Here is a 72,089-nt window from a genome sequence, read left to right as displayed (position 1 = left end):
CCTATGCACTATCCTACTTGGTTCCTGTGCTATAACCCTTCCCCGCTATGCTAGGTCATCCCTAAGCGCTACCTAGGCCTACCCATGTGACCCCCTAGAAACCCTATGCGCTAGGTATCTCCTACGCGCTACCCATTTTCCCCTCTGTGCTACCCTATGATCCTGGTGCGCTAACATAATCTTAAGTGCTATCCTAACTTGCAGATGCACTACCCTAATCTTTTCGAATGCTACCCTATTTTCTTGAACCCTACGCGCTACGAAACCTATCGTATGTGCTACGCTTTGACCCCGACGTGCTAAACCGACAAATCCCCATGACAAAATTGAAAACAATATCAAAAATGACAAAATAAAAAATCCAAAAGGGGTAAAAAAGGATGACTTACTGGTGGTCCATATGCGATGGGCCTCCGATACCTCCGCATGCGCTCAAATCGATGAGAAGCATAAGGAATCGACATGTTGACTTTTCTCCAAGTGTCACTTTCTCTAAAGTCAACAAACACAAATGAGACAAAAAGAAATCACTTTTTCCCTTTTATAGGGTAAATCAAAATTAGGGTTACATGGAGGAAGGCGTAAGTTGCTCGTGGTGTCTCATACAACCCTACCAAACATCATTATCGGGAGATAAATCAATTTATCGCATTCAACATAGACAAAAAATTAAAATGCCATAAAATTTCTCAAAATTATCCAAATCAAATCAAATGTTTAGAAATTTTGATTCATCTCCCAAGGGGGCATTATCAACATCGTATATCAAATCTAGGGCACGACATGAACATCTCGACATAAAAATTGATCATAACTAAATCATGGCAACACATCATTTTCTTTGAATCAACATGTACACACACGTCACTTCAAAGAGGGGCAAAATGTAGACGTATAAAAATGACCATATTCCTAAATGAATATTTAATGTTCATTTTATTCCCATTCCTCTATTTAGTTAAATCTAATTTAATTAAATCACCCACATTCTTCTATTTAATTAAATAAATTATTCAATTTATTTAGTTAAATTCACTTAAGCTCTTTACATACATTTAATTGAATAGATCATTTTATTTAATTAAATCCCTTCTTCTTACTTTTTAATTAAATTTACATTTAATTAATAGTTTACCCCAAATTGAATAAATCTAGTTTATTTAATTTCCCAACTTGCAACCAAATTGAAATAAAGCAATTTATTTTAATTAATTCTATTTTCCATCACCCACTTGCATTTTCCTACATCTCCCACTGGCATCCTAAACTCTATTCCTAATTTCTTCTAGAATCCATCTTATCCTAATCAATTAACCCAAACCCATCCATTATCCCTTTTACCTAAATTTGAGGAGGTGACTTCTCAAATTTGGAGTAAAGTCTTCAAAAGGCATTAAAGCCTTAATGCCCTCAACAAGCTAACTTGTTGAATACCCCCAAATTTGGAAGGACTCTTACAAATTCATCCCCAGAGTCTTCAAACCATTAATGGTTAACTAGCCCTTAGTGGCATGGTTAGAGACCTTTTGACTAACTTAACCTCCATCTAACCCAGGGGTCTCATCAAGCATTCATTGCTTTGACCATGTTTATCCCTTTAAACCTTTGCACAAGAGTTTACCCCTTGGGTAAAAGCTTTATTTATTGGATAACCCTAACCTAACCTTAACCCTTACCTCCTAAGGTAACCATAAGGTATTCTCAAGCATTTAATGCATCTTTCATCTCCTCTCAACCAGTCTTATGTTGACAATTGTCACCATTTCATTGGTGAAAATTGTAAACATGGATTGATAACTTTCAATCCTGACCCTTGATTAACTCTTTCAATCCTGACCATCCATTGCCCTATTTTCACTATAAATAAAGCTCTCATTCCTCCATTTTAAGGATCCATGCAAGCTTTTAGTATCTCATTTATTCTCAAATTTATCAATAAATCTAGCTTCTCTTTGTAATAGGAATTAATCTTATAAGCATTTTAGACTATTTCCTTTATCATTAGCTTAAATCATTAACTAGTATATCATGTTAGGATAGTATTGCTACTAATCTTGTCATCTTATAATCTAGTTTATTGCATTTGTAGAATCATGCATAGATAGGATGCATTTCATATTTAAATCAATCAAAATCATCCCTCATTCTTGCATTCATCATCCCTAAGCAACTTTTCTCAGTGATCTGAGAGAAAAGGCATTGGGTTGAGGGACCTTGTGAGATAGAGAACCATGGAACCTACCTTGGGAAGTTGAGTCATTCTTCATGACTCCATAACTTGTACCAAGAAGTCCTGTGGGTGTGTGAATCAGCCTCTTTGAGACCACATTTTCACATTTTAAGTTTCATTGACCCGCTTTTCCCACACACAATTTGCATTTGTTTATATTGTGTTTTGTTTCAGTTACTTTGTTGGTAGGACTAGGAAATTTAGCATGCAATTTGAGTTTTTGTGATTAACCTAGATATATTGCATGTATCTTTTGATGTTTTGAAACTGACCCCTTTTTTCCTTGTCTACAGTTACAAAATGTAACGTGTAGACATAATCAATCAATTGGCCACATAACCACTTCCAATACAAACTAATCTATGCAGATCTCCACACACCATGTTGAGACCCAAATTAATATCTCAACACATATATGGGCCAAAAGAATATGATCCACTAAACCACAATACAATTAGCAACATATCTAGAGGGCACCAAAAGAATTTACGACCACCTTGAATATAGGATGACACAACCAACACCAAAAGCATATCCAGACCAATATCCATTAGATAACCAATTTTGACAAAGCAAATTTGGACCAACATCCATCCAGATGACTAGGTTTGACATCAATGACAACCATACAAGATCATGCTATCAACAAACTCCAATAATCTCCAACAACAAAAATAAGTTACAAAACTAAGGTATACCCTAAGAAACAATTCATTTTTACAAAAGTTTCTCAAAAAAGTGTTGTAAGGACTTGCTGTCCAAGGATCACCCCTTTTATGTTTAGGTCACTCATATTGCTATTCCAAGGCATCAACATGTTGGTGTAAGAAGGGATTTGTAACCTACTCTATTTGAAATAAATAAAACATAATTTAAACATCTTAGATTTAGAAATGCTAAGAATCATATATGCAAAAAAAAATGAAAAAGAACTTCTACATTTTTTACAAACATGAACTATATCTTCAAGCAACATTTGGAAACAACATGAAGTAAAATAATAAGTAATGTAATTTTCTTTATCTATAAATATCATACATTAATAGAACAAAATATAAGTTTAGAGACTACTATGATTTGAATCCAATTTGGAATTATTTACATATCTTGGCTTCTTTCATTTGAAGGAGAGTATTATCAAGGTGCTTTACCTTCAACCACAAACTTGGCGCTACTCTCCACAAGGCTACAAACATAGAGTTATATCTAATTGCTATCTAAGCTTGGTGTTTTGAACCTACATGATTTAATTTAGTCACACGCTATAGGTACCTCCTAACTAGCATAACCTCTAACTACGTAGTGTATCTAGATCATGTGAACTGATAGGCGCAGGTAAATGTTGTGCCACCTTGGCCAAATGTTTTTCACAATTGCAAGCATATTGGATGTACAATATTTGTTCACCACCCCACTTGGTTTAATACATTAGTACTTAATTCTAGCTAACTTGACATGTAAAACTAAACCTCTACAATACAACATTTTTATTTTCATCTTAAGGTGGGTTACACATGACAATAAAATTCACATTAAGATACGTTATGTTTTTAGCTTCTTTCATATTTCATGAACATTGTTAAGCTTAATATTACTAACCAATGAGTTATCAGCATAGGGTATCAAGGTCTCAATCTCTCCATTGGCTAGGGTTTCTTACTAACCCCCTGGTATGAGATTAGATACTTGTACACAAGGATTGTACATAAGTTTCCAATCACAACATAATTCACAGCTAACAATTTAGAAATTAGCATGTTTGAAGTTGGTGATGCCTGACATATTATATATGTGCATGTAGGTGCATCCTTGCACTTATATGCACACATGCAAGGGCATTCTTTATTTTCAAAGTAAGTAACATATTCAACTCTTCCCTCTACCTATGCATAATTTGTGGATTATTATTGATTTTGTCACGAGACTTAAACATCAAGAATGCAATTCTCTATTGGTTCCTTATATTTTTTGTTATAAATATGTAAGTAATGTTTACCAAACTAGTAATTCCTTATTAATAAAATATTTGGAAGTCATAAGGCTTCATTATCCAAACCTAGCCAATCTTTCTTACAGAGAGGAAGTTTTCTTTCCATTGTTCACCTCTAAGATTAACTAATAATAGAAAGGTTTGGAAAACAAGCTAATACTGACATGCATAGAGGAGTCATTACAAAATTGTTTTAAATTGGGATCTAACCCTTTAAATGGATTCAAGAATTTTATTGACTTAATCTCAACATGAATCTATGGCTCCATACCAACCTCTCTTGACCTTCTTCTAAGTTGTTAATAACAATAAGAAGCTTCAAATCTTTGGAGAGTTCAAATGCTATTACTATTTATACATTCAAGTGAAAAGTATGGTGAATGACTCTATACAATATTAGAGGATGAATTACTGGTTCTATTTATAATAACAAGGAATTGTTGTCATGCAAAGGCACTTTGAGCACATCAAAATAATTTAGTTTTTTTGTTATTCTTTAAGTTTATTATTTTTTAATACATTTCAATGAATGCAAGAGACTATAGAAATGCTTCCTCATATATTCTTTAAATAATTTACTTTGCAATAAGAAGGAACGCCTTCAAGGAAGACTCCATATACTATAAATGAAATATGCATTCAACTTGAGAAATATAGAATTAAAAAAGAATGGTTCATGCCTAGTAATAAACCTAGTCTTTGATTTATTAATTGTTGTTGGACATTGCTACTGCTAGGATATGTTGTTGTCATTGATGTTAACATATTACTGTGATTTATTGCTCTGGTGATTGCAGATTGGTTTATTAGGATCATGGTTTGGTATATGGAGTATTTCTAGTATCATTATATATTTTTGTATTGGTTTAAGTGATATGGGATCTTAATTGATCATATCATGTGATCCGGTTTATAGTTTGGTTCTTCTGAGTAGTGCTTTGCAAAGCTCGGTATTTCCTCTGGTATATTCCAGTGTGATTATATTTTGAGTTACGATTTTGGGAGATTGTTTGGGATGATCATGTGTATCTTCATTTAAGAGGGATCATTATTTGGTGCTCTGCAAGCTATCTGTCCTCATGGCAGTTGTTGTTGTTTGAGTGTTCTTGAGTTTCAAATGTTGATAGATGAAGATTTGATAAGTGGTGTTGGTGCAGCTATTACAAATGGTTCTAAAGTACTTGTTGGTGTTTCCTAATCATGTTCTATTTATCTTGATTATCTAAATTGATTATTGTGCAAATTTTTGGTGATTTTCATGATCCGGTGATGTTCTTTGTGTTATGCGGTATTTTGGTGGTGTAACGTGTTGCGGTTGGTTTTGGCATAATTTCTAGTGGTGATGAGAGTTTTTAGATTTGATTTAGGTGGATGTCATGATATTGAAATTATTATATTGTTCTGGTGGTTGATTTATGTATCGTGTGATGTAATTTTGTAATTAAGTGTTATGGGTTTGGCCGATCTTGTAGTCAAGGTTGATGAATTCTATGAATGGGTGTAATATTCATGTAACTTTGGTATTAGTGTTGTGTATACATTATCAGAGAGTGGTGTATGTGGTGCATAAGAAAATTTATCCTTCGGTATGGTATATTGAGCAGAGATTGTTGCAGGGCAAAAATTTGTGCTTAACCAAAACTGTCATCAAGCATTAATAGATGTTATTATTGCAGTTCATTCTTTCCGGATTGTAGTTTGAATCTTATTGGAAGGTAGTGAACCTTGCTTGAGGGTTGTAGCCTTTTGGGCCTTCTTATTTTGAGCAATGAGCTCTAGACAATGTACCTGAATGCATGTGCATTCCCCATTGTAATATTTACACATACTACTGCAGAGTATCATCTTATTGTGGGTAGGTTCCCACAATGGTTTTTCCCTTAACCGGGTTTTCCACATCAAAATCTTGGTGTTATGTGTTGTGGTATCATTTTTCTTATCTTTATTGTTGTTTATGTTGTTTAGATCTGAGATTGTGCTTAATTGTTGTGAACCAGTGAAAACTGATTCACCCCCCCTCTCAGTTTTCCTTTGTGGTGCTGCCAACAATTGCAACTTCAACTGCTATCTCAATCTCTCTATTTCAAGCTTATATTCCTTTTATTTGTTAAATAGTATTCTTCTCTTCTTTCCCACCTTTTCCTAAGATTCCATTTTCTCATGAAAACCAATGCAAGAATCACTTCCTCCTTTTTTAATTTCTAGATTCCAAAACTAAAATGAAATTCACAAATTCAAGAAATGATTATCGGCCTTCCCATTTCAATTTGAATTATATTTTCATTGCAACAAGAAATATTGGTTTATTAATGATATGCCCCCATTTTCAAGTGATGATGATTTATCTTTTATTAAGTATAATGAATTTTGCCACAAAATCCACTCCTTACAAACTCGACATATTAACCACTTCATATTATTTTATTGATCTCATATAGCTTGATTAAATGAGTCATCCAAAGGACGTGATACATATACGGATATGTACATATGAGTATGTGCATTAAGATGGTGAACAAAAAAGTGGCCACTCACCTAAAAAAACCCAAAAACAAAGCTAATGCATTTGGGTTATTTGAAAAATTAAAATAACTCGAACGCATTACAACTCATAAAATCTAAGCCTTAACATGTACAAGGTTTCAGAATTAAAACCTTGAATGCAGTAAACTTATAATAACCATGATTAGTTTTTAAAAAAATTAACTCAATCACAATTTTCTAATTATAATTTAAAAAAAAGAAATAGTTGACTAGGTCATTCTAACCCGTGGCTAGCATGAAATTGTTTGAAACCCTTCCATAAAAAAGAGAGAAAAACTAGTGTGTGTTTTGCTACTATCAAAAAATGCATCACGTCGCGATATCACAAAGGTCAGTGAACATTCATTTGTGCCTTTTTAGTTGTTTTTTATTTAAAAATTCATTGTAATTTCATTATTTTTACTTTAAAAAATTAATTAATATCAAATGCTCAAAACAATGTGCTTGAACAAAATAACCTTGATGACATCCCTCAGATGGGCAGCCCTTTGTTTTCTCTAATAAACCCTTCTCAAAACACATAGGAAGATTTATTAGGTTGTCTTACACAAAATATAGTGACTATTTATAATTAGTATCCAGTCGAAGGCCTCAAAACCCCAACACCATGTAGCCCTTGCCACAACCTTAGAAATAATGTTGACAAGTGTAGATAAAGTTTCCAAACAAGTAATTGAATGGAAAAAATATAGGGATTTATGTCATGAAAATTATGCAAATGCCATATCCTATGACAAAGTTAAAAATTAAGAAATAAGCAAAGCATAAACATGTGCTTTTTTCACTGATCCTCGAACCAATGATGCTCTACCTCTTAATTCAAAGATTTTTCATATACATCTATGTAATCATGTGCCCATGAAAACCAATTTTTAAGATAGGTGGTGGATGGTCTTCAACTAACCTCCTTCCAATAATAATGAGGTACTTTAATATTTTTTGAGAAAACTATACTATGAGTTCATCCTTAATAATATTCCTAATTATTTTGATGTGAGGGAGTTCCAAGGCAGAGTTGGAGGCTCTTCCTAGGATAGACCAGGGGATCGATGGGTACAAAACAACCCTAATCAGGTACCACAAGCTATGAAACCTGTTATTCACATCATGGTCCCTATAGCCTTGAAGGATTCTATGGAGATGAAGACTCTTCAAGTATCTACCACATTGACTATGGATTAGAGGGAAATTTGAATTATTAATTTCAAATGGAGGAATAATATTAATTGAAAGAATAATAAAATTATTTAATTAATAAAGAAGAAATATTAGTAAAATATGTGTACATGCAAACATGAGATAATTTTAGGTGTCTATAGTTATAACAAGGAATCTTTGGATTATATTATTATTCATTTATTACCTTATAATACCAGACTTGGTAAGACAAGGAATTATGACCTAGAATTCTTTATCAGCTGTGTTGTGAAAGAGTTTGGTGCCACAACTTTTAGCAATGAATTTAAAGAAGATGAAGGCAATGTGAGTGATGGTATGATGAATCAATAAGGATCTAGACAACTAATGAGAGGGGGGGTGAATCAGTAGATGGGAAATTGACTAAACTTTCACCAAACTCCAAAACAATCTCACAAGACAAACTCGGAACTAACTAGTTCAAACACTGAACTACAAATTGCAATATCACTGTCAAGTATACCAGTTGATTGTCATAAAAAAATAACAATATAACAACTCTAAAACTCTCAAAACCTTTTAACAAAAATATTCAAATACTTTACTAACAATAGTAAAAGCACATTTCAGATTACTGTTAGTCATCTTATCATATCTAAGTGGATTTAGTAGTTAAGAAAATTAACCATAGAAAACATAACCACAAAAAAATTCACCACTTGACACAATTATTTTCACGTGGAAACCCAAATGGGAAAAACCATGGTGGGGATGAATACCCATAAGTATTTTGAACTCTTATGAAGTTCACCCTGTTAGGAGCCAAGCTTGTTAAAGCTTTATGAAAAGTCCTGTTAGGAACAAATCCTATTAGGGACCACCCGGTTAAGGGATTGACTATAATGCCCTATTAGAAGCAATACCATGTTAGGAGTAACCTCAATAGAGGTTTTGAAATCCAAGCTAATGGATCACCTGGTTAGAGGATTTAGATAGCACTAATCCTATTAGAGCTTACACTATTAAGGGATTTGATTGGTGTAATTGTTAGAGAACAACATGGGTTTATTGATCTGGTGAATAGCACTACTTTGCTTGATCATATCCTTTTCATGCTTCTATCATCCTTCACACATACTGCAAATACACCTTCTAGTTAGGCAACCAATCATACTTACACTCAAGGAAAATTTCCAACACTACAACAAAACAACTCATCAACCTTATAAACAAAACAATAGGTTGGTAACACATCGCAAACCTAAGATCTCATAGAGATTACAAACAAATCGGTTCAAGTATGACTGTTGGATTACATAGAAATTATTGCACATGATTCAAGATAACCTCGGCCATTCCTTGATCACCACTTCATTGATTCTTGTAACTCATCACGCGGTTTCCACTTCATGCAATGTACTCGCTCATTCCCAAGATAAAACCGTTATCTCTATGTGCCAAAAACCATTTGAAACTCTTCACATACTACATGCATATGTGGCATAATCACTACCATTCATCATTTGATCATAAAACAATACAACTGATTCACCAAGCTCCATCGGTTAGGGTTTAGCACATCAACAGGTGGGTTACTGATTGATCTCACTGCTTCTCAAATAATACCAGTTTCCTTCACTAGCTCACCTAACGGTTGCAAAACAATATCATAACAATAATATTACTGGTTATAATGGACGTCAATGACAATATAATAGTTCATCAATGCAATCTTCATGCAAATGCCAACAATATCCCCCTTTGGCATTGATGGCAATACAAGTATCATTACCCTTTATTATGATGATTGTGTATAGGAATCTCGGTTTACATTTTACCAAGTACTCTCTTTCAACTAAGTCTCCATATCTTCAGCTGGTAACTGGCTATAGATATTTTATTTATCAATCATACAATTCTTCTCCCCATATAGTTTTTATCCCCCTTTGACAACAATACCAAAGTGAAAGTAAAACATGCAGTGTCATACTTCATTGTTCTGCATCAACAATATGCAACTTGATTATCCCCCTATGGAATAACTCCACTCTACACCAATCCTACTTCAAGATTCTTCAATTAGCTCTGTGACTGATGTATTCACATCTGCTCAATTGACCTCATGTAGGAGCACAACCCCTAGCTGGCCTCTAAGATACTCAAAAGTAGTCTTAGGAAAAGGTTTAGTAAAGATATCTGCTAGCTTCTCCTTAGTAGATACATGCTCCAGTAACACATCTTTACTCTGCACTTGTTCTCTCAAAAAATGATTTTTCAACTCAATATGCTTGGTTCTAGCATGCAACACCGGGTTCTTTAAAATATTTATTGCACTGTTGTTTTCACATAAAATATTTACAGGTTTTGTAATCTTCAGCTTGAATCCTTCCAGAATGTGTTTCATCCAAATTGCCTGGGTACTATTCATATACGCTGCAACATATTTAGCTTCAGTAGTGGACTGTGATATACAACTCTGCTTCTTGCTACTCCAAGATACAAGTCTTCCTCCAAGAAAGAATGCACCACCGGTTGTGCTCTTCCTATCATCAGCATTACCTGCCTAGTCTACATCTGTATAAACCTTGAAATAAAGTTACTTGCATATGGATACCATAATCCATAGTCAATAGTACCTTTCAAATATCTAAATATCATTTTAGTTGCTATCAAGTGTGTCTCCTTTGGATTCTTCTAAAATCTGGCAACTAAACCAATTGCATGAGAAATATCTGGTCTAATGTGAACAATATAATGTAGTTCCCCTATTATTGATTTGTACTCCTTTTCATCAATGGATGCGACATCATCCTCCTTAGACAATTTACAACCTGTAACCATTGGTGTCCCAACTGGTTTACAGTCACTCATTCCAAATGTCTTCAATACCTCTTTCACATACTTAGACTGTGTGATAAAAATACCACTCTTCATCTGCTAAATTTGTAAACCTATGAAGAATTTTATTTCTCCTACTAGAGACATTTCAAATTCACTTTTCATCTCATTTGCAAAGTCATCACTCATGTCATCATTGCCTCCAAATATGATATCATCTACAAACACTTCACTCACCAGTATCTCCTTCAGATTTGAGATATATATTGTTGTCTTCATTGGTTCTCTGAAAACCTATCTTCATCAGGTGTGAATGTATCCTTTCATACCATGCTCTTGGTGCTTGCTTGAAACCATATAGTGCCTTGTGTAGTTTACACACGATATCCTTTGCATCAGTCAGAGCATAACCATCTGGCTGCTCAATGTATACTTCTTCCAGTATTCCATTTAGAAATACTAACTTCACATCCATCTGATATACTTTGAATCCCTTAAATACTACAAATGCAAGTAGAGTCCTCACACCTTCCAATCCAGCAACTGGTGCAAATATCTCACCATAGTCTTATCCTTCTTCATGTGCATAACCTTTGCATACCGATATAGCTTTGTTTCTGACTACTACTCCATCTTTGTTCAGTTTATTCTTGAATACCCATTTAGTGCCAATCACATTTTTATTCACCGGTCTAGGTACTAGGGTCCATGTATTGTTCTTCTCCATCTGGTCAAGCTCTTCTTCCAGAGTTCTAGTCCAATGATCATCTCCAAATGCTTCCTTAGCAGTTCTAGGCTCATTAATGGAGATCATGCAAGAATTCTTTCTAATTCTTCTTCTGGTTAATACTCCAGTATCTTTATCTCCAATAATCTGGTCAGGATTATGATTGAGTCTCACGTACCTTGGAATAACATGATCACTATCACCGGGTTCTTCTTCCTCAGTATCATTATCTTCTTCTATAGAATCTACCTATTCTAGTTTAACCAGTACTACAACATTCACTTCACCAACTTCTGGCGTCACCGGTTCTGGTTCCAAAATCATAAAGTAAGGTTCATCTTCCTTTTTCTCCTCACTGGTTTCTCCTAAAACTTCAGGATACTCATCCACTCAGACATCAACACTCTCAATGATTCTATTTTTCCAGTTATAACATTTGTAGGCCTTACTCTTGGTGGAGTAACCAAGAAATATGCCTTCATCACTTTTAGCCTCAAACTTACTAACATAGTCACCTCTCTTGATAAAACATTTACTGCCAAAAATGTTAAAATAACTAACATTAGGTGATCTACCATACCAGTATTCATTAGGAGTTTTATCCTTACCTCTCTTTACCAATATCTGGTTCATAGTATAAACAGTTGTGCTGATAGATTCTCTCCAGAAAGTTTTTGCTACACCTCCTTATATTAGCATCATTCTAGAAGCTTCAACAACTGATCGATTTTTCCTCTCTGCAATACCATTATATTGTGGTGTCCTTGGTGCAGAAAGTTGCCTCTTAATTCCATTGTCTTCACAATATCTAGTGAATTCTTCTGAAGTAAATTCACCACCTTGATAAGTCCTCAGACACTTTATCTTCTTACCACTTTCCTTTTTAGCTAGGGCCCTAAATGCCTTGAACTTACTAAAGGATTTTGTTTTGTCCTTCAAGAATGTGCCCCACATCATTCTTGAGCAATCATCAGTGAAGATCATAAAATATCTATCACCTTGAATACTTTTAGTCCTTATTGGTCCACAAAGATCTATATGAACCAAATCTAACAAATGTTCCATTAAGAAAGATTTTCTCTTAAAAGTTGAGGATGCCATCTTACCTAATTGACATTCCTTGCACAGAGCATTCACCAGTTTGTCCAACTGAGGCAAACCTCTTACTGACTTGTATTTACTGACTTTGACAATGTTATCAAAATTTATATGATAAAATCTCTGATGCCAAAGACAACAATCATCTACTTTAACAATTAAACAATTGTTGACTTTAGGATTTAGGTGAAACGGGTTGCCTTTTGTCTACTTGCCAGTTGCAATCAGTTCACCTTTTCTCCCATAGATTTTGCACATTCCATTCTTAAATTCCAATGGATAAACTTTGTCATTGAGTTGAGCTACACTCAAAATATTGTCCTTTAATCCTTCAACTCAGTAGACATCATCTGCATTGCTCTTTCCATTAAGAGAAGTGGTTCTCCTTCCTTTTACCATGCAGGATGAGTCATTTCCAAATCTCAGAACTATGATCCAATTCCCTCAAAGTAAGAAATTTACTTCGGTCATCGGTCATGTGGTGTGAACAACCACTATCTATGATCCAATTATCAGAACTATCCATACGAGAGACTAATGCCTTCTGATTAGATGTCTCCTCATTAATAGAAACAAAGACAATGTCTTCATTAGCATCTCCCTTAGATTCCTCATCAGTGATATCATGATCCACTACAATGAGACAATCTCTTTTTCCTTTTCCTTTGTACTTCTTGTACTTCTCACACTTATGCTCATTTTTACCATTAGGACAATTAGCTACAATGTGTCCAATCTTGTTACATGCAAAACACTTCAAAGGTAATTTACCTCTGTACTTACCGGTACCTCTGGGAAACCACTTGGCCAACAATGCTTCAAGCTCAATCAGACTGTCTTCATCATAAACTTCTCTACTGGATATAGAATCATAATTGTGACTAACATCTCTTCTTTTCCTCATAGGTGGATTAGAAACTGAAGCTCTAATGCAGATTCAGATTTCTGAGCACTACCATCATAACCATTTAATTCAAATGCAGTAAGTTTACCAATGATGGAGTCAAGAGTTACTTTAGTTTTATCAATAGACTTTAGCTCCTAAATGGCTACAACTCAGTAGCATAGACCGGTAGAAGGGTTTTGAACACCTTACTAACCACTGTGGCATCCTCCACTTTACCACCAGCACTCTTGATCTCACCAACTATCTCCTTGATTCTCTGACCATACTGTTGAATATCCTCACCTTTAGCCATCTGCATGTCATCAAATTTACCTCTCAGACTCTCTTCTTTGGCAATCTTCACATGCTCACCATCGCTATAGATTTCATCAAGTTTTTTCCACACATCATAAGAAGTCTCTAGACCATGGACATCAACATACTCTAAATCAAACAAAGAACTGATAATGGCCTCCAATGCTTGATTATTTTCTTGTTGCTCTTTCTTTTCATCATCAGACATAGTCCCACTAGGTGCAACATATTGAGTAACAACATGTTCCCAGTATTGACTTCCTAGACTCTTGATATAGATTTTCATCCTATTTCTCCATATTCTATAGTTTTCCCTATTAAACTTTGGACCTTCTTTCTTGATCATGTTCTTCAAGATCTTTACCTCAAACTGTTAGGCTTAGACACTAGAGGACCTGAAATGCTCTGATACCAATTGATGGTATGATGAAACAATAAGGATCCAAACAACTACTAAGAGGGGGGGGGGGTGAATAGTAGATGGAAAACTGACTAAAATTTCACCAAACTCCAAAACAATCTCACAAGACAAACTCAGAACTAACTGGTTCAAACACTGAACTACAAATTACTGTCAAGTATACTAGTTAACTGTCATAACAGAATAACAGTATAACAACTCTAAAACTCTTAAAACCTTTTAACAAAACCATTCAAATACTTTACTAACAATAGTCAAAGCACATTTTAGATTATTGTCGGTCATCTTATCATATCTAAGTGGATTTAGCAGTTAAGCAAATTAACCATAGTAAACATAACCACAAAAACATTCACTATTTGACACAATAATTTTCACATGGAAACCCAAATGGGAAAAACAATGGTCGGGATGAATACCCACAAGTATTCCGAACTCTTCTGAAGTTCACCTTGTTAGGAGCCAAGCCTGTTAAAGCTTTACAAAAAGTCCTATTAGGAACAGATCCTGTTAGGGACCAACCAATTAAGGGATTGACTATAATGCCCTATCAGAAGCAATACTTTGTTAGGAGTAACCTTGGTAGAGGATTTGAAATCCAAGCTAATGGATCACCTGGTTAGAGGATTTAGATAGCACTAAACCTATTAGAGCTTACCCTATTAAGGGATTTGACTGTTGTAATTGTTAGAGAACAATAGGGGTTTGTTGATCTAGTGAATAGCACTACTCTCCTTGATCAGATCTTTTCCATGCTTCTATCTGCCTTCACACATACTACAGATACACCTTCTAGTTCAACAACCAATCACAATTACACTCAGCCAAAATTGCCAACACTACAAAAAAACAACTCATCGACCTTATAAACAAAACAATAGGTTGGTAACACATCACAAACCTAAGATCACATAGAGATTACAAAAAAATCGGTTCAAGTATGACTATTGGATTACATAGCAATCATTGCACATGATTCAAGACAACCTTGACCGCTTCTTGATCACTGCTTCATCGATTTCTGTAACTCAACATGCCATTTCCACTTCATGCAATGTACTCACTCATTCCCAAGATAAAATCGTTATCTCTACGCACCAAAAACCATTTGAAACTCTTCACATACAACATGCATATGTGGCATAATCATTAATGTTCATCATTTGATCATAAACCAATACAACTGATTCACCAAGCTCCATCAGTTAGGTTTTAGCACATCAACATGTTGGGTTACTAGTTGATCTCACTACTTCTCAAGTAATACCGGTTTCCTTCACTAGCTCACCTACCGACTGCAAAACAACATCATTACTGGTTATAATTGACATCAATGACAACATAATAGTTCATCAATGCAATCTTTATTCAAATGCCAAAAGTAAGAAGCCCAAAAAATTATGTTGAGGTTTTGAAGATAAGAGAAAATTGGTTCAAGATCAAGAATCACGAAATACAATCAAGATGACAACATCTAAATTTTAAAGGTTATTGGGAATACCTACATGATCCAATAAAAGGGCTAGAATGACATTATGTATCCTACAAGCATTATTTTGATTATCTTTCAATGCCAAAATTGGTATTTGTTGTTCCTTAGCCAACCCCAACTTCACAAGCATCTTTTCCTAGTATTCCTCCATTTTCCCAAGTTGAGGCTAGGCCTCCCCCATCCATGGATTCATCTTTAAGCCAACCATCTACTTCTATTCCAAATGTTGTTTCAAAGAACCCAAGGGTTCTTAGCCCTCTCCACATTGTAACATCATGAAGGAACCCTACAATAGAGTTTCCTAATAGTGTATTTGATCCTAATATGGACATTCATGTTGAGGAGATGATTTATTTTGATAAAAATCCATGCCAAATAAATGGAGCATATCCCAATAAGAACAATGATTTATTTTAGATTGAGTGGGGAGAAACAAGATCAAAATATTGTGATGAATTCCTGAATGGTGATCAATTCATAATAGCTAAAGAATTCAATCTTTTTTTGTATAGAACCATTGCAGACCAATGCAATATTGATTATGGTTTTCTAACTTAATCTCAGAGTAGGAATAGAGGAAAAGAGATGAAATAAACATGAGGGCTTATGAAAATCTTGCCACTATAACTCCAGAAGAAAGTAGACAAATAGTCATTGATAGTGGCATTATTTTGTTGGAAAGATGGGATATCACTTCTTCTATGGCCTTTGATTATTTTAGAAGAAGAGAAGATATTGAGATTCTAGAGTACTTAGATATTAAAACTACCAAGGAACTAAATTTTAGATATAGATTTGATAATTAACATGATATGCTTGACTTGTGGTCTATTTATCTTGCTACTCATAAGCCAACTATGACTGAGGAGGGTGAAAAATTATTTGGGCATATAATGGTTATAAGGACTACTGATACAACTGTAATACCCTAAAAATGGTCATCTAAACCATAGGCCCCCTAAACTCGATTTCATCACCAAGGTCCTAACCAAAGGCAATTAAATTAATCTTGAGCACACAATTAATTTTTTAAATCACCAATGTCACATGCCAAATTAATCAACCAATGTTAATTAAATATTTATTTAATTAATTGATCATTCCAAGTAAATCATTTTTAACAATTATCCTATTTATTTTAATTAAATGTCCTAGCATATTTAATTAAATAAATAAATTTGTCATTAAATCATCAAAAAAGGGAATTAATTGACAAAGAAGAATTAAAAATTGAGAAAAGAAATCAATTGGAGATAATCTTGAAAATCAAATTAAAAATTGAAGAATAATCTCAAAGAAAGCAATTAAAACATTTAAATATCAAAATTGAATGAAATAGAGAATAAAGATCAGTTTTTTGTAATTTATCTTAATTTTAGTTCAATTTCCTTTAAAACTGAGAAAAACAGCCAGTTGCATCAATCCACCTAGATTGTGCTTCCTCTTGGAAAATCTTGACCGCTCATCATCATTTGATCTCAGCCGTCGGTTTCTTTTTGAATTTTCTATAAATTCAAGCTCTCATCTCTCATTCAAGGATCCTAGAGAATATATTGTTATTATGTTGTTTTTTCTCTAGGTTCTTTGAGAATTTGCATTGAGATATTACATATTAGTTATTGCATCTTTAGTTAATCATCTAGCTTAATATTGCTTAAATCATGTTAGCTTAAATCTTGCATATCTATCATAATCTTGCATTCATTTAGCTCAAATTCATGCTCATATAGATTAAATCCTTCATTTAGGTGTCGTCTAGTCACTGGTATTGCATATGAAATCTGAGAGCAAGACCAAACTCGCATCTACTAGAAGGAAATAGGTCACTTTGTAATGGTTTATTGTTCATTATTGATTATTGATTTACTAACCATGCATCTAATGACTTAATTGAAGTGTTGTGTATTCAGATATAGATATAGGTTCACTTTTCACACACACATTTTTGGCACCCATCGCGGGGCTCAAAATTCAATCCTTCGGCCTCAAAATCACTCTTTTTTATCTTTCAGGTCTCATTCGTACAGTCTTTGCTAAATATCCTACGAGTCTACTTCCTTCATCGTATGACATTTTGTCAAGACCTGTGTTTTATCGTGTGAATCAGAAAAGGAGATCGTACGAGTTTCTGCTCTGATTATTTGACTCTGTGTTTTATTGTTCGGGCCTATGAGAATACTCGTGCGAATAGGTATAATCTGTCATACAAATTTTTGTTTTATCGTTTCAAAAACAATATATTTTTTAGGGTTTTTCATAAATTGAATTTAGATTTTGCTAACATTGACGCTAACCTAGTCTATCTTCTATTTGCTTGAGATTTTTACAACCTAACTAATTTTCTTGGAGAACACTTGTCAGAGAGTTTATCAATCAAGCATACGTTTGTCAAAGAATCGAAAACAAAATGACTACTGATGTATTGGTTTTGCAGGTTGCCTAAAAAATAACCAAACTTTACGTATTCTTTAAAGTTCAATTTGTTTAGGCACTTAAATTGCTATCTGGTTAAAGAACAAATCTGTCATTTGTGTTTTCAAAAAAATTAGAGAGGTAGGAGAGTATGCTCTTGTCTTTTATAGACAATCATAAATATAGACCCTCGAAGCTTTTTCTAAATTTTGAGATTTGTATACCTTTAGCGAGCCTGTCACAGTGGAAAAAAGCAATCACCCTGTGAGAACAAGCCAAGTGAGTACATCTGGACCTAAGCATTCCAACTCACTATAATAAATAGGCCTCTGGTGATTAAAGTCTTAGAGGATGGGATTATTTGAGTTTTCTCTTTGATATCTCTTATATCGAGCATTTTGTAGGGCCTCGCGGTCTCAATCACATTTACATGACTACAACTTGTTTGAGTACCTTGTTGGACTATAGGCCTCAATCATGCTTGCGTGACTTCAAGGGGTAATTTTGAACGGAACTCTTGACTAAGAACTATAAGATAGAAGCTACCTAATTCACCTCTGAAAGGGGGATAATCTTTGTGCAAGAGAGATAGTAACTCTCCCAAGACACTTGCCATATCGTTCCCCCATTAGCGTTTGGAGTCGACTAATATGGCATTGAGAATCCATTGCATGAGACTCAGCAGCCGTATTCTGATTAGCTATTGGGTGTGTACCTAAGTCAACAAGCAAAGGTTTTCTTCTCTAAGCCAACTTTCATAGGGTTAGTTTGCTATGATTGAAGTCATTATATATATATATATATATCTTGCGTGTTTTATGTGTTTTCATCCCTAAAACTAAAACTAAAACTGAAATACTAAAACTAGAGAAAACAAATCAACAACTCAGTGATAAACTCTGTCGATGTCCAAAATTGGTCTTTGTCAGTCATTGAAACATCAATCTGTATCCAAAAACTAGTCTTCGTCAGTCATTCAAAAACTCTTCCTATCATAATTTCATTCTTGTCCAGTCCTTTGTCGTACAAGTCTACTAAATTTTTGTCCTACTACATACCTATTGTCGTACGAGTCTTCATTGATCTTAAAATTTTGTCATCTAGCTCTACAAAACATGTCATATGAAACTGCACAAACTGTCGTCTGGCCTTTTATAAATTGTCATACGAATATACATCACAATCAGTAAACTATTGTCTGGAGTCTACCCAACTATTGTACAAAATCAGGCAACAACTTGTATCAAAAATTGTCTTTATCATCTATAAACAGCTAAACTATTGTCTGGGTCTCAAAACTCCGTCGTACAAATTCCTGATCTTGTCAGTCAAAACAATCAAAATTGCCCAGATCAGTCTGCAGCAAGTATAAAACTAGTTATCATAATTCAGCATAAAAAATCTTGATAGTGTACCCCTGTCGTTGTGTTGCACGATTTTGTTGATATCTTCCAACTAGTTCAATCAACATCTTATCAAACCTAAGTTAACCTAGATAATGTCTTACACAGGATAGATTGTTCCTGAAACCAGACCAGATTTTAGTTACTTCTCTCAAATCACTACATTAAATGAACAACTAGCTTCAATTTGATATTGACTTTTGCATCACATCTAGCTCTCGGTCCCGTCAGTTGTAAATGCTTGCTCAAACTAGAAGTTCTCGCAAGAAAGCTAACAAAGGTAAAGGAGTATCCTTTTTATCAAATGATGATCCATTCTTTGTGGAAGCACTTGTCCCAAATAAACCTTCATCGTCACAAATAATAGTTTTTGATCTACCAATTTTTTATCAGCTCATATCTCCCACCATGTCCGAAGAAAGGCAAGAAATACAAGCTACTAAACGCAATTCTTATGACAACCTAAGCAATCATGCTACTGATAGTGATTCCTCATCAGATTAATCTATAGTCTCCAAACCTGCAGAAATTGTTATAAATAAATATCTAAATAATAAACATTTATGAAAAATGATGAAGATCATCATGTCTAGAGAAAAGGAAGAGCATTTTCTAGAGCTAGCAAAGCAAGGCGCTAAACTTCCTATTAATTATGACATTGAAACCCTCATCACTAAAGAGGAAGAGACACCTTTAGTGTTGGTAAACAAACAATTACAAGCGTTACAATAGAAATCACAGAACTCAAAAACAAGGATAAAACATCAAAGCAATATTCTCTGTACACGATATGCCCATTTCCATTTGACAAAAACCTTTACATGCCTCCATTTCCTTAAAGAGTGGAGATTCCCAAGTTTGAAAAATATGATGGGAATACATATCCTCAAGACCATATCAAAGAATTTTGTGTTTTATATATGGAATTCATGCATGAACAAACATACCTCATGCGCCTCTTCCCGAGAAGTTTAGGAGGACAAGATATGAAATGGTTTTCAAGCCTACCTATGGGAATCAAAACTTTTGAAGAATTAATCCAATTATTTCTACAACAATACTCCTATTACATTCGTCATCCAGTCACTATGATTGAGCTTTGTAACACTAAACAAAAAATAGGAGAACCTTTTCTCACTTTTCTTCAACTTTGGAGAAAGATGTTCTCTAGATATTCGCGGCCTATTCCAGATTATGAGAAGATGAATATCTTTGTCAATAACTTGATCCCTGAATTGAAATATAGTATCCAAATGCAAGTGTACCCTTCATTCAAAAAAATGGTAGATAGTGCCCTCAGAATGGAAGATGTGCTCATAAAGAAAGGAGATATATCACTTTGGAAAGAAACATCACAAGGTTCTAGTTCCAAAGAAAAGAAAAAATACTGAAAATACGGTAAAGATAACAATAGAAATATTGTTAATGATGGAGTGGTAGATATTGTTCAAGAAAAATCAAAATCCACAATATTTAACCTAGCTAGCGGCACACAAGCACTTAAAGCAACTAAAACTATAACAGAAAATCCTCCAAAAAAATCAAAAGAATGGTTTAAAGAGAAACCTTGGCTTTCAAAGCCTAAACGTGATTTTACTCCTCTAGACAAATCATATGAATCATCTTTTAAATTTTTATTGGCAAATGACTTGATAACATTGCCATAAAATTCTGAACCATATGATCCAAAGTTAAACCCAAATGGTGGAGAGAAAATGAATATTGTGAATACCATCGAAACAAGGGTCATACCACAAAAAACTACATGAAGCTCAGACATGAAATTCAAGATCTCATCAACGCTGGCAAAATCATTGTTGGAAATCACATGACTAATGTTGATCACAAGGCTTTTAAAGATCCCTTACTTGCTTATGAACGAGATGATTCCTCAAAATCCAAGGGAGGTGCTAAATTCAATTACACCTACACTAACAATGACAATGTGATCAACATGATTGAATCTTCCCAACCTGAATATTGCAATGTGATCATAATCAAAGATAAGCAAAATCAAGCACAAACTGCCAATATTGTGACCTGCACTCAAAAGAAGGTTACTCTCCAAGGAGCTAGTTCCTCAACTTCTGCTCAAACAACATCAAATCTACCAACTTCTTTAAACAAACAAATAGATATAATCACACCTAAACCTAAGAAGATGGCTTCATCATCCTCTCCTTGTTATAGAATCATCGAACAATTGAAAAGAACTAATGCTCAAATATCCATTTTAGAACTGCGTAAGATCTCTTCTACTCGTAGAGAGATCCTGGACAAAGATTTTTTTACTACTAATGTCCCTAAATATTTAGATGTAGATCAGTTTCAATCTATGATGGGTCACCTAACTTCACCTCATTACCTCACTTTCTCTAAAGAAGATGATAACTCACTGAATCACCTACATAACCAGTCATTACACATCGAAGCTATGATCCATAAACACTGAGTTAAACATTTTTTGATAGATGGAGGCGCTAGGTTGAATATTTGTACCTACAATCTACTGACATAGCTGGGATTTTCTGAAAATGTCATTGATCCAACAAATAAAATAACGATCAAATCTTATGATGAAGAAGAAAGAACCTCTAAAGGTCTGGTACTATTACCAATCAGGGTAGGACCTGTGGAAAGAGGTGTTATCTTTCAGGTGCTCAACCTTCCTCTTTCATACAATATCTTACTGGGTAGGCCATGGATTCATGAAATGAAAGTTGTACCATCTACATATCATCAATGCTTGAAATTCCCTTACAATGGAGTTGAAGTCAGTATTCCTGCTGATACAAGCTATACCTGTATTGAATTAATGCAGAGTGTTGATGCTTTTGTTCCTCATAATAGAGTAGCCTCTATAGTTGAAAGTTTAGAAACTTTGCTGAAATATTTATAGAAGAAATTGAAAATCACAAATACTGGCATGGATGGATACAAAATAGAACTTGTACTTTCACTAATGTCTCTTCCTCCATCACCAAGACAGTTGGGAAAACCATCAGAGGTTATGAAGCCACAAAATTCAACTTCAAATGTCAGTTATGATGGTCTCTTTATACAATCCTGTACTTCCATTGTAGATGAAATAGAAGAGGATGTTGTTCTCAAATGGATTTTCAAAGAAGATAGTACAAACAAAGAAATACGACATCGTGAAATTTCCCCGGCACAATATGGTCCAAGCTATAAGATGATTCAATGCATGGGATATTCAAGTACCGATCCTCTGGGAAAGCACTAAGAAGGTATTGTTGAACCTATTCAACTACAAACTAAGTCTACAAATGATAAAGTTAGACTTGGATACAATCCAAGAAAATCATCAGATCAAAAACATACTTCTCACCATCAACCTAAGTGGAGGAAAAAGATACTACCTTTAACATCACAAGAAATCAATACTCAACAAACTCAGGAAGAGTATGAAAATGAACAAGAAGAATCGGCAATCAGGAGAGAAGAAGTAGTTGGTATGCAAGCTCTAATTATATCAGCAATAACACTACAAGGAGTAGAAGTCCCAAAGGATATGAGAGAAGAGGTAGAAAGAATTAAAGAATTGTTTGCACCACTGAACATTTCGGTCATATATACAGGTAGACAACAAGTAGATGATTTAGAAACTGACTTGAATGAGTATGAATGGAGTCCAGATCATCTCTCACATACATCTACTAAAAAAACTCCCAAAGAATCTAGTGATATCATAGATGAAGCACAAGAGGAAATCCGCTTAAAGTTGCAAAAGGAAATAGAGGAAATAAGACTAAAAAGACAAGAAGACTATGAACAACAGCTAAAATAAGGAAGGGCACAAGCAAATTCTCCCTCTAATGAGATGGAACAAATCAAATATGGAACTACAAACGAAGAATTAGAAGCTACAGAAGTAGGCCCAATCATCAGTCTAGAGGAAGTTGAATGGAAAAGATGATAGGGACTACTGGAACCATCAAGGTTATGTCCACAAGTATGTCAAATACAAGTGATCGATGAACCAAATCATGAAGGAACTTGCAACATCAAGGATGTAGGTATTGATACTATACATACTTTTACTAAATCACTTGAAGGAGAGTCAAAAACTTCATCTTATGACTCTGATAACTCCAATAGAAGCTCTATTTCTAACAACAACTATTTGACATCATATTATGACTACTCCGTCATGAATGTTGAGATGCTACCTGCTGACTCTGTTACTATAACACCATGATATGTAGTCCAGTCTGAAGTAGGGGATGATGCTAGGAGTAGGTCAGTTGGGTCAGGTCCACTAAACATTAACATGCACTTTGATAATTGTGTTGTAACTCTTCTTGGTCTCGAGACACCTACGCAAGGTAGTTTTTTGGAACTTGACTTGTCAGTCCAAAGTTATGATGATAATACCATGAAATCCCTTGAACCTGTTCAAACTTTCTCCTTGATACATCCTAAACTGATTGACTGTACTCTTTACAACCAACCTTTGAATATACCCACCTTCACCAATGACTACACATTAGCCTCCTATCTTAATGCAGTTGAACCAATGAACTCTTCCACCAGTGAGCAAAGTAAGAACATGACTGAGACAGACATCAAGTATCTCAGTCGCAAAAATCAAAAAAATAAAAATAAAATTTTTGATAATGAAAACCACATTGTGGTGGTGTCAGAACAAAGAAAAGTAAAAAATAAAGGACATACTTACCTAAGGGTGAAAACCTCTCTGAGGCACCTGAGGGTGAGATACTTGATATGATGCCAAGTCACTTCCAAGAAAGGTCTTCAATATTGATTGAACCAACTCAACCAGCAAATATTGGAAGTCAAGAGACGCCACATATCTTGCATTTAGCTCAATCACTATTAGCAGAAGAGTTAAAATATTTCAGCAACCTCTTTTCAGAAAAGAAGATCAACTTTACATGGACATATTCTGATATGACAGGACTAGATCCTGATCTCATCATCCATAATCTCTCTATTACACCAGGAGATAAACCAGTCAAGAAAAACCTCCATAAGATGCACCCTCATGTGGCACTGCTAGTCAAAGCTGAGCTAGAAAAAATGCTAAAAGATGGATTTATCAGAGCTATAGACTATGCATAATGGATATCAAACATAGTACCTGAATCAAAGGCAGACAAATCTATTAGGGTTTGCATAGACTTCAAGGATCTAAACAAAGCATGTCCAAAAGATGATTTTCCATTGCCCAACATTGACATGATAGTGGATATGACTACTGGATATGAGATGTATTCATTATTAGATGGATTTTCTTGTTATAATCAAATCAAGATAGCTCCTGAGGATCAAGAAAAGATAGCCTTCACATGTGTATGGGGAACCTTCTGCTAGAATGTCATGCCATTTGGACTAAAACATGTAGGAGCCACTTACCAAAGAGCAGTAACCACTATCTTCCATAATATGATGTGCAAAAACATGGAAGATTATGTTGATAACACCTTAGTAAAAACTATGCAAAGATCCACACATATCCAAGAACTAGGTCTCATACAAGATAGAATGGAAAGATTCAAGCTCCGGCTAAATCCTAAAAAATGTGCATTTGGAGTAACATCAGGGAAATTGCTTGGTTACATAATTTCAAAGAAAGGAATTGAGGTTGATCCTAAAAAGGTCCAAGCCATAATGGAAATGCCTCCACCTAAAAATATCAGTCAGATGAGAAGTTTACAAGGACATCTCCAATCAATAAGGCACTTAATATCTCAGCTAGCAGACAAAGCTCAACCCTTCACAAAAGTATTAAGGAAAGGAGTCCAATACAACTGGGATGAAGATTATGAACAACATCTAAAACAAATCAAAGATTATCTTTCTAATCCACCCATATTGATGCCACCAATTCAAGGTAAACCATTGATTCTATACATATCAACTACAGATACATCACTGGGAGCACTTCTAGCACAACGGGATGAAAATAAAAAAAGAAAGAGCTATATATTATATCAACAGAACCTTGGTGTCTTATGAAATGAACTATACTATCATAGAAAAAGTTTGTTTGGCATTAGTCTTTGCATCATAGAAATTAAGACACTACATGTTAGCATACTCTATTAAGCTAGTGGCTAAGATTGATCTGCTCAGATATCTTCTCAGTAAAGTGACACTTACACGAAGATTGGCTAAATGGGTCATGGCTCTTACGGGATTTGATATTGAATATGTAGAATGCAAATCCATCAAAGGACATGTTATTGCAGATCAAATTGTTGATGCTCCACGTGAAGACAGTCAACCTTTTCACATAGAATTTCCAGATGAATCAATCATGCACCTTACTCAATGATCATGGAAGATGTTCTTTGATGGGTCTTTCACTCAACATGGCTCTGGTGCTGGAATAATTTTTGTTACTCCTCAAAAATATTCAATCCCAAAAGCTTACAAGATTCTCTTCCCTTGCACAAACAACATTGCAGAATATGAAGCTTTGGTAAATGGGATCAAGCTGGCCATCGAATGGAAGGTTGTTGAATTACACATCTATTGATATTCTCAGCTCATCATCAACCAAATCAATGATATATTAGACTAGAGATGAGAAACTGATGCCTTATAAGAGAATGGTGGATGATCTCAACAAATACTTTACCTTTGTATCATTTCAGAAGATCCCCAGATCAACAAATAGAGCAGTAGATGCAATGGCCACCTTGGCATCTATACCACAACTTTAGGAATCTAATTTTTTCTTTGAATTCCTAGTGGAAGAGTTACATTATCTTGCCTATGATTCTCCTAGGTTCTAGATGGTTTATTCTATTATTCGACATGACTCATCTCGCTATAGCCACATTTACTCTTACCTGCATGACCAAGTTATCCCTGCTAATCTTAATCGTAATGAGAAAAGGAACCTAATCTAAAATGCTTCACAGTACGTCATCATCACTAACGACCTATTTAGGCAAGGTTTGGATAGTACTTTGCTTAGGTGTCTAGAAACTAAAGAGTCCCAATGCGCATTATCCAAAATCCATGAAGGTATTTGTGGATCCCATTCAAGCGGTCTAACTTTAGCACAAAAACTACTAAGGGCTGGCTACTATTGGCCAGACATGGAGAAAGATGCTATAAAATTTGCTAAAACTTATGAGAAGTGTTAGCTACATGGGAACATCATACACTCTCCAACAAGAGATCTCATACCCTTTGTTACACATTGGCCTTTTCAACAATTTGTGTTTGATCTCATTGGCCAAATGTATCTTGCATCATCTAACAGACACAAGTTCATTATAACTGCCACTGAGTACTTCACTAAGTGGATAGAATCAATTCCAATCATCAAAGCAACTGGTAAACAAGTAGCTATGTTCATCCTTAACTATATCATTTGCAGGTATCATATACCTTCATCCATTGTGACTGACAATGGAGGGCAATTCAAGAACAAAGATCTAGATGAACTCTATAAAAAATTCAAAATAAAACAACACTGGTCATCCATATACTACCCTCAAGGTAATGGACAAGTTGAAGAATCTAACAAGAATCTGTTGACTATCTTACAAAGAATAGTAAATAAATTTGGAAAGGATTGGCATCTGCAACTCAATCCTACACTATGGGCTTATAGAACAAGTATCAGAACACCTATTGGGGCTACACCTTTTTCTTTGGTGTATGGGTCCAAAGCAGTCTTACCTATTGAGGTGGAAATATCGTCTTTAAGAGTTTCTTTGCAAGGTCTTGTTATTGACGAAGACTATAGAATATCTAGATTGCAAGAACTAGAGTTGTTGGATGAACGTCGGCTAGTGGCGTTTGATCATCTAAGAGCATATCAAAAGAGAATGTCTAGAGGTTATAGAAAAAAAGTTTGACAAAGAGAATTTCAAGTTGGTGACCTTGTTCTGAGAGAAAATCCTAAGAATCAATAGTTTTGAGACAACAAAGGGAAGTTTGAACCCAACTGGCTGGGTCCATACATCATTACTGCAGTCTTTGGTTGTGGTGCCTATCAACTCTCAACATCAGAAGGAGAACAACTCCATGAATTGATCAACACTATCCACTTGAAGAAATTCTTCACTTAATATTCTCTGCTCCAGCAACTTGTACAACTAAAATGTCCTGAAGAAATCCTAAAAATAATAAAATGTCCAAAAAGAAAAGAAAAACTTTGCCAATCAGGTGAAAACCTGGTAAATAGGTGCCTCTTGTAATCAAGCGCTCCATCTATCAATGCAACGTTGGCATTTCCTTTTTTCATTCCCACTTTCTTGTATCCTGGATTTCGCTTGTACATATCTTTTAGTCACTTTTGTGGCATCCTGGTTCTTTTGGAACCCTCATGGCTTGAAAACAATTAATGTCCTAGTCTTAGGGTAATCGACTGAGCAATTTACATGTCCTTAGTAGTATCAACCAAGTCATCTTTCAGTCAGTGGTACCTGGTCATCCACTCTGAGTCAGTAACCTGTCTCCTAACTATTGAAGAGTTTTATCACTGAGTACACAAGCAAAACAAGACTACGGAAAAAAACCACTAATCCATTTGAGATATGCATGAAATTTTCTTTGTGTGATGTCTTTTACATTGACTTTTTCTTATTATTCCCTCTGAGTAACTCGAGGAAGTCTATCTTGACTAAGAGGAGAAAGGATTGGGGGCATAATACTTTTCATTATTTCTTGCTTGTAGGAATGAATCCGATGATCTGGAAATATCTAATTAGCTGGGTGTCTATGATAAGTGCCTTCACATCAAGGTGAAATCACCACATATACCTCAACTCCACTTATTTGTATGCTACAAGGAGGTTGGAGTCATTTCTTTGTCTATTGAGGGAATTTATTTAATGTGCAATCCATAGGCATGCGTAATCTGTCCAAGGATATGAATGAACAAAGGGTCATTGTGGACAAGATAGTTAATATTGCATATGCAAAGAAATGAACTCTATTCTGCTTGTTGTGTTGGTAAAATGCTCAGTGATGAAGATTAAGTTCTCCAAATCTAGTGACTAGGTTTAGGTTGCATTCATTCTAAAATTTTATGCATTTCAAGTAATTTCGGCATAATAACAATGATATCTTTATCTTCTGAATGAGAGTTTGAAGCATCATCATTTCTCAGCTAAGTGGTCTCTTTTTCATCATCATTTCTCTGATTGAGTACTTGTGTATTGAGATGTTAGCTGCATACATAAGCATCTTATATAGATCCATACATTTTATTATTACTTATTTGTATTCATATTATTGCATGAAGAAAAATAAACATTTGCATTACTTATTACTTATTTTCATCATTTATTTGCATATAAAAGAATAAAATAAACATCCATAATCATCTGTATTACATACATTCATACTGAAAAAAATATGCATACATATAGAATAAAGCATATAGAAAGACATCTCATAATCAATCAACACAAGTATGATGAAATCCAATCAAGATCTCATATATATCATCATAAAAGTCTCAGAGTATAAATGATATCAACTATCATATACAATGTCTTATCAAAGCAAGAATCGAATAAGGCTACAAAAATGGGGTACACATAACAAAATCTAGGAGATATAACATAGCTAGCTCTCTGCCTCTCCCTCATCGCCAGGTGGAGGAGGTGGTGTTGGCTGACCGATGTCTTGTTTGGGTGCCCTATCTCCCTCTGATTGAGCCATATACTGTAAATATAGAACAACTTGTTGTGCCACTAGGACTGCTACACTATACACGACAACATAATAGGCTGCCCGACTCATCTGATGTAAAACCTCTCACTGGAGAGTATCTCGCCCTTCTCTGACCTTAGCAAGTTGTTGATCACGCTCTTCTTGGACCTCAACAAGTTGTCAGTCCTACTTTTCAAGCAGCATCTACGCCACTGTCAACTGTGACTACAAACCTGTCAATCTAGCCCTTAGAGACCATGCTGCATCCACTGCACCCTTCGGTCTCACAAGCTCTCCACCTCCCTCTCTACCTCCCTTCTCATCTCTTTGTTGTCTCACCTACCTAGGAGCTTCTCTCTCCTCCTCCTCTCCACCCTCTACCACCCTGGCACCGCCAGCCTCAACCCTAACAACCCCTAGAGACCCACCCTCCCCTCTCTGTCGTTGTCTTACTCTGGTTGGTATCCTACTATTACTAGCCCCAGGATCACCTCCTACTCACCTAGGTGCATCTTCTCTCTGACCCTGCACTTGTCCTCATCCCTGCACCTATCCTCATCCCTGTACGTGACCCGATACCTGTGCCTGTGTTGGGGCCTCATCCTCGACCTCCTCTTTGGGAGGCACATGCTCTGTAGGATCTATGAATATAGCAAATGGATATCTCTGGAACCAATCCCTATACTAGGGCAATACCCCCGCATTTGTAACATCCTCTAAATAATCCCATCACTGTCATTGTACACTGACTAGCTCCTGCATTCTTAGCATGTAGGATAATCTCAGAGCCCATTCGCATCTCTCCTCATCTCCATATCAGGCATAGGCTGTAAACTCCTACGATATACTCTATGCTCTGCCATACTGCCTCATAACCCTAGAAACTATGAACCACTCAATGATGGACACTGACCTGCCAATAAGAGGACAGGTCATAAACATATCCTTCCTCTACCCTCTCCAGTCATCCTATAGCTCTAGACCCCTATATGTTCTCCATACTACCATGATCAAATCAAGTTGTCTCCTCCAATAATCTATCTTGCCCAAATGGGGATAAGTGACATAACCCAAATAGCAATATATGATAGGATGGTGTGGCTCTCTAGCATCATCTACTATTGGCCTACATACTGGGATGTACTCCCATGCCCATATCTGGAAAACTAAGACTCCTCTTTCCATACTCTTCCCATCCCTATCTGCAACCTCATGCATCTCATGATACATATGGGCTAACAAAAAAGATCCCCACCCTAATCTCTTAGGATGAGTCAGTAGTCTCTCGAGCATCCTAGCCCACCCACACAAAAAACCCTGTTGTCCCCTGTTCGACATAATGAAACACCCAATGATACCTGCTAACATGCATGCCAGTAGAAACTACTCACTATACCTAGTCATCAGAAAATCCCATGTGATGGCCTGCTCAAGGATCGTCTCATCGTGGAATATTCATCTCAAAGCTAAGATACTTGGCCACTGAACAGAATCATAATTGACCTTGTCACCAGTGAATGAAATCCTAAGAATTCGGTAGACATCCTCAGGTGTGATAGTCATCTCTCCTACACGTAAATGGAAAGTATTATGCTCTGAATGAAACCCCTCTGCTAATACGATCAACATCTCATGATTTACACGGATATCTGGCATCTGAAGAAGGTGTCCAAAACTGTACAAATCAATATGTGGCCTAGCTACATCTAATAAACCATAAACTAATCCCATCGTAGGTGGATATACACATCAAAACAAGATATCTGGCAATCGAAACTACAAAATAAATTTTAAACACTATCAGCATGTGATCCAAATTGTGCTACAAATATGCTAAACATGCTCGCAAAGCCAAATATACAAAATTAAAAATTAAAAATTGATATTTTGACCCTAAAACATGCTTGTTGTTTTCATACGAGTTTTCACAGAAGGGAAAAATTTTATATGAATCAGGATTATACATCGCATGACAAACTATCACAATACGAAAAAACATTATACATCGCATGACAAAAGGGGTACTCAAGAACAAGTTCATACGAGATATGGGACAACACCGAATGACAAACCCTATATGCGCATATGATAAAACACTAAGGTGATAGTTTACCTTACAAGAAATGGTCTTATCCCACATGATAAATCATGGCACACGACTTTACACGGCTCAAAAATGCAAAAAAATCAGTCAAAATTCAAAATTTAAGAAATCAAATAGGATTAAGATCGATCACTTACCGGCGGGTCGTAGTTTCGCAATTGATTATGTCGTCTCTGGCGCTCAAAACAGTGCTCTTGGATCGGAATGGCCATTTTTCTTCGCAGAGGGCTTTTAAAATTTCAAACTTGAAGAGGTGAAAATGACTTGAAAATGACACATGGACCACTTATATAGCCAAAACCCTAATTTTTCAACTTGCTTTGATAGATGTCAAACTTGTACCCTAAACTAAATCGATGGTCCCGATTCTATTTTTCGGGATCAAAATGAAAATTCGAGATTATCCTCCTACTCAATTTTGCACAAGTAAGACCACTTACACTTTCATCAACTGCTCATTCTCTTCTTCAGTTTGTGCTTAATTTCTCGTTAATCAATGCTAAATCTCAATTTAATTCTCACATTAACCCTAATTTTAATCATCAACATTAATCTTTATTCTCAAATAACTTAACATTGCTCAAAAAATTGCTTAAAATCACTGCATAACCCTTGTTATCTTTCGATTTTGCTCCTGAGGGGGCATACTCATGGCCTCAAAGTTGAGAATTTCTTTTAAAAATCTTTTTTACAAGTCGACCAGCTAAGCTTCATCAAATCAATCTCTATGGGCATATCAATTTCATCACTTCAAATCAAGTTTATATCATCTTTGTTTGAATGAGTCTCTTAACGTTAATCATGTTCATAGATTTTCATCAAGTTGATTATTTGTTTAAACTCAATCAAGGGTTTAAAGAGTATCTTCACTGGTATTGCATATGAAATCTGAGAGAAAGACTAAACTCACATCTACTAGAAGGCAATAGCTCGCTTTGTAATGGTTTATTATTCATTATTGATTATTTATTTACTAACCATGCATCTAATGACTTAATTGAAGTGTTGTGTATTCAAATACAGATACAGATACAGGTTCACTTTTCACACACACAACAACAATTGTGCAAGTTGTACAATTAACTTCACCTAGTGGTCAATTTTCTGAGAAGTTAGCCAAAATTGTAGAAAAGGTTAAAGAAAAGTTATTGATAAAAAATTTGAGGTTGAAGGAGTAGCTAACCACTAGGACTGCACTATTGCCTCCTCCTTTTGAACCCATAACATCATCTAAGGAATTGTTGAAGTTGAAGCAAGAGTTAGTAGTCGTTTGGGGGAAAGTGTTTAAGATTGATAAGGAGTTGTAGAGTGAGAAGAAAGAAAGAAAAAAAGAATTCATTAAGTAATTTCCAGGTAATACTACTAATGAGAAGAAATTAGTTTCTAATTTCATCAATTCATTGCTTGTGAATAGATTATGATTTCTTTTAGTATTTGTTGAAGATGCTTAGCATGACTACACTTATATAAGGGAAGTCTTAAACAATCATATTAGAGATATGGTTTACTTCTTGTGTGTTAGAAGACATCCTTGATAGAGAAATTGAGACTCTACATGTTATGATATGTCATATGCCTATGGAGAATGATACACATCAAATCATTCATGATTTACAATTGTGTTTAAATTATTTCTTATTTTATAAAATCTTACAGGTTGTATTCTTAAGTGTTAAAAAAAGAATTTGACTTCGTTTGAGGGAAATACAATCTTCCTAATGCCTTCCCTATATGATAAGAATAAAAATCTCTGGATATTTAAAGAATTGAGGATAAATGTTCAAAACATATTAGGTCCAATTTCATTGACATCAACTGAGGCGAAGAGTTTTGAAAAGTTAAGTAAATTCCTCAACAATTTGTTAAGATTTGAGAATGGTGTGATTCAAATGATAAAAATTGGTCAAGACAACATGGCGGGTATACATAATGAACATGTAGCCTTGGTAAATATAGTGAGGTCAAATGAAATTTTTAATATGTGAAGTAGAAACTAGTAAACAGTGGAGTTGCATGTCAACTCAACTAATATGCCATATGTTTTTTATCTTTTCAATTTAATTTGGCATCTCAGAGGTTGGAAAAAACAAAAATCAAATGTAATTTGAACCATGTTTTCAGTTATCTTTAGGTGGGACCTTGCTAGATCAACAAATCACAGGTACTCACAATTACGAATTGAAACTAAAATATACCTGACTTTCATTTCAATCAGTCGTCATATTTCAAATCCTTGATCATTTTAGGACTTCAGTATTATATGCCACATTTATCTTTGATTATTTCATTTACATTTGTTCTCATATTTTAAATCTTGTCAAATGAATAATTGACATGTGTACATGGTCCAATGCTTCTTTATCCCTTGTCTTATAAAAGCAATTTCAAGGCTATTTTCCAGGGTTCTATAATTTTGTATTGGGTAGGTAGAATAGAGTCGTGTTGAATATAGATCATAGTTAAAATATGTAGGTTGTAAAGGCTTGATTCTAAAACCAAATATTAACCAATTAATGAAGTATCAATTATAATGTCATAGAGTCTTCTCCAAATTGTACATTACAATTTATATGAATACAATATATCAAAGATATTTAGAGTTTTCATTTCATTTTTCTTAATGATTGTGTTATTTGTTCATTGTTCACTTTCAAGGCTGAGTTAAAATGATTTGATCAAATTACTTTGTGATATCATGAGCAGATTTGTTGGTGTAAAGAATTATCAAATTTGTCCACTGGTTAGACTTAATTTGTTGATGGAATTCTTTTGTGGTCTCTTGTTTGACTCCATGTCATAGAATAGACATTGATCTATTGTACGATTTAATACATCTTTAGAAACAATCTCATTATCAAAATCAATTTTACTTTCCATGTTAGGTTTAGCTTAGATTAGGATTTTTGTTCTCAGTTGTTGAACAAATGTTGAATAGTGTTATAAGAGAATTTCAATATCAAAACAAGCTTATTGTGATGTCTTCATTGTTTATTGCTTTATTTCAATCAAAGAACTAAGTGCTTTAAATATTTCATAGTAAATTTGTGCGTATGTCATGGATTTAAAGTATAATTCTAAATAATCCATATAACATTTTTTTTCAATGTAAGGCATTAATGTATCATTTTCATTGATTTGAATTATATTGGTATGAAGATATGTTTAAAATGTGCATCTAGATTCTATGCCCTAGGATTGACACTATTTTGGAGAATTTTCTAGATTTCATTCAAAAATAAACACAAAGTATGAAATAATTTCAATTTTATTTTGTTAGGAGTCTAGGTTAGAAATCATGCTCTCAATTGTTGAATGCATCTTAAATAGCCAATAATAGAGCCAATAAATGATTTAATCAGATTACTATGAATTAAAATGAATTTAATGTGGATTTGTAAAAGTTTGAAACAACATATGCGGACTTATTAGTGCAAGACATTATTGTGTGTATCCACTAGTTTGAACTAAATAAATATTCTAAATAAAGCACATGACAATTACACAAACAAACATAATAACTCTTTACTACAAATGAATAACAAAGAACAACAATAGCACAAACATTAATTGTATTAATAAGGAATTGCAATGTTAGATGATAAATGATACATCCCTTTTTACAAATGAATTACAAATTCACATAATTGATACCAATTTTCTACATCCCTTTTTAGAAATAAATTATAAATTGACATAATTGATACTAATCTGCTATAGATTTTATGGATTTAGGGATTCATAAACATCCCCAAAATACCAATTGATGACGATCTTGACCCAAAAACCAGCTAATGATCCCAAGAAAAGGAAGATTGTTGGAACCTGATGTTCTTGTAATCCATTTTAATGTATGATAAATAATTGAAACATTAGTTGAATGGCATTTTCATTCAGCTTAATATCGTGATAGTTAATTTTCCCTATCTTTGGGATAGATGAATCTGTAAAAAAAAATAGATGGCAAAGTTAAGAAATTATACTTATAGAAAAATGATTGTCACCATCTTTAGATAGGACCAAGGCATTAGCAATGAAAAGGGTGGAATTATAAAGGATGATGAAGTAGAGAAAGGGAACCATCAAAAGGACTTAGTAACTCCAAAGTTCCTATTTGAGGGCCTCTCTCCTGCATTATTCTACCCATCTAAATTTGAGAGAAATCAGTCTCTATTTTCCTCTCAAACTACATAACTAAAGGTAGGAGAATTTGTAGTTCCCCAAATAATAATAAGTCTTCACCATTCTTGATACTTATTAACCTAACAAAACACTCATCAAAACTAATAAATGAGAACACTTCTTTCAAAACTCACCATCCCTCATGCCTCTTTATAGCATTTTTTATGCTTGACAAAGTACTCCATCATTAATTAAAGGTGATGATTACATATCAAAAAAATATCCTATGTGGATTCTCATGGAGCCTTGAAAATTAGAAATGCCAACAATCACCTTGAAAATATACAAAGCAGAGAGATGACCATAAACGACATTCTAGAGCATGATGTCAAGTTAGCATCAACAGTGATTGGATATAAAGTTTACCAATCAAGTAGACAAAAATATGTCTCTGGTACTGCTATATGCTTTGATACCAATTATTGGAATTGGGGATCGCTAAGAGGGGCAGGGTGAATCAATGATCTACAGGTTAGCAAATTTTCTGACTTAACTTTGAACTACCAGAAACATAAGCATGAAACTGAAATGCAGAAACATAAAAAAATCAACCACAAAATCATAACATCAAAATTTTTACGTGGAAACCCAAATGGGAAAAACCACAGTGGGATTTGAACCCATAATATTATTCCACTATGGCCATTAGCAAAACAATATTACAATATGGGGAATGCACAGGAATTTAGGCACACTTCCTAGAGCTCACTGCTCAAATGCAATAAGGGCTACAACCTCGAAAGGCTCACTACCTTACAAATTAATTACAGTGATGTATTACAATGAATGAACTCTAAAATAGCATCTGCAATGCTTGGATGAGTTCTAGTTAAGTGCCAAATATACTAACTCTATCACCTCTACTTTTTTGCTCTATTATGCCCTATTCTCTATCTTAGTTAGCAACCAGATCAAGAATGCGCATGTGAAACTATGCCAAAATAGATTCTCAATCACCACTCACTCGTATACAATCATACCATCCTTCAAAAAGATCTCCCACACCAATCTTATATATCTGCAATCACAAAATAGATCATTTATCAAGTCGACCTGCTAATGTAACATGTAGTCATATGTCAACTTGATTGGATCACCAAAATAATGATAAAATGTTATTTCTATGTTGGCTCAATCATCCCATACACGATTTGAAACACCACAATTACTGGAAAGCTTCCAGACCAAAACTTCTCCATTTGACCTAAAATACCGGTTACCAATCTACTGGTTGGCATCCTCTTCTATAAATCAAGATCCATGATTACCGGATAGTAATATTAAGAAGAGTTTCCATCAATGACAACCCTAAACCAATAATCAACCATCAAAAGTCACTGAATGAGTGTTAATTTCTAACATTAACATCACCGATCAAATATACAATCAAGATCAATCATGTATAATCAACATCATATCAACAATAATATTTACCATTAATGAGAAACAAGGAAACCAACATAAGAACAAAATAGCTCCTTTGCACAAATGAATAACGAAGAACAACACAACCATTTATTCATGTTGTATTAATAATGAATTACAAAGTTGTACATGAAAAATCCCTTTTAGTTTTCAAACATGAGTAGAGGATACAAGCTCACATATAAATATGTGTGGCATCCTTTCATAGTAAAAATAATTGATACCAATCTTTACCTAGTACAAGTGTGATGAATCATGTTCCAAAAAAATCAATTGTTCAGCATTGTTACAAGTTTTTTGAATCTCCACCTAAAATAATATAATAAGAAAACAAAGACATCAAGTAATCATATGAAATAGGGCTCTAAAACTTTTAAGAAATATCTCAAAAGATGCTTAATATGTAGCTTCCAAAATTGCATAAAAGCCCCATAATTCCTATTGGAGTGGCTTCTCTGGATTTCTTTGTCAAGTGTTAAGTGTTTAGAAATAGTTTTAGTGATATCAAATGTGGTACCACTCACATCTACTAGTACCATGCTCCTAGTAGAGAGAAATATGGCATAAAAATACTATAATTTTTTTGAGAGCCTCTCTCCTACTTTATTCCACCCCTCAAATTCATTCCAATTCCACCCATATTAACTCTAAGTGGAATTGGTCTCTCTTTTCCTCTAAAAATATATAAATAGAGGGAGAATAATTTATAGTACCACCATAATATTGTTGGCATTTGGATGAAGATTGCATTAACGATATGTTATGTTGTCATTGATGTCAATTAACCAATAATGATATTGTTGATATTATTGTAATATTATTACTAAAATTGGTAGGAAGAATTTGTGGAGTGAACTGGTAATCGGTATAAACCTTATCTATTGATGTAACTGGTAAACCCTAACCGATTAAGTTTGGTTAATTATTTATCTTGGTTTATGATATGACGATGAGCGGTAATGATTATGACATGTATGATTATTGTATGAAGACAATTCCAAGAGATTTTGGTGAGTTGTTGTGACAGTTTTGTCTAGGGAATGAGAAAATGTATTGTATCTAATGCAAAGCGTGTGATGAAATACTAAGTTCGATGAAGCAATGATCAAGGAGCGATCAAGGTTTTCTTGATTGATGTGCAAAGATTTCTATGTAATCCAACAGTCATACTTGAACCGATTTGTTTGTAATCTCTATGAGAATTAGGTTTTTGTTGTGTTATCGACCTAATTGATTTGTTTATAAGGTCGATGAAGTTGTTTAGTTTAATGTGTTGGCAAAGAGTGAGCACAGATCAGTTGAGTGTGTGGTTACTGAACCAGATGATGTATCTATAGTTTGAGTAAAGGCAGATAGGAGCATGAAATGGATCTAATCAAGCAAGTGTAGTGCTATTCAAATAGATCAGCAAACTCCTTTTATTTTCTAACAATTATAGCAGAATTGAAATCCCCTAGCCGGGTAAGCTCTAACAAGCTTGGTGTTATTCACATCCTCTAACAAGGTGATCCATTAGCTTGGATTTTCAAATCCTCTACCGAGGTTACTCCTTACAGGGTATTTCTTATAACAAGACATTTGTAGTCAATCCCTTAACCGAGTGATTCCAAATAGGATCAATTCTTAATAGGACTTTCTGTAAAGCTTTAATAGGCTAGGCTCCTAATGAGGTGGACTTTAGAAGAGTTTAGATAGTTATCTTGTGAGTTTCATCTCACCATGGTTTTTACTTATTTTGGTTTCCACGTCAAAAATATTTGTGTCAAGTGGTGAATGTTTTTGTGGTTATGTTTTCATGGTTGATTTACTTAACTACTTAACTATTTTGATAAGACATGATAACCGAAAGCATTGAGAAATGAAGAATTTGTTTACTATTAATTTGTTGTAATAGTCAACTGGTTTATCTTATGAGTTTTTATCTTGACAGAGGTATTATTCTAAGTTTACTTTGAGAGATTGATTTTTCAGATTGGTGAAGTTTGTTTCAGTTTTTCTATCTATTGATTCACCCCCCCCCCCCCCTCTTAGTAGTTGACCACATACTTATTCTTTCATCATACCATCAATTGGTATCAGAGCACTACAGGTCCTCTAAGGTCTTAGCCTAACAGCTGGAGGTAAAGATCTTGCAGATCATGATGAAGAAGGAAGGTCTGAAGTTTAATATAGAGAACTATAGGATATGGAGTGACAAAATAAATATTTATATCAAGAGTCCGGGAAGCCAGTATTGGGAACATGTCGATACTAAGTATGTTGCACCTATTGGGATGTTGACTAATGATCAGAAGAAAGAGCAACAAGAAAATCATCAAGCATTGGAGGCTATTATCAATTCTTTGTCTAATGCAGAGTATGTAGATGTTCATGGTCTTGAAACTGCATATGAGGTACGGAAAAAACTTGAAGAGATTTATAGCAGTGATGAACATGTTAAGATTGCTAAAGAAGAGAGTCTAAGAGGGAAGTTTGATGACATGCGGATGGCTGAAGGTGAGAATATTTAGCAGTATGGTCAAAGGATAAAAGAGATAGTCTATGAAATTAAGAGTGTAGGAGGTAAAGTGGAAGATTCCATAGTGATCAGTAAGGTACTAAGAACCCTACTACCGGTCTATGCTATCTAAGTTGTAGCTATTCAGGAGCTGAAGTCCATTGACAAAACTAAGGTATCTCTTGACTCCATCATTGGAAAGATTACTGCTTTTTAATTAAATGGTTATGATGGTAGTGTATAGAAATCTAAGCCTACATTTAAAGATTTTGTTTCTAACCCATCTATGAGGAAAAGAAGAGATGCCATTCACAGTTATGAATCCAAATCTAGGAGAGAAGTTGATGGTGAAGACAGATTAGTTGACCTTGAAGCATTGTTGGCCAAGTGGTTTCCTAGAGGTATAGGTAAATATAGGCGTAAATTACCTTTGAAATGTTTTGCATGCAACAAGATTGGACACATTGTTGCTAATTGTCCTAATGGTGATAATGAGCACACATGAGATAAATTCAAGAAGTACAAGGGTAAAGTCAAAAGAGATTCTCTTATTGTTGTTGATGGTGGTATCACTGATGAGGAATCTTATGGTGATACTAATGAGGACATTGTGTTTGTAGCCATTAAAGAAGAGATGTCAATCAAGAAGGCATTGGTATCTAGGATGGATAACTCTGATGATTGGATCATTGATAATGGTTGTTAACATCACATGACCGGTGATCAAAGAAAATTTATTTCTCTGAAGGAATTTGATGGCGGAGTTGTAAGATTTGGTAATGACTCACCCTGCATGGTTAGAGATAAGGGAACTATTTCTCTTAATGGAAAGAGTAGTGCAGATGATGTCTACTAGGTTGAAGGTCTAAAGCATAATATTTTAAGTGTGGCACAACTCAATGATAGAGGATACCCATTAGAGCTTAAAAATGGTATGTGCAAAATCTATGGCAATAAAGGTGAACTAATTGCAACTGGGAAGCAAACTAAAGGTAACTTGTTTCACCTTAATCCTAAAGTCAGCAACTATTTAATTACAAAGATAGATGATAGTTGGCTTTGGCATAGGAGATTTTGTCATATAAACTTTGATAACATTGTTAAAGTGAGTAAGTCCAAGACACTGAGAGGTTTTCCTCAGTTAGACAAACAAGTTAATTCTCTATGCAAAGAATGTTAGTTGGGAAAGATGACATCCTCAACTTTCAAGAGCAAATCTTTTCAGCGGAACATTTGCTAGATTTGGTTCATACGGATCTTTGTGGACCAATAAGAACAAATATTATTCAAGGTGATAGATATTTATGATCTTCACTAATGATTACTCAAGGATGACGTGGGTCACATTATTGAAGGATAAGGCTGAAGCTTTTGGTAAGTTCAAGGAATTCAGCGCCTTAGCTGAGAAAGAGAACGGTGAGAAGATAAAGTGTCTGAGGACAAATCAGGGCGGTGAATTTACTTTTGAGGAATTCACTAGGTATTGTGAAGAAAATGGCATCAAATGACAAATTTCTACACCTACGACACTACAACAGAATGGTATCTCAGAGAGAAACAATAGGCCAATTGTTGAAGCTACTAGGACAATGTTGATACAAGGAGGTGTAGCAAAAAATTTCTGGAGAGAAGTTGTGAGTACAATTGTCTACACTATGAACCAAATTCTGGTAAAGAGAGGTAAGGAAAAGACTCCTTATGAATATTGATATGGTAGATCACCTGATGTTAGTTATTTCAAAATATTTGGAAGCAAATGTTTTATTAAGAGAGGTGATTATATTAGCAAATTTGAGGCTAAAAGTGATGAAGGTATATTTCTTGGCTATTCCACCAAGAGTATGGCCTATAAGTGTTTTAACAACCAGACACAAAGAATTATTAAGAGTGTTGATGTTCAAGTGGATGAAAATCCTAAAGTCTCAGAGGAAACTAGTTCAGAGAAAAAGGATGAAGATCCTTGCATTTTGTTTTTGGAACCAGAAACTCTAAAATCTGAAACCGACAAAGCAAATACCGATATACCATTTCAATCGAAACAGATAAATTCAGAAGAAGATGATGATAATGAAGAAGCTGAACCTGAAGAGAATGATCATGTTATTCCAATATATGTGAGATTAAATCACAATCCTAAACAAATTATTGGGGATAAGGATGTTGGAGTACTAACCAGAAGAAGAATCAGAGAGAATTATTGCATGATCTCCACTATTGAACCAAGAACTGCTAAGGAAGCATTTGGTGATGATCATTGGGTTACTATGGAGGAAGAATTAGATCAAATTGAGAAGAACAACACATGGACCCTAGTATTCTGACCAGTAAATAAAAATGTGATCGGTACTAAGTGGGTATTTAGGAACAAGTTGAATGAAGATGGTATTGTAGTTTGCAACAAAGCTAGGTTGGTTTGCAAAGGTTATGCACAAGAGGAAGGAGAAGACTATGGTGAGACTTTTGAACCAGTGGCAAGATAGGAAGGTGTCAGAACTTTACTTGCATTTGCAGCACATAAGAAATTCAAGGAATACCAGATGGATTTTAAGTCTACATTTTTTAATGGGATACTAGAAGAAGAAGTATACATTGAGCAGCCAGATGGTTATGCTCTAACTGATAAGAAAGACATGGTATGCATATTGTATAAAGCTTTATATGGATTAAAGTAGGCACTGAGAGAATGGTATGAAAGGCTTCATACACATCTAATGAAGATAGTTTTTCTAAGAACCAGTAATGATAGTAGCATTTATCTCAAATATGAAGGAGATAAAATACTAGTTAGCAAAGTATTTGTTGATGATATCATATTTGGAGGTAATGATGACTTGAGAAACAATTTTGCAAATGAAATGAAAAATGAGTTTGAAATGTCTTTAGTGAGAGAAATAAAAAATTTCATAGGCTTGCAAATACAACAAATGAAGAATGGTATTTTCATCACACAATCTAAGTATGTGAAAGAGGTCTTGAAGACATTTGGAATGAGTGACTGTAAACTAGTTGGGACACCTATGGTTATAGGTTGTAAGTTGTCTAAGGAAGATGAGTCCAAATCTATTGATGAGAAGGAATATAGGTCAATGGTTGGGAAATTGCACTATGTTGTTCACAACAGACTGGACATAGCTCATGTAGTTGGCATAGTTGCTAGATTCTAGAAGAATCTTAAGGAAACACATCTAATAGCAAACAAAATAATTTTTAGATATATGAAAGGTATTGTTTATTATGGGTTATGGTATCCATATGGAGTAAATTTTGACTCGAAGGTATACACAGATGTAGATTGGGTAGGAAATCTTGATGACCGGAAAAGCACAACCGGTGGAGCATTTTTTCTTGGAGGAAGACTTGTTTCATGGAGTAGAAAGAAGTTGAGTATGTTGCAGCTTATATGAATTTTACACGAGCTATATGGATGAGGCACATTCTGGAAGGTTTTAAGATGAATATTTTAGAACCTATAAAGATTTTATGTGATAATACAAGTGCCATAAATATTTTGAAGAACCCTATTTTGCACGCATGAACCAAGCATATTGAATTGAAGTATCATTTCTTGAGGGAAAAAGTACAGAGTAAAGATGTGATCTTGGAGCATGTTTCTACCAAGGAGAAGCCTGCAGATATTTTTACTAAACCTCTACCTAAGACTACTTTTGAGTATTTTAGAAGTCAATTAGGAGTTGTCCCTCTTCATGAAGTCAGTTAAGTATGATGTAGATTACATCAGTCCTAGAGCTACTTGCAAAATTTTACAGAAGGATTGGTGTAGAAGTGGATTTATTCCATAGGGGGAGCATCAAGTTGCAGATTGTTGATGATGCACAGTGAAATTTGACATTACATGTTTTACTTTCAATTTGGCATTGTTGTCAAAGGGGGAGAAGAATTATGTAATTATGGGAAGGAGAACCAGCGACAAGCTGAAGACATGGAGAGCATGGTGAATACTAGGTAATTTAAACCAGGATTCCTATTCACAATCACGCAACAATCAATGATATTGATATTTGTATTTTCCATCAATGCCAAAGGGGGAGATTGTTGGCATTTGCATGAAGATTGCATTAATGATATGTTATGTTGTCATTGATGTTAATTAACCAGTAATGATATTGTTGATATTGTTGTAATATTGTTACTGAAACCGATAGGAAGAATTTGTGGAGTGAACCAGTAACCATTGTAAACCTTATCTATTGATGTAACTGGTAAACCCTACCTGTTGTTTTTGATAAAACCTAACCGATTAATTTTGGTGAATTGGTTATATTGGTTTATGATCTGATGATGAGCAGTAATGATTATAATACATATGATTATTGTATGACAATTCCAAGAGATTTGGCGAGTTGTTGTAACATTTTTTGTCTAGGGAATGAGAAAATGTATTGCATCTAATGCGAAGCGCATGATGAGTTACTAAGTTCGATGAAGTGGTGATCAAGGAGAGATCAAGGTTTTCTTGATTGATGTGTAGAGATTGCTATGTAATCCAATGGTCATACTTGAACTGATTTGTTTGTAATCTCTATGAGAATTAGGTTTTTGTTGTGTTACCGACCTAATTGGTTTGTTTATAAGATCGATGAAGTTGTTTAGTTTAATGAGTTGGCAAAGAGTGAGCACAAATCAGTTGAGTGTGTGGTTGCCAAACCGGATGATGTATCTACAGTTTGAGTAAAGGCAGATAGGAGCATGAAATGGATCTGATCAAGCAAGTGTAGTGCTATTCAGACAAATCAACAAACTCTTGTTCTTTTCTAACAATTATAGCAGAATTGAAATCCCCTAACCGAGTAAGATCTAACAAGCTTAGTGTTATTCAAATCCTCTAACAAGGTGATCCATTAGCTTGGATTTTTAAATCCTCTATTGAGGTTACTCCTTATAAGGGATTGCTTCTAACAAGGCATTTGTAGTCAATCCCTTAACCGAGTGATTCCGAACATGATCGGTTCTTAACAGGACTTTTTGTAAAGCTTTAAGAGGCTAGGCTCCTAATAGGGCAAACTTTAGAAGAGTTTAGATAGTTATCTTGTGAGTCTCATCTCACCATGGTTTTTACCTATTTTGGTTTCCACGTCAAAAATATTTGTGTCAAGTGGTGAATGTTTTTTGAGGTTATGTTTTCATGGTTGATTTACTTAACTACTTAACTATTTTGATAAGACATGATAACTGGAAGCATTGAAAAATGAAGAAGTTGTTTACTGTAAATTTGTTGTAATAGTCAACCGATTTATCTTGACAAAGGTATTATTCTAAGTTTACTTTGAGAGATTGATTTTTGAGATTGGTGAAATTTGTATCAGTTTTTCTGTCTACTGATTCAACCCCCCCCCCTCTCTCAGTAGTTGACCGAATACTTATTCTTTCATCAGACCATCAAATATGATGGTGTCATCCTTATTAACCTCAAAACTTCTTATTAGAATTGAGAAATGAGAATACTAAATTCAAAACTATTTTGTGAATGATTTTAGTTGAACTCTACATCCGTCTTTATAGCAAGTTTCTATGTTTGTTGTTAATTAAGTACTCCATCATTAAATAAAGGTTATGATCTTGTATCAAAAATATATATGATATGATTTCTTTAGATCCTTGAAATTTTGAATTGACACCAATCACACCCAAGAATAGGTTGTCAACATCTGTAATAATAAATGTGTAGATACCTAAATTTGAGAAGTTTAATTAATTGAATTTAGCCATCCTGAGTGTGCCTTTAATTAAATAATTACACATAATTTATTTAATTAGTGTTCCCTCCTTCTAGACAATTAATCTTATTAATTACACTATAAATAAAACATTTAATTAATTAAATTTGACCCTTTTCTTCTATTAAATAAATCAAATGCATAATTTCATTATTAAGTCACTTTTTTCCTTTCCTCCTAATATTCCTTCATATAATTAATTAATTATATTTCCCCACATGTCTCCTAACTCTAACCCTTCCTCTAGCCTAACCCACCTAAGTAACCAAGGGTTTCATCAACCCTATCCCTTATCCCTTATCATATGTGTGCATTCCCAAAATATCCCAAATTTCCTAAAATTTGTGAAAATATCCTAAATATCCTAACCATGGAAATATCCTCATTTTTGGGGGAATCAAATTTCATAAAATTTGAGAAAATATCCCAAATATCCTAACTCATGGAAATATCCTCATTTTTTGGGGAACCAAATTTCCTAAGTTTTGGAAAAATATCCCAAATATCCTAACCATGGGAATATCTCTATTTTGTAATCTCTTTTAGAATAGAACCTTCCAATTTAGGTGTCTCACTACCAAATAGGCATGTGTTCTCAATGACACATGTCATTTGCATCCATGACACATGCCCTTCTCACACATGTCTCTTTCTCATCCCTCTCCATCTCTCATTCTAGCCTATTTAAACCTCCCATTTTTCCTCATTGTTGATCTACTTTCATTTTCATAATATCATAATGTATAATTGTTCATCCATTTTCATTTTCACAACCTCATAATGAAGAAATGTCAACTCACCATTCTGCACATCCATTAAGAATCTCATCTCCATCTTGCATTCACTATTATGAAGAAGAATTGAGTATCTATCATTCAATAAGCACACATCAAATCAAGGGACTACCAGTATAAAGGATAATCTAGAGTTTGCAGTTTAATTGCTTCTATTTTCTTTATCTTGTTTTCTTCCTTCTTAACATCCTAATCTTGAGTGTGGTTGAAATATATGTTTGTTGATTGTTTAGTTCATCTTTTCAGTCTCTCTAGTTTACATTCACAATTTTTTGCATACATTTTTGGCACACCTAGTGGGACCCACCTTTTGGGTCATTTTAATCTTTTCTTGTTGTTTTAGTGATTTTGAATCATAGGTTTTGGAGCTTGGAGACAAGAAACATTTCGTTTGCAGGATCTAGTATGGCTTTTCGCATAAGTGCCTAAGATTTTGCATGCGTATCATCAATATTTTGCATCCATCTTAATCATTCTTCGCATCTATTATGTTAGTATTTTCCATTCATCCAATTGGTGTTTCGCATGAGCCTATTAAATGTTTTGTATATGTCATAGGTAAAAGCGGGTAAGGTATATAAGTTGGTTTTGTTAATTCTAGGTTCACCTATCAATTTCTGATGCTAATTTGCTTCCAGTTTTAAGAATTTTTTTTCTGAATGAAGCAAGTAGATAAGTTTGCGATGTTCTAACCCTATGGCTCACAGAGTTAAGACTAAGCTTACAACATCATAATAACAAGAAGAACATATATGGCTATAAAAATGATACTCTAAGATCTCATGAGCAGATCAGTTGATTAATGAATCGGAAGAGAAAATCAAATATTTCCAATATCAATGAGTCCTAGCCTACATCTAGAAATATAACATGCTTCCAAGAACATTATTATACTTTTAAACATGATCTATGAAAAACTAATCCATTTTTTTGTAAGACCCAATTTGCAAGTTTTACATAAAAACTGGTTTTGCATCTATTTTGTTAGTAGTATATGCAGTTTTTCACATGTATATGCAGTTTTTTGCATGAGTATATGTAGTATTTTGCATGTGTATATACAGTATTTAACATAATTATAATCAATATTTTGTATAAGTTTAATCATTATTTCACATGCATTTAGGTATTGTTTTGCATTCAACTGGTTATTCTAATGTTATGCTGCTTTGTGTTTGTGTTTGTCTTTGTTTTGGAATTTTTTTGTGTTACTAATAATCTGACTGCAGCATGTGGCAAAGTGGAGTGAAAGATAGGTGTTTTGATTGGTCAAAGACGATTATAAAACCTCAAACTACTAATTACTTTCTTGCAAAGGTATATTAGGAGAGTGTTTTCTTCTTAGAGTAAACAATCTTTGAATTGGAGCTTAAAATGAATCAGTGTCTTTGGTGTTTGGAACACTTGTGCATGTGAGTGGACCTACTATTAACATGAACTCCATTGTCTCTCGTGGTCTTGGGTACAAGAGAAAAGTGTTAGCGATGCTCGATTTACTTCTTTTTAGGTAGAAGGACCTACCTCCCGAGTAGCCTATAAGGTCAGGTGAGAGAGAATGACCCAAGCGGTACTCTTATGGTCCACTATATTAATATTCATGATTTTGGTAAAAGCCATAATCAACTGGTATCGTTGTGTTATACCAATAGTTTCCCTCAATATCTACATACAAATACCTTTGTGATCTTGATGAAATTCAATATCCCCTAGTGCTTGTGTGGCAAATGCATAAAAACCTATGTTCTACAGGTTGGGATATCTCTTAAATGAGCTAGCCACCACACATATTGTGAGGCCCTACCCCGATCCATCCTATCTCTTCAGCTATTTTCATTTTGGAACTATTTTAGATGCTAGTTTTGACACACTATGGATAGAGAACTTTACATGGTCCCATGATTTTGGTAACATTGATATATATGGATGCTTCATTTCTATGCCTTGTGGATTATAGAATATTATATGATTCTAGATTAGGGTAATATTGTGATGATGCAAGTTATTATCTAAATTTCAGAATTTGTTATAATGTTAGAAAAATGTTTGCATATCTTGTAGATGGATCAAATTTTGAGGATTATAATAAATTGCTTTGATTTGTGATAAATCGTATTTTATAATGACGAGCCTTTGCAGAATGAATGTATTGTATTCTGATAATGTGTTATACATTATATGGGGTTATTTGGGAAGTACTAATGCTTTAATTGAGATGTGCAGGAAATTATCCATGTGACCATGGAAATATTATGGAGAATCAAGCCTAGGCCAATGTGCGTTAGTAAAACCAAGGGTTGTCTATTTGGAGAGACAACACCCCGTATGTACTGTATTTTATTCGTAACTGTAAAATGTTGCATGAGTGTAAATTGTATTTATTGGATTGTTTAAATTGTTTAAGGGACAATTGCCATGTGTGTATTGTGATGTGGAATTATTTTGTAGTGTCACTTGACACCTATGTAGTATGTTGTGTTGGCAATTTGTCATGTCACCTTTTTGAGAGTTTTATTTTTTGTTAATTGTTATATCTCCTAATTATCCTTGAAGGAACCAAGAAATCTAGGTTAGAGAGCCACAAGGAAGGTTAACTCAGAGTTGACCCGTAGGTTAACTTCAGGTGGACTTTCTGAAGGTCAAATCAACTCCTAGAGTCAATTTTAGAGCTTTTCTATTAGGCCTCATGGGGTACCTATGGGTGAAGGCCAAAATTGGCCATGTGTCTTTCCCTTAGGACTTGTTTAACCACCCAAAAAAGTGGTTTTCCCAAGATGGACGAATTCCATCTATAGGAGTGTCATCCTTGGTAGGATAACCTTCTTGGAGATAGTAATCCCTCTTCCCCATTTCCATTTCCCTTCTCTAGGTACCTAGGTTAGGGAGGATGTAAGACCTAGGGAAGACCAATCCAATGGGGGATCCCTCACTCTATCCAAGAGGTTGGAAGGAGTGAGAGAGGCCTTCTTAGGCTAAGAATGGAAGCTTAGTGAGCTAATCACCCACTCTCCATCCTTGGAGATTTTTGGAAAAACTTTGGAGGAAAAAAACCAGTTTTAGGAATAGAGGAATTTGGGGGGGCCAAGGAATTGCAGAAAGTTGTGTGGATTGGGCAGCTCATCTCCAGCTAAGTCTAACATACCTATTGGCAGATTAAGGTTGGTTGTATTCTCTTTGTTTATGTTGTTTAAGTTGTTCCTTCTTTTGAAAGAAATGCTTGTGAAAAGAGTTGTGTATATGTAGATTATTGTAGAAAAAAAAAAGAGAAATGTAAGTTTCATTTTTATGTTTTTTTTTGTTTATGTGTTCTTGCTTGCTTTGGGAGTGTCCAAGATCTCCTACTCTTGGGGGAGTAGGATGATCTTGGGGTGGAAGAAGCATGACAACCTTGGGTGAGAGGCTCTCCTTAAGGAGAGTGATCTCAAGGGTGTCTTTTGTGACCCTTGCTGCATAGCCTTGTGTATGCATTTGGGGGTCATAAGGGGAGAGAATATGGCTTTGAGCCTTTGGGGGGCATAAGGTGTGTGGGATGAATCTGTTGTGTATTTTGTGTTGCCATGAGGTGGCTTGGGTTGTATTTTGGCTGCAGTCTCCCCAATGGTACTTGGTCCACTTCCACCCGTAGATTGATCATCACAAAATGTGGTGAAAGTGTAGCTTGGGATGGGATGGTGTATGTTTGAGTATTTGCCCTATTGTTGTGTTGTATGCTTGTTTGTAACCTGTCTAGAACTTGATTCTCCTAGCTCGGGGGTGGCTTCTGGTAAGCCTAGGCTGGGAGGTGAGCATCCCATGGTCACAGTCCTAAATCTTACATGCAGGTGGCTTGGGAAAAAGACTAGGAGTTGCAGTTTGTTTGGTTGCAGATATTTCAGATTCAGATTTCTATTTAATTGCAGAAAAACAAAGAAAGAAAATGTAACTTTATGATTTGTAGCAAAAAAAATGGGAAAATGTATATGTAAATGTAGAGTTTAAGTTGATTCTTCTTTTCTGTTTAAATAAATGTATTCTTTTATTCTCTGTGTAAAGATTAAGAAAAGGGAAGACTGGTTAGATTATTCACCCATTTTTATATATGGGCTATTGTAACTTATTAATCTGGAAGGCAATGTAATTTTTATTTAATTTTTGATGTCTATGATGTTGCTGTAGACTACATCTAAATCTGGTCTGTTAACTAGTTTATTTACTGCAAAATTAAAGAAAAGGAAAAAAAAAATATGCATTAGGTTTCATGATTTACTTGCATAGTTCAAATTTCTGTTATTTTATGACTGTTAAAAAAAAAGAAAAACTAGTATTTTTATTGCTGTAGAAAGTAGTATATAAGACTACTAAATAAGAAGAAAAATAAGACCTATTCTTAATGCTATTAGGAGACTAAGAACAGAATGTTTAATGGGTAAAATCTCAAACAATATAAGGGTTTTCAGCCCTATTATTTCAGCATTTAATTATATATATCTATAAATATATAAGTATATATATTGAAAGATATATACCTATATATATATAAATATATATGTATATGTAAACTGCTATATGTACATACCCCTGCAACAACAAAAGAAGAGATATAATCTGAACTTGTGTATCCCTGTTCCAAAATATATAAAAGATTACATACTGTTGTGTTAAAAATAATTCAGAATAAACTTCCTCATCCTAACCCTACATATATATATATATATCCCTGCGTGGGAGAAATATATGTATAGACTTGAAACATGACAATGGTGATATATAAATACATATATAAAAATATGTATATTTATATATACATATATATATATATATATATATTTATATTTACCTCATTATAAATTTTTATCAAAAAAAAAGAGAGATTGTAGCACTGGCCGAACCATTGTGTGTAAACACAGTGGACGGCTCTCGGGCCGCGCCACTGTGTTTACCCACAGTGGACGGCACGGGAAATGCTGAGCCACTGTGTGTAAACACAGTGGACGGGGCTCGGGCCACGCCACTGTGCTTACCCACAGTGGACGACACGGGAGGTGCCGCCACTATGTGTAAGCACAGTGGACGGTCCGCGGCCGCCACTGTGCTTATACATAGTGGACGGCACCACCGTCACTGTGTATAAACACAGTGGCATCCAGGAGAGCCCCGCGCCACCTCCTCCACTCATTCCCCCCCCTCTACAAAAAAACCTCTGCCTTGCCATGGCTGTCGTGCCCTAACTCCGCCTTCGTACCTGCAATCACACCACTAAAACAAATTTTTAAAAAAAGGTATTATAAACCCTAACCCATTTCGGGTTAGGGTATAAAATGATAAAAATAAAACAAAACAAAGTGTAATATAAAGAAATGCAACCCTAACCCAATTTCGGGTTAGGGTTAGCATTTTAAGAATTATATATATATATATATATATATGGGAGATTTAAATTGGAATTTTAAACTTTGTTTTTAATATATATATTTGGGGTTATTTTAATAATGGAATTATTATATGTCCATTTATTCTTTAGGGGATTAAAATTTTAATATAGTAAAATTAAAGGGATTTAAAAATGAAGGGGTTATTATAGTTGGATACACCATACATTAAATCGATTAATTTATTTAATTAATCAATAGATTTTCCCCAATATATTTGGACGTTAGGAAAATTCAAAAGGAGGAAATTGTAAATTTATGAACCTTAAGCCCTTGAGACCGATTTTTTTGGTCGGATCGAAATTAAATTGTCAAATTAAGGGGTTTAGGGAAGATTAGAATTGGCCTTAGCTTATTGTCGGTTTTAGTGGGCAAATGTCATTATAGAAATTCGAACCCTCATCGCTTGGATTTAAATAATAAATTTTGCATATGCATCAATTAATTATTAGCATTATCCTTATATGGATTGGGAATGATTTAATACATTAAGATAACCAATTATCCCTTGATTTAATTAGCAACAGCTTGTCTTAGGTAATTGAGCTAGCTAACTAATCCACGATGCTAATTAATCTCCACCAAACAAGTCGCTCGCTCAAGTTGGTTAATTTACCCAACCTTAGAAGTAAGTTTATTTACATCCTAGATAAGGCAAAACTTTAATAAAGTTATTATATCATAGAATATGTTGCGAGTTCATGACGTCAAAAAAAAAAATTTGTTGTTTCGTTTTTGTGCCCTAAAGTTTGGGCACGACACATATAACCACTAGATTACCCTAAAAGTTCCCCCAATATGAACCAAATCTATTTTAGTTGCCAAAAAATCTTCTATTTGTTGGTGCAGGAGTTCAGACCTCTAAAGCCGCCCACAATCTCGCAGTTCATTATTGAGATATCAAATTCCTCAAGATCTTTAGTTCATTAGGAATTCAAAGTATGATGTGCCCAAGAAGTGTGTGCTATGGAGGGGAGCCACTGTCACCAGAATTTTATGATATCTAATATGAATAAGTGTGGCTATGGATTAATTTTTGAAGTGGGAACCAACAAGTATTGTCCTTTGCTAGCCTAGAAAGTACATGATTGTTAATGCATTTATCACACTTGTGTGTTGTGTGCTTGCTGTGTTTTTTGTGTCACTATATTTTGCGAAAGAACAAGTCAAAAATTAGTCGTTCAAATTCCAATGTCCATCAAAGTCCCAAACTTTTATTTTCATGATCATTATACTATGTCTTAGCATAGTCACCATTATCATCCAAATATGTAATCGTTATAATCATCATTTTTCATCCATTGTTATTTCCACTAGATTCACGTCATTATTACCTTCTTCCTAATTAATCAATTCAAACATCAAACATAAAAAATAAAACATCAAACTTTATCCTCTTTCTAACTTCCTCACAGTCATTCCCCATCCTAGTTTGAGTTGTTCATCCATCCTATTCTATGATTTAGTCTATCGTCCATTTTCATCTTTCATCTCTCCAACTCGTCAACTAATCGTCATGTTGCAATTTTATTATGATGAGTTTGGTCATTCTTCATTTTCCACCACTTCAACCCATTCTGATGATGATGAGAGTCTTGTTGATCAAGACGAATATGAAATTGAAAACCTTGATTCCCTCATCCTTAGCAAAATTATGCCTAGTGTCAAATACTAAAATCTATCTATTCATCCTAGCTACTCTAGCATTGCTCCATGAACATCCACTCATAATCCTTATCACACCTTTGACAAGGGAAATTTATTATGTCTTCCATCAAAATCTCCCTCATATATCACATCCATGCATCCCTCATATGCAACACCCATACCTCCATCTTCTCCCATGATCCTATCCCAACCTTCATCTTTTCATGATAACACTACCAATTACATCCCTAATCCAAATAAATCATATAATTATCCCCAAATCCATTCCACAATTCATAATCCTAATCCCCCATCCTACCTCAATCCTTCATCCAATCCTAATCCTCCATTCTACCTGAATCCTCCATCCAATCCTAATCCTTTATCCTACCTGAATCCTTCATCTAATCCTAATCTTTTGTCCTACATGAGACCTCCATCTAATCCTAATCCCTCATCCTACCTCAATCCTCCATCTAATCCTAATCCTTCATCCTACCTCAATCCTCCATCCTACCTCAATCCTCCATCTAATCCTAATCCTTCATCCTACCTCAATCCTCCATCCTACCTCAATCCTCCATCCAATCCTAATCCTCCATCCTACCTCAATCCTCCATCTAATCCTAATCCTTCATCCTACCTCAATCCTCCATCCAATCCTAATCCTCCATCCTACCTCAATCCTCCATCTAATCCTAATCATTCATCCTACCTCAATCCTTCATCCAATCCCAATCCCCCATCCTAACTCAATCCATCCAATCCTAATCATCCATCCTACCTCAACCCTCCATCCAATTCTAATCCTTCATCCTATCTCAACCCACCATCCACTTCATCCTATCTCAACCCATCTTCCACTCCATCGTACACCAAAACATCTTCGTCCACCCCATCCTACCTTAATCCACTTTCATCTACTCCATCTTATCTTAGTCCACCACCTTCAATACCCTCCTCTATTTCTAAAACTACCCTTCCACCTGCCACACCTATCACTCCTCTCCCAACTCCTAACACCATCAAAAACATCCCTTTTGTTGAGATCATCCAACCACAATCCCCATCACGTACATCTACCATAATTCAAACTCAATCCAATAGACCTCCCATCCTTCCATCCACTCCATCTACTCTAGTTGAATAATCTCCCATCCATCAATCCACTCCATCTACCCCAGTCAAAGAGCCTTGTATCCTTCCATCCACTCCATCTACCCCAATTGAAGAACCTCACATCCTTCCACCCATTTTATCTAAAGAGTCTATCCATTTATCTTCTATATTGTCATCTGCACCAATCCCATCATGCCAAGATCTTTCTCCAGAGCATGCAGATATATGTATTGATCCAAATCAAGATCCTGCCATTCCACCTCCTCCATCTCAAGAGCCCTTATCATACCTTCACTCAAGTCAAGATCCTCCTATCCAATATACTCTACTTCTTGATCATTTATTGCCTCCCATCCAAACCATCTCATAACCATCACTTTATCCCCTTGGTTCACTTACATTCATCCATGGTGGTTCACTTGCAGCATAATAATACCTCATTTTCACCACCCATCCTTCTCCATCTGAAAAAGGACTCACATCTTGTTACCCAAAAAATAAGTATCTTGTTTTAGATAAAATTCTAAAAAAAATTAACTATCAAGGTAAAGGATTAGGCCTACATGAGTAATGTACTTTGGAGCCCATCAATGTCAAAGAACATCCAGGATCTCATGGTCTTGGTTATATATCCCTATGAACTTCATCCAAATATGCTAGTACAACTAATGCAAAATCCAAGTGTGTTTCCAAATCTACTATCCCATCTCCCCATCGTTCCTCCAAATCATTTATCACCATCCCCCCTCTCCATCATATAAAGCCAAAAAAAACATCCATCTCCCTCCTTCATCCTTTAAATCCATTTTGGGTCCCTATATCCCAAATTCCACCATCACATTGATGGTATGATGAAAGAATAAGTATCTGGTAGAATACTAAGAGCGGGGGGGGCGGTGAATCAGTATACTGAAAAACTGATACAAAGTTCCCAAACTCAAACTCAATCAAACAAAGTAATCATATCTCAGTCAAGATCAATATTCATAAGAATACTTGACATCAACTGGTTTAACTGTTATGACAACTTTAACAATAAACAACTTCAATCTTGTGAATATCAACAATGCTTAATCATAACTCAACATATTCATCTCTTAATGCTTCTACTTAACATGCCTTATCAGAGATTAACCAAATCAATAAATAAGATCACAACCACAAAAGAATTCACCACTTGACACAAATGTTTATACGTGGAAAACCCAATTAGGTAAAATCCACGGTGAGATGAGACTCACAAGGATAGCTATCTAAACTCTTTCGAAGTTCTCCCTGTTAGGAGCCAAAACCTGTTAAAGCTTTACAATAGGTCATGTTAAGAACTAATTCCCGTTAGGAATCACCTGGTTAAGGGAATTACAAATATGCCTTGTCAGAAGCACAATACCTTGTTAGGAGTAACCTCGCTAGAGGATTTAAGAATCCAAGCTAATGGACCACCTTGTTAGAGGATTTAATGAGTAACCAAGCTTGTTAGAGCTTACCTGGTTAAGGGATTTAACTTCTGTTGTAATTATTAGAAAACAACAGTTTAGTTAATCTATCTGAATAGCACTACTTTTGCTTGATCAATTCTTCTATAACCTTCAGTCTACCTTCACTCAAAGTGTAGACCATTCACCGCTTTGGCTAGACACTCAACAGGTTTTCTAACAACCTTGCCAACAACCTTAACAAACAACTTCATCAACCTTAAATAGAAATCAATTAGGTTGGTAACACAGCAAAAACCTAATTCTCATCATCGAGATTACAAACAAGTCGGTACAATCTTGACCGTTAGAAATTATGAAAATCTCTTCACATTCTTCAAGACAATTTCAACCACTCCATGATCACCGCTCTATTGGACTTTGTAACTCATCACGCATTGTGCAGTAGATGCAATCCACTTTACTCCTTCCCAAGACAAGAACAAACACACCAAAATGATTTGAGTATCTCCTTAATCAAATGATCACACGTGTTTCCATTGTTACCACTTATCAGATAACAAACCATCAAACTTGGTCAGGTAGGGTTTAACAGCCGATAGGGTTTACTGGTTACATTACATAGAAATGTTTAACCCTTGACAATAGTTTAACTCACAAACTTAATATACAGGTTTACAAAATCTTCCACAAATCTCTTCTTACAGGTTACTGGCCAATATCAAAAACAACAATATCAACAATAACATGAATACCATTTACCAGTTCAATTGACATCAATGACAACATATCATTAATGCAATCTTGATGCAAAATACCAACAAACTCAAAATGCCAACACACATATCCCCCAAATGTTAAATCCATTTTGGGCCCTTATATTCCAAAACCCCATCCTCCATCTTGCCATGCCCATCCCCCCCTATACAGATTCCATATCCCCATCACCCATCATAAATATCCTACTCCTTTAAATCCCAATCAAGATCAACAAAGGCACATATCCCCACATCCCATCCAACATCCTACTTTCATCACTCCATCCATATTCCCTCAATCTCCTACACCTTTCCACACTCCTTCCAAGGCTACTAGCAATAGTTTGGATGCCAAATCAAAAATGCATAAAACTAAACATCCACAATAATATAAATATGACCATGTACACTAAAAAATACATGCTCAAACAAAGCAAGACCTAATAAAATAGTGCAATAAATCCCAAAGACCATAAAGACCCACTAAAATAAAAGCAAAAATATTGTGTGTCTCGAAGAAAAAAGAGCAATGCATCCTAAAGAAAAATCTCAAATTTCATCCAAAGTTGCTAGTCCATAAGCTAAACATCCTTTCCCTCCATCTCCTAAATCTATTTTGGGTCCCTATGTCTCAAATCTATCTATCATTACTCCTCTATCATATCCACATGCTCCCTCCATTACTCCTTCACTCATCCCACATCCCCCACAACATGTGCCAATGTTGGTCCTGACAACATCCCCTCATCACACTCACTTTCCACCGTTCCATCCAAACACTTTCCATCGCCATATTTCTTATCTCCCAAATCTCCCCCATAAAAGCCATATAATCCAATCATTTTCATAATCCACTCATTCCTAATACAACTATACTAACATCCAATGATCACTCTAAATGGGCTCCTATTACCTCAATATGAAACTAGATGCTTGAGTCCTCCATCCATCTCCCTTATAGCCTATCCTCCAAATCCATTTATCATCACCCATATCTATCCACAAATTTCCTCTCAAAAATAGAAGATTCCAAAAACATCAAAAAATGTCAAAAATACAAAAAAAAAAAAAAAAGAAAAAAACAAAAATAAGTAAAGAAAAAATCTCATCCAATGGTGAAAACTTGGAAAACAGACGCCTTGGACAAGTACCATGATGAAAACCTGGAAAACATGCATCATGTGGAATTCCCTCCATCATTTTTCTCTCCACACTTGGGGGAAAGTTCTTCTAACCATCTATCTATCACCTCCTCCATCTCATCTACCTGCCATACCAAACATATCCTATACATTTCAATTCCTTCATCCTTCTTTGGATCTTGATAAAAATAAAAGTCCATCTTGTATACATGCTTTGGACACCTCTTGGCATCTATTTCCCCATCACAATTTTCCCTCCATTATCCTTCCTATCCACCCATCCTTCCTCCCATCCATATAATCCTTCTGGAAACTTTCATAGTCCTTATCCATCCATCACCCTATCTTCCATTCACTTCCCTTAACTTCCTATCATCCTATCATTCCTCTTATCATATCCCTACTAGTTCCTCATTACATGTGAAATATCCTAAAAGGGACATCTTATCCCTTTGTGACATAGTCCTTGGAGACCCTATCACCCCAACATCCATTCACTAATCCATCCATCCACCACTCCTTATGTCTGAGCTCCTCCATCCCTTCATCCATTACCTAATTCTCTCCCAATCCTCATGTACCATCATGCCTCATCCTTTCATCCCCTAACTACATCCATAATGCTTCCATCTCCAAATATTTTTCCTCCTATCCTCTATTTTTTAATCTTTCCCATCATATCATTCTATCACCCCTTACATCCCTTGTCATTGGTATATAGCTCTAAGATACCCCCACGCAAATCAAATGCCATCCATCCAATCAATCCATCTGCTCCTTACAATCCACCATACTTGAAAAATCTTATCCATCTCCTTCAACTATCCAAAAAAAAACACCAAATTAAATCACCCAATCACATCCTTGGTACCATTCCCAGCCTTGTTGCAAGCCTTGATCGCAATTAAATCATCATAATCAGGATGCATCCATCCCAACCCTTGTGTTATTTTGGGATAAATCATTCCCACACCATCAATACCCCATCAATCATCAATCCATCATGGCTTTTCATCTTGACTGGGGAAACATCATGTTTGTCCCCGGGTCCTCATCCATCATCCATAGCTCTTGTGCATATTGTAAATAGTGTCTTATACATAATGTTGGTATGTGTTTCCATCTAGGTTCACTTATGCATATGTGTCCTTAGATCTCATCCTTTGTGTCGGTTAGTCATGTGTCATCAAGATCATATCCCATCAACTGGTTCTTCAACAATCATCCTTGAGCATCTTTATCATCATGATCATATCAAGTATCTTTCGTTATCCAGTCTTGTCAATCCATCATCCAATCATTAGTCTGAGTAGGATGTATCCTTCCTCTAGTTAGATAAAATTGAATCCCATCAGCCAGTTATCCTTTTGGTAAAAGATATTTGAGATAATCAAGTTGTCTTTGATTTCTTTTTTATCTTTGTCTATCTTTATTTGAGCTTTGTTGTTTTCTCTCCTCACAGTCTCCACAATCCTTTATATCATGGTGTGCTATGAATGAAAAAACTTGGGGCATGGTCTTGGTTTATTTTGGCTTGCATGTTTTTTCTTTATGTGTCCCTTGTTGTACCCTCACAAGGTCTCAACTATCTCATGTTACACTAGGGCATATCTTCTACTTGTGGTTTTTGTAGCATTGTTTCTTGCAAAGTTGTTTCTAACTCTGTGTGGTGATAGACTAACCTTTTTGTATATGTTTATTTGAGTCAGTCCTATTGGTTAACAAATTATCCCTTTCTTGATTTTATGGTAAATGACTCATTTATGCCCATTCTAAAAAGGCAAATGAAACTAACAGTTGGGTGAACCGATTATTATTTTACCCTCTACATAAGGGTGTAGCTTCCCGTAGGATATCTAATGAATTTTTAAACACACACAAACACTAACTTCACTTTTAACCATAAATCAAGAAAAGTCATCTAACATTCATTAGTTAACACCAAATGAATTCTACGAAGATAAATTCTTTACATGCAAAGCCCACAGACATGCAATCAGATTAACTTCACTTCACAAAGCTATCCTTATTAAAGAAATGAAAGCATTGTGAACTCTAATCGAGTCTCTCTTGTGCCTCAAAGGACAAGGGGTATCAAGATGTCCAAACAAAGTTAACAATAGAGTTATTCATCAAATTCATTCACAAACTTAGGAAAAGGTGGATAATCTAAGAAGTAACAAATTTTGCACATGCACATATATCACAACAAAGATTTTCTTTTCACTTTCAAACAATCATATTTGAAAGTTACTGAAAATGTATCATTTCATTCATAAACAAAATGTCTTCACTGAAAAATCCACAACATCCAAGAGAAACAAAGTCTTCTCTATTTTTAAAAGTTTTTCAAACCATACCAAAGTCTTAATAAAATGCATTTATAGCCACAACCTAGCCAATAGTTAGTCCAGGAAACGTGGAAGTTTTTACCTCCCGCCCCGCAGTTTCAAGGTAGTTCTTAAAATAGAAAAAACTTAACTTAGTTCCCTAAATGGGAAAAGCCAAGAACAAATATCAGGTGGACATCTAGTTAAGAAGAGGTACACTTTTATCGGCATTAGGAAACATGGTAGCAGTGGCTTTCTTCTAATTTGCACAAGTTGCGAAAAACTCTTAGATAAGAGCAAGTGTGGGAGGCCGATGTGGGTGATCCTTTGTTTCCACACTTCTTTTTCTCTACGAACCTATTCCACTTGATCAACGTGATTACCTAAGTATTCAATGCAGAGAAATAACAGGGATTCAATTTTGGCTGTGGTTGATAAGTCACTTGAATCCAATTTTTTCACCTCCTTCATATAATTGATCTTACCCTCAAATGATTTTGTTATAACTTCAATACTTTCGATGGTCTTTCCATCTTATTGCAAGCACTTAATGCCTATGTATTTGAGGTCATTTTGCATTGATATTATCAGTTTAGCTAGATGATTCATCAACTTAGCTAACTCACCATATGCTTTTTGTATTATGGAGTTTCTCTAGTCTATGTTCTTTTTGTAGACATAGAAAACATTATCATCAAGGCTCAACACAAGCTTTTCACTCAATAACTTCATCACCCCATATGTTTGCACTTCCTACATCTGTATTGCTACTTCTGCCCATTTAAATTCATCCTTTTTCCAACCTATAATTTATGTATCCAATTCCTTCATGACTGACTGGGCATTTTCATATACCTTACTTAGGTTAATAAAGTATTTTGTCCCTAATTTACGAATTCCTTCAAGCCAATCCATAAAAGTCTCAGTTATCATTCAATATTTTTGAATCTGCTCAAGGGCCTTTTGATTCGCTGGTGATTTAGGGTCAAAGGAGGATGGTATTTGAGATAGAGGTTGTGGATCTGAAGTATGGATTGCCTCTATGTATGCAACCATATGTCTCAAGGTCTCCTTTAGTTCTTTCTTAGCCTTTTCATCTTTCCAAGTCTGTGTGACAACTCTTTTAGTTGATGCCTCCAGATGATAGAATTTTCTTCTCTTGTTCTGGCTCCAAGGTTCACCTTTTCAATGGAAAAGTCTTTTGATGAAGGGTTTCCTATAGTTGCCTCTACTTTAGGACAAGCAATTTCAGCTGTCCAATTCTTAATGTCTTCATCAAAGTATATCCTTGACATAATCTTCAATTTCTTTTCCTTTCGAGTCCTTCCCAAAATTTTATTGACCATATCATCAATTGGTACTGAGACAATAACTAAATCCTCTTCTTTCTGGTTAGGGTAGTGTCTAACCAATGAGGGTTCTCACTACCAGTGTCTTTTCCAGTCAGATGTTTTGTTGGGATAGAAGTGGGTACCATCATGTAGTTCAATATATCAGACTCATCTTCTCCCAGACCTTTTGCATTACCTACTTCTATATCTGTAATCTCAAGCTCCCTTTCCGCCATTGCACTCTCAAATTTAGGGGATGAGTCTAACTCCACTCACCTGAGGTTATTTCTTGTCTTTCCCTCTAGTTTTTAGATCTTGTAACCCGTGGTGAGGACCGCTCTTCCAATGAAGCCATGGCACTACTAGCTTCTAGCTTGACCTATGAAGCACCTACAAGACAAATCCTAGCACACTGATTAGATGAAACTTTCCGGATTAGAACAAGGTTTCTTTTGATGGTTAATTTTCCAAGTCTTTGCTACCTTAACCATTTTTCAGTCCTGCGTATGACTGGGAATGATATGACCCTTATTTGGTCTTTTTTCATTTTGGTTCCAGTCAATTTCTGGAAGCAGAGTTCCCTGTACAACCTGTGTGTAATTAGGGTCTACCAAGTCCTCCCATGTATCTTCAATTTCAGAGATGTTCATCTACAAACCAAAGGAACTTATCTGATATACAATGAACCGAGAAAACATTCTTCTACAAACTTCAAATTCATTGACACAATCTACCCAAAAATCCTCTAGTTCAGGTTCATGACTAAAACCATCTCTAAGAACTAGATGCTCCCATGCATATCCCTTACTATCAAAATTTTGTCGTGGAACATAATATTTGAGATTCAACTTCTTAAAATCAACTTCTGAATTCAATGCATCTGACACTGTCTTGCAAATATAATGGCCTAACTCCATTGGAAAAGCCACACCAAAATCCTTTCTTCCTATAGTCTTTTTATCAATATGGGCTAACTGTCAACAATTTTTTATCAACACAAATTGATCCAACGCATGCGTGGGAAGTTTCTGTTAGAGTAATTGGGTCTTTACTTGATTAATTAAACAATATTTGTTTAATTCTTTAAGTTCGCAATTATCTTTTTACACTTAAGCTAACATTAGGTGCATATTAATTAATTATTTTATTAATTATTATGTGCAAGCCTAGGGTTTTCCCTTTTTAGGGTTTATTGACCTATTAGAGGTTAATTTTTCTTTTCATTGTATTATCTTTTCACAATACTTTTTTGGTGAATTGGAGCTCTCATCTTTTGAGAATATTTTTCCTGTGTTTTGTGTGTTCTTCAGATTATTGCTTCATTGCTTCTCCTTGTAACAGGTTATTCAGCTTGTAGAAGATCTTCAGGCTACTCTGGGGTTGTATTTCTCAACTCCAATATGGTATCAGAGCTCAGATCTGTAGCTATCTGTTCCTGTTTTTGAGAATTTTGCATTGGAAGCAGATCTGGGGTTTCAGGCATTTTTTTGTGTGTGCTTAGGGTTAATTTTTTTTTTCTGAGCACTTTGGGCCTAAACGAACCTCACCATCATGCTCAGAAGGCCCAAAAACCCCTATAGTCATATAAAATTTGTCCATTTTTTACTCCTGAGCATCTGGGTGATTTTTTTCTCCCAACCAGGCTGTACGACTCTGGCATGCAAATCAAGAAAAAAAAAATTGCCTCTTTATGGCATGTAGGCCAGATCTTGACTTTATCAAAAAAATCTTTCAAAAGTCAAAAATCAAAAAAAAAAATCACAAGGGGCGTGAAAATTTTTACAAAAACAAATAGTTTTTTTGTGCTTTTTTTGGAGGCTACGGGTGTCAAAAGGTACTGGAGGCCACTGTATGGCACCTGTGGCCCTGTCAGCTAGGCCCCACCAGCCTCGACTCCCACCGGCCAACCCCCACCGACCCTCCGGCCACCGTTGGCCCCTACTGGCAACCCCCTCCACCCCCACCGCTTAGTGTCGCCGCCCTGAGACTCCCACCCAAGCGCCACCTCTGCCCGACCATTCTGCTCAGCCCCCACTCTACCTAGCTACTCCGCCCTATTGCTCCACTCCACCCAGCTGCACCACCAATGCACCACCGAATCCAGGTTTCTTCACCGTAGATCCACCCTTCAACCTTTTTGAGGAGGGGTTGGTTTTTTGGGTCTAGATTGAGCATCCGGAGTCAGATTTTGGTGAATGAATAGGCGCCGGAAAGGTGATTCCAAGCCGGACCTCATGGTGGTGGATTTTTTTCCTAAATCTTCTTTTTGACTATATTTTTTACCAGTCAAAGTTGGGATTATTTTTTGCACTTCCGGGGCCGTAGAATGGGCAAACGGACTCCGGTTTTTGAAAACGAATAGGCATTGGAAAGCCCTCAACATGCTCTATCTAGATTTGTGATCTTTTTTCTCATAATTTTCACCAGGTACATGAGATATCAGTTTGAATTTTTTTTGCTTATGCACTTCTTCCTCTCATTACCATGTACTAGGGTTTGGGTTTCTCTATTGTGGGGGGGTGTTTTTTTCTCGCTTTCTGTCATTTATATCAGAAATCAAGAACACCTAAACTCTCAAAACAAACAAACCCTTCTGCATCTTCTGTCTATTCTGAAAGATCACATAATAAAAAAAAAAAAACAAGTAGGTGTAGGTGCAGAGTTTTTTTGTTCTCATGGTAGATCCTTCAGTTGAGTTGTTGACTTCACACAACTATCACACCTAGAAGCCTGACATCATGAGGCTTCTCAGGGCATGAGGGTTGTGGGCTTCTTTGGATGAGGTTCAGCTAGTACTACAATGTCCTTATGAGATTCTTATGCATAGGAACAAGCTGGATGATGCCATGGGTTTACTCTCTTTGCATGTCTCCGACAGTCTTCTGTTTCACCTTGATGAGTTGCTTACTCCTTGAGATATGTGGTTGAAGTTTTATTATCTCTTCGGGAGGGTCAATGAGATTTGGGCTTTACAGATTGAGGTAGAGTTGGTTTCTTTGTAACCTGATTCCTTTCTCACTATTAAGGATTTTTTGAACAAATTCATGACTACTAAATCTGTTCTTCAGGGATGTAGAAAAAACAAGATAGATATAGAGTGCATTCATTTGATTCTTTCGAAGCTTCAGGGCCACTTTCAGTTTTTTGCCTCTTCTTTTTACTCCACCATGGATGGCTTGGGTGCTCATTTCAACATGCCTACCTTTGATGTCTTTTGTGAGCGATTGTCTCGTGAGTAGTCTCATCTTTCTCAGCTGGATAAGCTCTCAGGCTCCAAGAACAAAGCACTGGTTGCTTAGTCCTCTAAGGAGAAGGAGAAACAAAAGCAGAAACTAAAGCCCAAGAAGAATTCTATAGACAGTGAGTCTTCCTCCAAGCCACCTCCTAAGTCTGATTCTAAACCTCCGTTTACTCCCAAGCAAAGGGAAATCTTCACAATCTAGTGAGTCTTCCTCCAAGACTAAGAAGAAATCAAGAGACACTTGCAGTTTTTGTGGCAAGGAAGGACATCCAGTTTCCAGGTGCTGGAAATGATTAGAGGCTTTAGAGGAAGCCATGCAGCAGCATCACATCTCCTCACCTCAGGCATCTTCTCCTTCCACAGGGAAAGGTCATGCTCTCACTGCTCGACCTTTGACCTATGGGTCCACATGGATTCTAGATTTTGGTGCTTCTCACCATATGACACACACTCAATAGTTGGTTACTTCTCTTGCCTCTTGTGGTATTTCATAGATTGTAGTGGGTGACTCAGTTCAGCTTTCAGTCTTGGGTTCAGGTTCTATCGCTTTGGATGGGGGTACTCTGCAGGATGTTCCTAGTTGTCCCTAACATCTTAATGAACCTCTTGTCCATTTATCAGATTTGCCACTCTAGCTTTGGTAAGACAGTTGATTTCTCACCACATGATGTGGTTATTCGGGACCTCCATGATGCTGATTTGGTTGTGGCTACTAGTAGTGTGGATTCTGCATCTCATCTCTACAAATTTGATGAATTTGAGCCCTCTTCGATTCCAAGTTCATCTCTCATAGCACATGCAGATTCAGTGAGTAAGCTTTGGCATGAGTGATTGGGCCATGTCAATTACAGATATCTTCAGCAAATGAGTATGCAGGCACTTGTTCTTGGGCTCCCACAGATTTCCTACACTGATGGTGTTTGTCATGGTTGTGTGCTTGGCAAGCATCATAGAGATCCCTTTCCAAAGGGAAGAGCCTCTCGTGCTTTGGCATCCTTGGAGTTGATTTACAGTGACCTCATGTCATTTCCCACTACTTCTTTTTCTGGGGCCAAATATGTACTCATGTTTATTGATGACTTCTCCAAACACACATGGGTGTACTTTCTTAAGTACAAGTCTGGTGTCTTTGTTTCATTTCGAATCTTCAAGACATATGTAGAGAAGCAGTCTAGTTGTTCTATTTGGTGGGTATATATAGATAATGGGGGGGAGTATGTGAATCGGGCTTTTAGAGATTTTTTGCACTAAGCATGGTTTGTAGCATTAGTTTACTATTCCCTACACCCCTCAGTAGAATGGTGTCGCTGAACGCAAGAATAGAACTTTACGGGAGATGGCAAATTGTATGATTCAGTCCAGGTTCATGGATTTGTCTTTTTGGACTGAAGTAGTCAATTGTGCCGACTATATTCAAAATCGGATGCCTCACAAGGCTATTTGACATATGACTCCTGAGGAGGCTTGGTCTCATGACAAGCCTGATGTTTCCTTTTTTTGAGTGTTTGGCAGTGAGGCATGGGCCTTTATTCATGATGCTTAGAGGAAAGCCATGGAGTGGAAGATCCGACCACTCATTTTTGTTGGCTACTGTGAGGATCTTAAGGCATATAGGTTGTTTGATCCTAATTCCAGAGAGGTCCTATTTCGATGGGATGTTCAGTTTGATGAGTGCCTTCCCACAGTGGATACCCCAACTCTAGTGTCTACTCCTCTGCCTACTTTGGCCACTACACCCCTTCAAGATCTTTTTGAGGATGATTCTGATGATGGTGCTAATGATCCACCATCCCCACCTCCACCTGCTCCACCTCAGATGCCCAAGTGGGCTTGCCTTACTGTTGAGGTGGAAGGTCCTATGGCTAGTGATCCTTCAGATACTCATCGCACTCGTTCTCATACTGTGGGTTCTAGTCTTTTGAGTCATGCTATTTTAGATGATCCTCAAAAGTTTTCAAAGGTGATAGGTCACCCTGAGTGGGATTGTGCTATGGAAGAGGAGTATTCTTCTTTGATGAGGAATCATACTTGGGATCTATGTCCTCTTCCTAAGGGCAAAAAGATGGTTAGGTGCTGCTAGTTGTATCGCACTAAGTTTGTTGTTGATGGTTCCATTGATAAGTACAAATCACATCTTTTTGCAAAGGGGTTTTCATAGGTTGAGGGTATTGATTACTGTAAGACATTTGCCCTTGTTGCCAAGATGAATTCCATTCGCTTTGTACTATCTCTTGTAGCTTCTCGGCATTGGCCTATTTTTCAAATGGATGTGAAGAGTGCCTTCTTGCATGGGGATCCACAGGAGGAAATCTACATGGAACAGCCTCAAGGATTTGTGTAGGATAGTTCTTTGGTTTGCAGACTTTGACGTTCATTGTATGGTCTCAAACAGGCCCCTCAAGCTTGGTATGAGAAGGTGGATTATTTCTTGCTCTCCACTGGGTTCTCCCACAGTCACTCTGATCACATAGTGTACATTCAGCTTCTTGAGGGTGACATGCTAATTCTTGTGCTATATGTTGATGATCTCCTCATCACGGGTAGCTCATCCTCTATGATTCGGCATATTCAGTGTTCTTTGTTGGACCAGTTTGAGATGATAGATCTCGGTCTTTTGCACTATTTCCTTGGTCTTCAGGTGATTCAGTCTTCTGATGGGATCTCTCTCTACCAGTAGAAGTATGCTCTTGACATGCTTCAGTGCTTCGACATGATTGATTGCAAGCCTACTCCTACTCCATTTTAGTCAAGGGTTGTTTTGACTACTACTTGTCCCACTCCTTCAGTTGATTCTACACTTTACAGGCAATTGGTCGGCAGTTTGTTGTACCTGACTCACACCCATCCTAATATTTCCTTTGCGGTTGGTCTTGTCTCTCGATTCTCCCATGATCCTCATGAGAGTCATTGGTAAGCTGCCAAACGTATTTTGAGGTACATTCAGGGCACTAGTTCTCATGGCATTCACTACACATCAGGGGAACCTCACATTGTTGGCTACACTGACTCAGATTGGGCTCGTGATGTCACTGATTGGAAGTCTACTTCTGGCTTTTTTTCTATCTTGGCTCTGGTCCTATCACATGGTCTTGCAAAAAGAAGACTGCTCATGCATTATCATCTATAGAGGCTGAGTACTGAGCTATTGTGCTTGCTAGTCAGGAGATCTTATGGCTTCGACAGTTGATGACTGAGTTTGGTTTTCCTCCTGATAGTCCCACTGTTCTTTGGTGTGACAATTAGAGTGCTATTCATATTTCCCACAACCCAGTAGAGCATCAGTGGATGAAACACATTGAGCTTCATATGCATTTCATCCACCAGTTGATTCAGGATGGTGTTCTCATTTTGGAGTACATTCCCACTTCCGAGCAGGTTGCAGACATCTTCACGAAACCTTTTGCATCACTGTGCTATCTTCAGTTGCACTCTATTCTTGGGGTGAAGGAAGTTGTCCTTGGGGGGTCTTTATGAGGCCTTCCTTCCTTCTTCTTTCAACATGTTCTTTTATCTCTTTTTGGAGAGGAGTTTTTTTCCCACTAGGTTTTCTCCTTTGTATTCGTTTCATAGAGATTTCTTTGTATTTGGGTACCTGATCACGCCTTGTTGTCGGGACCCATCTTTCATGCTTTCAGTAGTTGTTCTAGGTTTTAGCTTCTCCCTAATTCTAGCTTAAGGGGGGGTGTTAGAGTAATTGGGTCTTTACTTGATTAATTAAACAATATTTGTTTAATTCTTTAAGTTCCCAATTATCTTTTTACACTTAAGCTAACATTAGGTGCATATTAATTAATTATTTTATTAATTATTATGTGCAAGCCTAGGGTTTTCCCTTTTTAGGGTTTATTGACCTATTAGAGGTTAATTTTTCTTTTCATTGTATTATCTTTTCACAATACTTTTTTGGTGAATTGGAGCTCTCATCTTTTGAGAATATTTTTCCTGTGTTTTGTGTGTTCTTCATATTATTGCTTCATTGCTTCTCATTATAACAGGTTATTCTGCTTGCAGAAGATCTTCAGGCTACTATGGGGTTGTATTTCTCAACTCCAATAGTTTCATGGGTTCACCCTCAAATCCACCAGCCCTAACATATGTGAACCGAGAAAACTAAATTAAATGACTCCCATATGAGCTAACTAACTGCTTTGCTTCCTCAGATATGTGTTGGTTCACATTACCCTACAACTCAACAATCAACCTACAAACAAATACATCATGAACCCGCCTGTAATTCTCATGACACCTCTTTGCCTGTGAGTGTGGGTAATAATTATAGATTAGCATATTATCAACAAAAGGTTCATGATAGAGCCCAGGCCATGGCCTAACATAGGCTAAACAGTAAAATAGGTATGAAGTCATGTAGAAATTCTTGCTTCCAAGAATATTACTCAAACTCTCATGGAGTCCATCTACAATCATGGTCACTTAGTCAATGTACCTGTTTTTCTCTAAAATCACTTAAATAAAGAAATACTTTCAATCCTCCCAAAAGAAGGCCTATTGACTACCTTTAACCTTATGCAATAGAATTAGAATGTCCCTAACCTCCTTTATCATATGTTCTTGGGTTAAAGGTTTTGGAAGCCTGGAACCTCCCTTTTGAAATTTTAACAACCAATTCCTAGCTATAATAATCTGGTATTAGGATTTCTTCTCGCTAAAATAGCCATAGGAAGTGGTGATGGTCCATTTTTCATAGGATTCTCGGGCAAGAATTTCAAACGCATCCATAATGGTTTCTTTGTCAATATTAAACAACACCCCACCATTGGCATCCCTAATGCACTTGTGAGTAGCATCATACTAGTTCATACATTCCAAGACTAATTTTGGACATTGCAGAGAAGGCGAGAAAACAACATCTTCTATAAGACCACTATCTGTAATCCTCTGCATCATGGGAGAATTGGTAGGGTTTCTAGCTCTTTCCATAAACTCCTCAAGATCAACATGAACTAGAGATGTATCACCAAATTATGGGAGAGAGCTAATGAGACTAGCTTCGGAAACCATTTTAGGAGGTACAGGCCTCATTAACAATGCAGCTACTTCAACAATAAAATACGACAAGAAAATAAACCCAAAACCACCATAACAAGAAACTAAAAGGATCTTCTTTTCTATATGGGAAATGAAAGAGATGGTGAAGACTGAACTCACCTATCATAAACTATGCCACTTCTGAGCTTGAGAAACAAAAAAATACCTTTCCTTCATTGAATTGTTTGTTTTCTAAATTCGGCTTTTCAAATAGGTTTTAAAGTACTTTGTCATGATTAGCATGAAATTCAGTAACACCATCCCCACACGACTTATGCATGTGAGATAACTTTGAAAAGACAATTTATGACGCATGAATTAATTACACATCACTTTCGCGAGATTACCTATCAAAGTAATGATTACTTTCCATTTTTAAAAGTTATGGCTTGCTCAGGAAAGTGCTTCACGTGCTCAAAATATTCCATCTCAGAATAATGATGTCTGCCTTCTTAACTCTGTCTTTCTTTATCTTCGAGCCTACCGGCTAAAAACATCAAACTATTGAACCATTGAACCATTGAACCATAAAGGCTCACTAGTTCGAGGTTCAATTCAAAAAGCACAAGGACTAAGACATTCAGACCCAACAAACTTGACCGACTATTGACCACGTTGAACCATTGAACCTATGAACCTCTGAACTTAACCAACTGGTTCAACGAAGAAAAAGGTTTGACCTTTAATTACATGACTTACAAAATGGGGCCAAAAGATAAAGATGATTTAGATGACCAACCACAAGAAAATTTTCAAGACAACAAAAGTCCGCAAGGAAGAAACTTACATAGGGGAATAAAATGTGGAATACAGGAGTAACAAGTCCATGCATTGTTTGTGAAAACCACCTTGGTTCCATGTACCCCGGTGTATCATATACAATGCTAAATCAAAATAAGTGCTCATTGCATGCTAACCTAGTTGCAATGATGCTCACACTCCATGATCATTTCATACATATTATTCGTTGCATTTGCATTCACTCCTCTATTCCTCTATCTGCCTAAGGCATTTTCTTGCTCTCTATTATTTGAGTCAGTGGTGTCTTACTATATTCACACTGATGTTATGATAGCGCCACCACGAAGAGGGGAAAAATGTAGACACCTAAATTTGATTAATTTAACTAATTAAATGTAGTTTTTCTAAGTGTTCCTTTAATTAAATAATTATGTGTTATTTAATTAATTAATGCTCCCTCCTTCTAGCTAATTAATCTTATTAATTACAATATAGTTCTCCTTTAATTAATTATTTGACAATCATAAATCATTTAATTAATTAAATTTGACCCTTTTCTTCTATTAAATAAATCAAATGCATAATTTGATTATTTAATTCATTTTTGTCCTTTCCTCCTAATATTCCCTCACAGAATTAATTAATTAAATTAATTAATTCTATTTCCCCACATGTCTCCTAACTCTAACCCTTAGCTAACCCTTCCTCTAGCCTAACCCACCTAACTAACCAAAGGGTTTAGTCAACCCTATCCCTTATCCCTCACCATATATGTGCATTCCCAAAATATCCCGAATTTCCTAAAATTTGGGAAATGCCTTTGAATTTGGGGGAACCAAATTTCCTAAAATTTGGGAAAATATCCCAAATATTCTAATCATGGAAATATCCTCATTTTTTGTGAAACCAAATTTCCTAAATCTTGGGAAAATATCCCAAATATCCTAACTCATGGAAATATCCTTATTTTTTGGGAAACCAAATTTCCGAAAATTTGGGAAAATATCCCAAATATCCTAAACCATGGGAGTATCTCTATTTTGTAATCTCTTTTGGAATATAACCTTCCAATGTTATTCCTTCCAATTACACATGTCCTTCTTAAGGACACATGTTATTTGCATTCATGACACATGCCCTTCTAAGGGACACTTGTCTCTTTCTCATCCCTCTCCATCTCTCATTATAGTCTATTTAAATCCCCTATTTTCCTTCATTTTTGATCCACTTTCATTTTCATAATATCATAATGTAGAATTGTTCATCCATTTTCATTTTCATAACCTCATAATGTAGAAATGTCTACTCACCATTTTGCACATCCATTAAGCATCTCATCTCCATCTTGCATCTCATTTTATCTTAACATCCATCTTGCATTCACTATCATGGAACATAATCAAGTATCTATCATTCAACAAGCACACATCAAACCAGGGGACTATCAGATTAAAGGATAATGTAGTGTTTGTAGTTGAACTGCTTCTATTTTCTTTATCTAGTTTTCTTCCTTCTTAACATCCTAATCTTGAGTGTGGTTGAAATATGTGTGTAGTTTAACTGCTTCTAGTTTACATTTATAATTTTTTGCATACAAAATGAGACATTGAGATTTGAGAACATGACACTACATTGTAGAGAGGTTTTATACATTGATTATAAACTACCATTTGGGATATTGTGGCCCCATGGATGAAGATATCAACAAGATGTAGATATTGGTTTCGTGACTATGCAAAAAAAGGTGGCTCCAGTCTTGTTTTCACACACTTGCGCAAGGTACAAACCCAGTCCATAGGAACTTCCTAACTCACACCTGTTTATCTCAATGATATACTTACATGTCTTCCAAGTCACCAAAAGGTGGCTCGAATATTTTCTAAAAATAACATACAATTATATTCCAAGTGTCTTAGTGGCAATAACTGTTGTCTCATCACAAACATGTTTCATTCCCTTTTCTACTATATTTGAGGAATGCCAAATAAAATTCAACAAGCATT

This window comes from Cryptomeria japonica, chromosome 4, assembly GCF_030272615.1.
Source record: "Cryptomeria japonica chromosome 4, Sugi_1.0, whole genome shotgun sequence".
NCBI lineage: Eukaryota > Viridiplantae > Streptophyta > Pinopsida > Cupressales > Cupressaceae > Cryptomeria > Cryptomeria japonica.
This window is presented reverse-complemented; position numbering follows the sequence as displayed.